Genomic DNA, 72,089 nt, shown 5'->3' on the forward strand with positions numbered 1-72,089 from the left:
CCGCTACAGTCGCAGGTTCAAATCCTGCCTCGGGCACGGACGTGTGTGATGTCCTTAGGTTAGATAGGTTTAAGTACACTACTGGCCATTAAAATTGCTACACCACGAAGATGACGTGCTACACACGCGAAATTTAACCAACAGGAAGAAGATGCTGTGATATGCAAATGACTAGCTTTTCAGAGCATTCACACAAGGTTGGCGCCGGTGCCGACATCTACAACGTGCTGACATGAGGAAAGATTCCAACCGATTTCTCATACACAAACAGCAGTTGACCGGCGTTGCCTGGTGAAACATTGTTGTGATGCCTCGTGTAAGGAGGACAAATGCGTACCATCACGTTTCCGACGTTGATAAAGGTCGGATTGTAGCCTTTCGCGATTGCGGTTTATCGTATCGCGACATTGCTGCTCGCGTTAGTCGAGATCCAATGACTGTTAGCAGAATATGGAATCGGTGGGTTCAGGAGGGTAATACGGAGCGCGGTCTGGTATGACTTATCCGCATGGCTGTAACGGATCGTGCAGCCACGTCTCGATCCCTAAGTCAACAGATGGGGACGTTTGCAAGACAACAACCATCTGCACAAACAGTTCGACGACGTTTGCAGCAGCATGGACTATCAGCTCCGAGACCATGGCTGCGATTACCCTTGACGCTGCACCACAGACAGGAGCGTTTGCGATGGTGTACTCAAAGCACTAATGGCAAAACGTCATTTTTTTCGGGTGAATCCAGGTTCTGTTTACAGCGTCATTATGGTCGCATCCGAGTTTGGCGACATCGCGGTGAACGCACACTGGAAGCGTCTATTCGTCATCGCCATACTGGCGTATCACCCGGCGTGATGATATGGGGTGCCATTGGTTACACGTCTCGGTCACCTCTTGTTCGCACTGACGGCACTTTGAACAGTGGACGTTACATTTCAGATGTGTTACGACTCTTGGTTCTACCCTTCATTCGATCCCTGCGAAACCCTACATTTCAGCAGGATAATGCACGACCGCATGTTGCAGGTCCTGTACGGGTCTTTCTGGATACAGAAAATGTTCGACTGCTGCCCTGGCCAGCACATTCTCCAGATCTCTCACCAACTGAAAACGTCTGGTCAATGGTGGCCGAGCAATACGCCAGTCACCACTTTTGATGAACTGTGGTATCGTGTTGAAGTTGCATGGACAGCTGTACCTGTACACGCCATCCAAGCTCTGTTTGACTCAATGCCCAGGCGTATCAAGGCCGTTATTACGGCCAGAGATGGTTGTTGTGGGTACTGATTTCTCAGGATCTATGCAACCAAATTGCGTGAAAATGTAATCACATGTCAGTTCTCGTATAATATATTTGTCCAATGAATATCCGTTCATCATCTGCATTTCTTCTTGGTGTAGCAATTTTAATGGCCAGTAGTGTAGTTCTAAGTTCTAGGGGACTGATGACCTCAGAAGTTAAGTCCTATAGTGCTCAGAGCCATTTGAACCTATTTTTGATGATCCCTCATTTCACGGCAACAGTATAGCGCATGACGGACAGGCATAGTGTAGGCGGTCTGTTTAGTCGATTTGTTGCACACTAGGAATTCTGCCAATAAAACGTAATCTTTGATTCTCCTTCCCCACAGTATTATTTATGTGATCATGCAATTTAAGGCAAGCGTAACTGTAATGGCTAGTTATTTAGCTGAACTGACAGTCTTTGGCTTTGAGCGATTTATCGAGTTACCGAAATGTAATGGAGTCCGTTTAATACTCATGTGGATGACCTCACACTTTCATTATTTAGGGTCAATTGTCACTTTTCGTACCATACAGATATCGTCCACTTAAATGTTTTCTGCCGATTCACGAACCAGTAATAATCAACCCGCGACCGATGAGCCGCCTGCAAACAAATTAAAAAAAAAAAGGGGGGGGGTATTGGCAACGCGGACGCTACACATTGACACTTGCTGTTCAGAAAGGCAGTCCAATTTGAGGTGGCCCGGCTTTTTGTGCCCTTTGCCGCTAATTCGGCAGAGCGGCGACCGCACGGTTTGACGGCCGACAGTCAGCTTTGCTGTAGTAGTGGCCTGGCCCGCTGTGGCGCAGCGACCGGCGACCGCAGCGCGCCGGTGCCCGGCTTTCGGCTTTTTGCCTTTGTGGCCGCCTGACGCCGCGGGCGTCCCACTGCGACGCGGCGCCCGACCCCACCCCGCGTCTGCCTCCGCGAATCACGGCCTGCACACCACTGCGCTGCCCGGGGCGCAGCCTCGCCCGGCACCGAAACGGGTCCGAGTGCTATCGCTGCCGATTATTCACGCTTTGATTTCATACTGTCTTTTCCGAGAGTGACCTGTTATGCCTGTGAATTTCGACGCAAGAGTGCGCTATTTTGTTTAGTAGCTTGAATGTTGCTAGCCTGATTCTTGTGACGGTTATGTTAGCGGCGGTCACTAGTAACTGAAATCACTCAACAGAGGTATTGTGTACATAGTTCCGCGTAGTCAGCGCGTACACAACTTTCCCACTAGAGCGCGCCCCGCTAAGCACAACAGCGCAGGCGCAGTGCTCGTCCGTCTCCGCACTACGAGATGGCGCTGTCTTAGAGACGGACCAAATACTGCTTCCGCCGATCCGCGTATTAATATGTTTCGCAGCCAATGAGATTGCTGCTAACGTAGAACCTTTTCTCCTCGCGGATCACACTCGCGCAGTGATACCTGAACACTCGAGGTATTATAACGAGTGTAAAGACCTCCAATTAGTCAGTCTGCATTAGTCTGCAGTCAAGTTTCAGTCTGCGCCTAATAAGATTATCATATTCCTGTACATAGCCATGAAGATTAATGTCAAGTACCAGAGATACGTAAGAATAAGGTTAACGTACCAAGACCAAACGAACTTCAGATTGTCAATTGTAAATAGCATCCAGAATCAAGTTAAGTAATTTCTATGCTTTTTATTATAATAAATGTGTGTGAGAATTAATCAAGTTCTGTTTAAAGTTGGTCACCGTCAATCTGCTACTCTAAGTGTGCAAGTGGCATTTCTATCGTCTGACCTAACGGCAGAAAGATAAACACGCCACGATAAGAAAAAAAATGTTCAAATGTGTGTGAAATCTTATGGGACTTAACTGCTAAGGTCATCAGTCCCTAAGCTTACACACTACTTAACCTCAATTATCCTAAGGACAAACACACACACCCATGCCCGAGGGAGGACTCGAGCCTCCGCCGGGAGCAGCCGCACAGTCCATGACTGCAGTGCCCTAGATCGCCACGATAAGACCCCGAGACATATTGCTGACACTCGCCTACTTCGTTAGAGCGACAAGTCAAATAATCTGATGGTGTGTGTACCGAAGGTCTTACAGTACGCACACCACAAGAGGAAAGTCCACTGGACCTGACGGGATACCAATTCGATTCTACACAGAGTACGCGAAAGAATTTGCCCCCCTTCTAACAGCCGTGTACCGCAAGTCTCTAGAGGAACGGAAGGTTTCAAATGATTGGAAAAGAGCACAGGTAGTCCCAGTCTTCAAGAAGGGTCGTCGAGCAGATACGCAAAACTATAGACATATATCTCTGACATCGATCTGTTGTATAATTTTAGAACATGTTTTCTGCTCGCGTATCATGTCATTTCTGGAAACCCAGAATCTACTCTGTAGGAATCAACATGGATTCCGGAAACAGCGATCGTGTGATGCGGCCCACACAGGAGCTACGGGAGGTTCGAGCGTCCTCTGCTTGAGCACGTGAGAGCAATCCAACACTCTCGCGTCTCCTGCTCTTATCCCATCGTACAGACTCCGCTGTTGTGCTAGCGTAAATTTATGTTTTATTTAACTTCATCTACATTTGCATAATTACACCGCAATTCACACTTAAGTGCTTGCCAGAGGATTCGTCGGACCACTTTCAGACTGTTCCTCTGTCGTTCCACTCTCGAACAAACAAGGTACGGGAAAAAACCGAACACTTAAATCTTTCCGTGCGAGCTTTGATTTGTCTTATTTTACTGCGCTGATCATTTCTCCATAAATTCGAGGTGTGAACAAAGTATTTTCCCACTTGGAGGAGAAAATTGATGATTGAAACTTCGTCAAAAGATCTCGCCGCGACGAAAAACGCCTTTGTTTTAATAATTACCGTCGGAAATTCTTTTATATCTGTGATACCCTTGCCCGTATTTTGCGATAGCACAAAACGAGTTGCACTTCTATGAATTTTTCCTATGTCCTACGCTAATCTTATCTGTCAGGATCCAATACGACACAGCGATACTCCACCAGAGGACGGACATGAGTAGGATAGGCAGTTTCCTTAATAGATTTGTGGGACCTTCTAAGCGTTCTGCAGTACAACGCCGTTTTTGGTTCTCCTTCCCCACTACATTTTCTGCGTGATGATTCCAATTTAAGGTATTCGTAATTGTGGTACTTACAAGGGAACCTCCCCATCGTACCCCCCTCAGATTTAATTGTAAGTTGGCACAGTGGATAGGCCTTGAAAAACTGAACACACATCAACCGAGAAAACAGGAAGAAGTTGTGTAGAACTACGAAAAAATGAGCAAAATATATAAACTGAGTAGTTCATGCGAAAGATAGGCAACATCAAGGATAATAAGAGCACCGGAGCGTCGTGATCCCGTGGTTAGCGTGAGCAGCTGCGGAACTAGGGGTCCTTGGTTCAAGTCTCCCTCGAATGAAAAGTTTAATTTTTTATTTTCAGTTTATGTGACAAACTATTATGTTTTCATCAGTTTTTTGGGAGTGATTGTCACATACACAAGAAAACCTAAATCGGGCAATGAAGAAGAATCTTTTTATCCATTTGCCAAGTGTACAAGTTAGGTGGGTCGACAACAAATTCCTGTCAGGTGACGCACATGCCGTCACCAGTGTCGTATAGAATATATCAGACGTGTTTTTCTGTGGAGGAATCGGTTGACCTATGACCTTGCGATCGAATGTTTTCGGTTCCCATTGGAGATGCACGTCCTTTCGTCTACTAATCGCACGGTTTTGCGGTGCGGTCGCAAAACACAGACACTAAACTTATTACAGTGAACAGTGACGTCAATGAACCAACGAACAGATCATAACTTAGCGAAAATAAAGAAAGTAGGTTTTTCACTCGAGGGAAGACTTGAACCAAGGACCTCTCACTCCGTAACTGCTCACGCTAACCACGGGACCACGGCGATATTGCGCAGACGTTCTCCTTGATGTTGCCTGTGATGGACATGGACTACTCAGTTTGTATATTTTGCTTATTTTTTCATAGTTCCACACAACTTCTTCCTGTTTTCTCGATTGATCTTTGTTCAGTTTTTCAAGGCCTATCCACTGTGCCAACTTATAACTAAATCTGAGGTGGGTGCAATGGGGAGGTTCCCTTGTTAGGTATTTAGATGAACTGACAACCTTTAGATTGTTGTGATTTGTCGTGTAACCGAAATTTAACAGATTTCATTTCAGTACCCACGTAGAGGATCTCATACTTTTTATTGTTATCAAACAGATATCTTGTCTAAGACATTTTGCAAATGATTTTGATCATCTGATGACTTAACGAGATGGTAAATGACAGCATCATCTGCAAACAATCGAAGAGAGCTGCTCTGATTGTTTCTGAAGTCGTTCATAAAGATTAGGAACAGTATAGTGCCTGTAACACTTTCTTAGCCAGGTATCACTTCCGTTTTACTCGATGTCTTTCCGTCAGTTACTACGACCGTTGACCTTCGTGACAGGAAATCACGAAACCAGTCACACATCTTGACACGAAGGAAGTTGAGTATTCAATCCTGTGATTAATGACAGTTTAGCAGGGCAGTGTTGACGGACTTTCTGATTATTTTTGTGCACACTATCTTTAGTGTTTCGAGTTCCTTAAATGTGTACAAGGAACGTGTTATGATGAACTGGTACGTTAGGTTTGTGCTACATGTGAGTCGTTCTGAACCGTTTCACCCTATTGTGTGATTACTGCTCTAGGAATTACTGCACTAGGGCAATTTAACAATCTATGAACTTGTGTAATAGGTAACAGTCTGTTTTCCTTTAATTCGAACTGTAGGGGGTACCTGAAACTGGCCATATCACTGAATAATTTACACTAAGCGTTTAATTCAAGCGTTTGAAATGTACCTCTGGTGTCGACTACATTATTGCTGTAGACTATTAGAAATAATATCTTTCAGCATGTTCGAGACAGCGCAGCTACCGAGAAGCACAGAAGAGGATTATGCAGAAGGAAACAGGTTTGTTCCAAACTGAGACACTATTATAGAAAAATTATACCACCGAGAAAAAGTCAACAAATGAAAAAAATCGTGTGAATGAAATGGCTATCAATTGCCTTCCATACTGTATGCTCCTCGTCAATCTCCACATGAGGCACCAATCAGGAACTTATACTGTATTTAAGACTATCTTTTGATAACCCCCAATTTCTCTGATACCAATATCAGAGACAGTATCCGCTTTTGTGTCATTATCTGTCGAACTTGCTCGGTGTTGTTTGTCATTATGACTGCTGTCGTTCGAACCAAACTTGGCGCAATGTCAAACTATCTTTTACAGCTAATTTAGTTTTTCTGATATAACTTCACGTTAGTACAATGATTTAATTTCTGTGAACTGAATTCAGCTGATAGGTATCCCTATTAAGGTTAAGTCACGCTCTCCGTCAAATCCTTTCATCATTCTACCCTCGAGAGTAAGACTTTTAGTGCCCGCAAGTATTAGGAAGGAAAGAACAAAAATTTTAGTCGGCCCCTGAGACGTATTTAGTTATCCATAACGAATTAAGGCCACTGCTCGCGACAAGCTGACGATCTGAGTTTGCATCTTAGAATGGAATTGTACGCTTCACGCTGCCGAACTAATTTCGCTGATCCTGGGGACGTGTTCGGATAGCCTAAGTAACGAAGGGGATTGCTTCCGAAACCAGGAAACTCGAGTTCGAAATTGCGAATAACAAGAATTTTCATGACTACGAAGTCTTTCGCGACGGAGTCCTTGCATAAAAAGTTCTCGGTTTACTTGCCGCGTCAAATTTGTGTACCAGTCACAAACACCTTTTCATAGCATCTGTTCTTTAGACTTCCACTAACTTTACTTATTTGTCTATTTTGATTTTTGTAATATGTAATAGAACCTGATGCATTGCACTGCAACACGAATCTTTAGGCTTACTACGTACAACAAGTTGCTGAATGAGTTTTAAGCTAATTGGCACTTTCAGTACGTCACTGAGTGAGCAAGCGATCGAACTCGCTTCTATGACACGTTGCCATTTAGTTTTATTTTAACACACTAGACTGTTTAATACGCCTTGATACAAGTAATTTCATGAGAATTTCTGAACCGGAAACTTTTGGAACAGACGCTCTACTTTGCCTACCATAATGCCACACTGATACACAGCGGCGTCTGTTCCAAGCCCTCCGTGCCGTGACCTTCGCGGCGCTTCTTATCTTAGCAATTACAATCGCGCCAGCATCTAGTTTAGACTTTAGCCCGACTGTTGCGTGCTGGTCGTGCATGTAGCTTGTGTGTGTGTGTGTGTGTGTGTGTGTGTGTGTGTGTGTGTGTGTGTTTTCTGTATTTGAAAGGTCTTTCTCCCAGCATGCGACGGCACTCAAGATTAGGTAATGCAATTACGGTCGTCTGCTGCCGCCATTAATTCTGCCTGAAAATGTCAAGTTTACTTTTCCTTCCCGCACGAAAGATGTTTGTCTTACTTTAATAGAAGCAATCCCCGCTCCCCTGACCCTCTATGGGACATTTTCCGTACTATCTGCGTCGCTTGGCAGTGAAGTTTAATGGTTGTTCTAACGTACCAGTAATTTCGAATCCTTTTAAGTTACGATCTTGGACGATTGCAAAGGAAAAGGTATCAGTGTAAATTTTATCACGTATGTGTACAATGGAAAGTATAACGAGAATCGTATTATTTTCTGACTGATGAACCAACATACAAATCTGATTCTACTGTTAAAATGTAACAAAATGTTAAGTTTTAAGACTAGCAGATTCCAAGTGCTGACAAACACACACACACACACACACACACACACACACACACACACACACAACACACACACACACGATCTAGAGGCTGAATTTGCCTTTTTTCATGTTTTTGAGTAATTAACAACAAAAATTTTGGAAATTGTACCTTAAATCATGACCTCAAAGTAGATTTTTTGCTCCAGTAATCAACAACACTGTTCTTCTTTCTCGGGGCCTTTGTCCCGCTCCAACGCGGCATCGGATTTGTTAATACGGATTTGGCAGTGTTAATGGCAGAGGGTGGCCAGATGCCCTTCTTGACGCCACCCCAAACCCCCCGGGACGGAAGTAGTGTACCCCAGCTGTCTGCGACTAGTGTAAGGCATGAAATAGTGCGAACGTTTTTCAAATGTCTGTGTGTCTGGTACTTGAGGCGGTACTTGGGGACCAGCCCGTTATTCACCTAGCGGGATGTGGGAAACTGCCTAAAAATCACAGCCAGGCTGGCCAGCACACCGGCCCTCGTCGTTAATCCGCTGGGCGGATTCGATCCGGGGCCAGGGCGCCTACCCGAGTCCAGGAAACAGCGCATTAGCGCTCTTGGCTACCCTGGCGGGTTAATCAACAACAGTGTCCCAGTACATAATTAAGGATAGGGTGGAAATGATGCTACAGACACGAGTCTGCGAGAAGCTGCGGAGGAATATCCCAGAAGGAATATCACAGACGGCATCCACATTAACCATCCCCACATCACGCAACCACTGGTCGTTTATCAGAACGATTCAAGGCAACAGGCAGTATCAACGACAAACGACGGTCTGGGCGGCCACGTACAGCAAAAGATCATGCAACCTCAGCTAGTCTACTGGCTAAGCTGCAGTCATTACAATACGGTCAACAAAACAAGTGTCTCAAGAAAGGCCTCAGTCAAGCATCCGTGTCCAAGACATCATTCAAAAAGCATTTCCATCCGTATCACGTGCATTTTGTCGAGGAACTTTACTAAAACGGCGCAGATAGACGGTAGCAGCTCTGTGAATGGTTTACAGAAAGACAAATGCACCGGCCGCACCTTGAAGCTGATATTCTCGTCAGTGATGAGACAAGTTTCCAACAGAACTGTGAATGGACATAACCCTGCTTGCCCGCATCTCGTGGTCGTGCGGTAGCGTTCTCGCTTCCCACGCCCGGGTTCCCGGGTTCGATTCCCGGCGGGGTCAGGGATTTTCTCTGCCTCGTGATGGCTGGGTGTTGTGTGCTGTCCTTAGGTTAGTTAGGTTTAATTAGTTCTAAGTTCTAGGGGACTGATGACCATAGATGTTGAGTCCCATAGTGCTCAGAGCCATTTGAACCATAACCCTGCTTATTGGGCTACCGCCTACCAAGAACCTATGATTTACTGTAGATGCTCGTCATGAGACTAACCGAATGTTAAATGGTGAGGCATAAACGGGGATGTCCTCATCGGTCCTGTATTTTTTATCAGCAGGCTCACTGTTGAAGAGTGCAGAGAGCATCTCGAGATGACCCTCCTGCTCTATTTGATTAATCCATCCCTAGCAAAACGAGTGGCCTTTTTCTCTCAGCAAGATGCAGCAACGCCGCATTGCAGATGAACAACAAGCGAATTGCCGAATGAGGTTTTAACTGACCGTTGGACAGGTCGAATGGGTCCAGTGGATGGACACCTAGGTCGCCCTATTTGACACCACTTGACTTTCTCCTCTCGGGCCAGCTCATATCAGTAGTGTGCAGAAACAGGCCCCGAACACTGCAGGAACGTCAGGAAAACATCAAAGGAGCCTGTGCAGCTATAACATCTACGATGTTACGTAAAGTACACAACAGTTACGTGGACCGTTTTCGGATGCGGCGTCAACAGAACGGCAACCAATTTGAACATTTCATCCAGTGCTCTCCAAGCTGTACAGCTGCATGACATTACAATTAAAGCCATTAATTTGTATCAGTTTACCACTCCATGAATTCATTACTGTGATTATCAATTTCGTTCTTAAACCGTAATTGGTACTCGAATACGACACTATTTTTTGTGTTTGTTTCAGTTTGCCATTTTGACAGTCATCTTGTTGCATTAAGCACGCGGTAACATTACTTTCTAATTACGCCCAAAATAGATGGACTGTTTTACTTGCCTGTAAGTGCATCATAATTTCGAAAACCATCCGCCCATCTGTTTGTGATTACAGTACTGCGTGTGCTGTATGTATGTTAAATTCATTTTTTATGTCAGTTTCAAAAAAATTAAATTTTTTTACACAGCGATATTAAAGATGGGCTTTGCCTTCACCACACGCTTGGCGGGCCCCGCACGGATAGCAGCCCATGCCAACTGCTTAAGTAGGAACATTTATGTGACTAGCGTAATTTAGATTACTAATTCCGTGTGAAGCTTTTAATTTTATACTCCGTGAGCAAAATAGAGGTGAATCGTTAGCCATTTGTTCAGCGGCTCGACGAGGGTTGCATTGCACTGGGAAATGCGCGTGGGCTCTCCGGAGATTAAATTCAACTTTGTCAGGAAAAAAATCGTTTGTAAAATACTGAACGTGTGGAGCTAATTTTACCCTGGCATATAATGGTGAGTACAAAGAAATACATAGAAAATTGCAACAGAGAATACGTTGCAAAAACAGTTAACGTCATTACTACATAATCGGCAACTGACGTGTATGTTACGATTAAAATTATTTGAAAGGAACGAGTATAGAAAAATTATTATATATTGTGGGGAGGTGTGTAGCAGTAAAATAAATACTTTTTAATTAATTTCTATTGATTTAATATGCCTACAGGCGAGCATCGTTATGCAAGATACGGAAGTATAGTTCTGTTGTTAGGCAGTTGTTGAGAATGAGATAGTTACAGTGCATGAGAATGAACTCTGAGCAAGTGTGTGTTTGAATCAGTAGGTCCTCGTATGATATGGAGGACACCCAAAACCTATTCCCATCAGTGCACTGTACGCTTTGATTTTGCGGGACTATAGTATATTAGATCGGTTAAAGTTGAACTGTAATGTTAACAAACAGTTATGCCCCCTGGGAATTAGTAAACAACGTGCGATACAGATTGTTTCAAGCACGTGCGAGTTGTGGGACTTATAAATGAAAATCAGTGACGCAATATAGTGGTCCTTGTCAATTCTCTCAGTAGCCTTTTCTTCCCGCCATGCAATCACGTGCTCCTTGTTCACCCATAAGTTAATGATATGCAACAGTGATACGAAAATTGTAGTATGACGAAACCCCGGAGATAAAAATTTGTACTGTGATTTCATTAGAGCTGACTCAGTACGGCTGTGATGTCATGAGAGGCTGTGTCTCGTGGATAGTTGGTCACAGTATTGATTCCATTGAGCAGATTAAACGTATAATTAAAGAGCAGAATTTATAGGGCATTTATTCAAGGCATTATTAACAGATAATCTGTTGTGTCAATGATGTTATGTAAAAGTCATCGGTATGCTGTAATACCGCTGGTACCACTAGCATAAATGTTACTCGTTCGTCAAGCCACATATCTAGTGCTTGTTCGCTACATACGCAAAGGGGGAAACCCCTCACGGATAATAAGTGGTATGTCTACCCTGCCTGGTTGCAATACATCCAATAGTTTGGGAAGAGACGTGGAACGTACGAATGAGGGTTAGTTGTCTTTCAAGGTCCGATCGGTCGCAAAATTGAAACTACATTGGAAATTCGATGTAGCTTTGCACACATGTGTAGCGCACTGTATGTCCCTCGATCACGTCACGTCGCAAGTCTTCCGTTCTGAGCGCACAACTTGGCTCCCTCTAATTTTCGTCTCTTTGCCCAAATGACACGCTAGCTATGAGGACACTATTTTAAAATAGACAACGAGCTTCAGACCAGCTCAGATAATTGGCGAAAAGCAAGGGTATTGGCAAGTTGGTAGTGTAACGTTACCCACTCGCCTGGTACGAGGTGAGGTGTATTATTTATGCCAGCCTGGTAAGCCCGGGTACAAAGGGGAAAGGAAGGGGGGGGGGAAGGAAGGCATAGAAGGAATTGGGTAAACCTCAGAGGTTGTGGACGACGGTTGGTCGTTTAGGACAGAAGATCCACGGGAAATGGCGGACTTTCGATACTGAAATATCACTTCTTACAGTGTCAGGAAGTCATTTCTGAAAGTATTCGTATGGAGTGTAGCCATGTATGGAAGTGAAACATGGACGACAAATAGTTTGGACAAGAAGAGAATAGAAGCTTTCGAAATGTGGTGCTACAGAAGAATGCTGAAGATTAGATGGGTAGATCACATAACTAATGGGGAAGTATTGAATAGGATTGGGGAGAAGAGAAGTTTGTGGCACAACTTGACCAGAAGAAGGGATCGGTTGGTAGGACATGTTCTGAGGCATCAAGGGATCACCAATTTAGTATTGGAGGGCAGCGTGGAGGGTAAAAATCGTAGAGGGAGACCAAGAGATGAATACACTAAGCAGATTCAGAAGGATGTAGGTTGCAGTAGGTACTGGGAGATGAAAAAGCTTGCACAGGATAGAGTAGCATGGAGAGCTGCATCAAACCAGTCTCAGGACTAAAGACCACAACAACAAACAACAGTTCTTAAAATTTCTGTAGTACATTATACTTAAATAATAGAACAGATATGAATACAACTGCGATCTCAGAAAACTGCAGTGCATTCAATGAACAGTGATTTTTCGGTATCTTAAAAATTACCGAAGTTAATATTTTAGAGTAACTAAATATTTACAGCATGAGCTTTAGAATAAACAACTTTTGAACACTTCAAACGATTTCTACAAACGATATCTTAGACGACAGAATCTCACTACGGCTATCGTCCCTGAAAGCTGCCCGCCTGTATCATGTTTTTTTATTGATTTATTGCGCTTTATATCTTTCCCTTTGTGCAAATGTTTGAGAGATCATCGTGTTGTGCACAATAACACAGCAACTGAATGCAGCATGGATACCTCAAATCTTGTCATACCCGTGTAGTTATTTAAGGAATACGCTACTATTTTTGGCAGTACCTAATTTAAATGTTGATTACAACTGATTTTAAAAACAGTAATTTAAAAGTGATCAATCACATGTGTTGGCTGACACCACCTCTGAAAAGAATACAAACAGGTAGGTGTAAATAATTGTTTAAACAGTATTTGACGACATCCTGTTGTCATTTAACGTGACGGCAGTTGTGCAAGAATACTTGCTTGTTTACGTGTTAAGAAACTATTAATTATATTTATTGTAAATGTTCTCAATGTGGCTAATGCTTATAACATTTCTTTATTCATATTGTTATAATGGATTAGTTTAGTGTGGTAGCCAGCTGCTGTGGTCGAGCGGTTCTAAACGCTTCAGTCTGGAACCGTGCCACCGCTACGGTCGCAGTTTCGAAACCTGCCTCGGGTATGGATGTGTGTGATGTCCTTTAGTTAGGTTTAAGTAGTTCTAGGTTCTAGGGGACTGATGACCTCAGAAGTTAAGTCCCACAGTACTCAGAGCCATTTGAACCATTTGAACATTGACGGAACACTGTTAGACTCAAATGGGAACTGACAATTTTTGAGTGGTGTACACAAGGGATATTCTGAACATTTTATATTGAGTTCTTGAAGAAGGCAGACCTGCCTTTGGTAACGTATGATATTTGATCGTGTGGCTGATAGATTCTGATCAGTGAACGGCCGCACAAGACTAACTTCTGAGACATTCTTATGTTAGATCTTGAAGAAGACTGTTTTACGCGAGTTCCTGAATAACGCAATCCTGCCTGTGGTAGACTGAGTTATTCGGTCGTGTAGGTGATTGATTCTGGGCGGAGTATGGCCGCTACAAACATTAACTTTTGAAAGGACTCTTAATTCTCGTGAGGTCTGAATGTACTCCGGTGCAGAACTCTAGCTTTTCCATTTGTATCTTGGAATTGAGAATGGAGAGAGTGCGAGATACTACTCGTTATATCCCGTGTGATAATTTGTAAATCGACATGTTGAACTCTGAACTATTTTGAACTGGTGAATATTTCATCTATTGTGGTCGTAGGATGGGGGTAGTTTTCGAGTGTCGAGGATAACTATTGTGGTTGGGAATTCTGCTACCATTGACATTTCGCTCTCAATGCAACTTTACTGCAGTTAATAAGGTTATTTCTGTGTGTATTATACTTAGTTACCGTAGGATCACTTTCTGTTTGCTTGAGTTTTATTTTCTTGAATAAAACCTCATTCAACATAATCCTCTGTGGTCTGCGCCTATTACAGACGTTAGAATAGAAACTTTTTTAATAATTACTCATTTTTACATCAGACGTCTGCGGCTCTACCCTAACCATTATCGAGCCATTCTTTTTAAACAGAGCCGTATGTAACGCAGTTACCTAAGATACAGCAGCATCGGGTAGAGTCGCGATTGGTTTGCTCGTGTGGAATGCTGGTTAGCGCACGTATGTCCGTTTATTTTATTGATTCACAATTTTAGCCAATGCATACATATAGACTGCTTGTCTGCAGGATCACAGCTACAAGTTAGTATTTGCTGCTGTATATGAAGGAACCCGCCGGGTTAGCCGAGAGCGCTAATGCGCTGCTTGCTGGACTCGGGTAGGCGCGCCGGCCCCAGATCGAATCCGCCCGGCGGATTAACGACGAGGGCCGGTGTGCCGGCCAGCCTGGATGTGGTTTTTAGGCGGTTTTCCACATCCGTCTTTGTGAAAACCGGTCTGGTCCAAACATCCCGCCTCAGTTACACGGCTCGCAGACATTTGAACACTTTCGCACTATTCCATGGATTACACTAATCGCAGACAGTTGGGGTACACTACTTCCATCCCGCGGGGTACGGGGTGGCGGCAGGAAGGGCATCTAGCCACTCCTTCCACTAACATTTGCCAAATCCGATTAACCATGCCGACCCTGCCTCACTGCGGGAAGAGGAAAAAGCGAAAGAAAGCTGCTGTGCATGAAGGTAGACGTGTGCGGCTTGACCCTAATCGTTACATTCTTTTTAGACAGAGTCGTCTGTAACGGTTAGAGCAGGTACTGCTCAGCAGACTGTCCAATAGGCAACGTCGGAGTACTAGACTACGACAGACATCTAAATGCGACTATGCAGAGAAGTGGCTGGGAGTTGTAGCTAAATGTTGCAAGTTAAACATTTTTCATTTTCCCTAGGGTTTCCATTTCGCGGCTGATCAGAGCTCGGAAAAAATATGGTTCAAAAATGGCTCTGAGCACTATGGGACTCAACTGCTGTGGTTATCAGTCCCCTAGAACTTAGAACTACTTAAACCTAACTAACCTAAGGACATCACACACATCCATGCCCGAGGCAGGATTCGAACCTGCGACCGTAGCAGTCGCACGGTTCCGGACTGCGCGCCTAGAAAGGCGAGACCACCGCGGCCGGCTCGGAAAAAATAGCCCTCGTACATAAAAAATATTTATAAATGTAGAGATACTGCTCTCTTGTAGCGTATCGTTCTCTAGCCCAAACTACATAAACTGTGAAACACGTTTTAGTTAAAACGCGTTCATCGGTTTTTCCTCCAGAAATCAAGCGTGAGGCGTGAAGCGGTCGCAGGCTGGGATGCCCTCGGAGCCGTAGTACCCCGACTCGCCTTGCCGACGAGCCACGCCGCAGCAAGGGCAAGAAGCAAGAGGAAGCCCGGCCTCTGCGTATAATGACCGCCTCCGCAGGCGCCGCCTCTTCTCCGCCCACTGGTTTAATTGCAGACCAAACAACATCAACCGTGGTGCGCGATTAGTGCCCCCATAATAACCTTAATTAAAACTTTGATTAATAACCGCTAAATTGAGTGTTAAATTCATTACACAAAGTGAATAAATTGAAGATTAATTAACCATTGATAATCTAAACTTGGGAGGCCGAAGCTTAACGAGGTTAAAATTTGCATTTGAGGACGGAAAAGCACTTCGCGTCCCTCGCAAACGCGATTAATGCAAGAGGGAATGTTGTTCGTTTAGGGAGGTAACGCGGGGTAAATGAGAGGATTACGGGGATCTGAGAGGGAGCCGCGCCAGGGGTACGTCGGTGAGCGGTGAAGTGGGGAGGGGGGGGGGGAGTTAGCGGGTGGGGCTAGAGGAGGGGGGGGGGGGGAGGGTCAGGTAACGCTGCGGGCAGGTTGGAGGTTTGCGGCTGGCGCAAGGTAGCAACTCCGGCCACTGGTCGCGCAACGCCAGACATCTGCGTCTCCTCTCATAGCGCGGCTGCAGATTATCTTGCAATCAAAACCCAACAATACACTTTGCTTATCGAGGAAAGATAAATACTTCAGGAGCTGCGGGTATGGACAGTTACCAAGTGAACTGTTCATGATAGGTCGGCTGTTAGCGACTTCTCCCCCCCCCCCCCTCGTTCACCACCCTCCGCCATGATACTTTAAAAATTCCTGTGTTTAAGGGGAGTAGGATGTCAAACGGGCCGACTTGCAGCAGGAGAGGCACCACAGGACACTTTAATTTCTTCTGTCTATACTTTTACAAGTAAATTCATAAAACTTAAACAGCATGACCAGGAAGGATTCAGCATTCACACTCGTAGCAGCGGAAGTTCAAAAACATAACAACATATTTTTTTTTACATGTGGAATTTCATCATTTTTTCACTTACTATTGGCTGCATTTGTTGCTATGGTACACTTTTCTTCATAAGTAAGAGAGACTGTTCAGTGAATTTTGCACAGCATATAAACCATACTTACAGGTGTCTGAATCTCTATAATCTATTTCATTTATGAAAAAATTAATGAGCTGTTACGTTTTAAACTTTATGTTTAGAAAAAAATCAAATTTTGTAGTTAATTATCCCAATTTTTACCACAGTTTACAATAGATTTGGAAAATTCTAGAGTTTCATACACCTGTAAGTATGGTTTCTACGCTGTGCAAAATTCATGAAAGAATCTCTCTTACTTGGGAAGAAAAATGTACCTATAGCAACAAATGTAGCCAACAGTAAGTGAAAAAAAATGACGAAATTTCATATCTAAAAAGAATTTATTTTGTTATGTTTTTGCACTTCCACTGCTATGAGTGTGAATCCTGAGTCCTTCCTGGTAATGTTGACAAAGTTTTATGAATTTATTTGTGAAAGTAGACAGTAGAAAATAAAATACCCTGTGGTGCCTCTCCTGCTCCAAGTCGGCCCGTTTGACGTCCTACCCCTCTCAAGAGGAGGTAGCTTTCACGCGTCTCAATGTTTATGACGTCATGTCTCCTTATCTATGTAGCTTACAATGATATAATGTTGCAGATAAACACAGTGGTGTATGTCGGTACTGTGCAAAATGTTCTTCATACGGAATTAGTAGTAAATACGTTATAAGGTAAAACATCGTACCTGATGCTCAAGTTTTTCTGCATGAACAGCATAGCTGTAGTAAACGATTAACTTTATGTCCATTTCAGCATTTTCTGGCGAGTGTCAGCGAGAATTGAAATTATGCGTAAAATCTATTCGAACTCTGAAACAAAGTGCTCTCATTCGCAAAGACAAGATGAATATAGTCTGTGTAATTTGCGCGCCGTAAGTTGCGGTGCCTCAAGACACGCATGGTGCACAAAGACATGAATGGCTACAAATGGTCTCCAAATAGCCGAATATAACCATTTCCAGTCAATAATCGGATCAGTTAGACCAGAGGACCCAGTCCGTTTAACGTAGTCCACACCATTCTGGAGCCACCACAAGCTTGCACAGTGCCTTGTTGGCAACTTGGGTCCGTGGCTTGGTGGAGTCTACGCCACAGTCTTACCGCATGGAATCGGGACTTACCTGACCGAGCCACAGTTATTCAGTCGTCTAGGGGCCAACCGACATGGTTAACGAACCCAGGAGAGACGCTGCAGGCGATGCCGTGCTGTTAGCAAAGGCTCTCTGGTCGGTTGTCTGCGCCCATAGCCAATTAACGTCAAATTTCGTCGCAGCGTCCTAACGGAAACGATCTCTGTACGTCCCACTATGACTGCAATCATGCTTGTCTGTTAGCACTGTAACTGTTTAGTGAACGCCTCTGTTCTCGGTCGTCAAGTGAATTTGTGGAAGCGTTGCACTTCTGTCGCGTTGAACGCAGCTCGTGGTCGTGCGGTAGCGTTCTCGCTTTCCGCGCCCGGGTTCCCGGGTTCGATTCCCGGCGGGGTCAGGGATTTTCTCTGCCTCGTGATGACTGGGTGTTGTGTGATGTCCTTAGGTTAGTTAGGTTTAAGTAGTTCTAAGTTCTAGGGGACTGATGACTATAGATGTTAAGTCCCATAGTGCTCAGAGCCATTTTAACTTCTGTCACGTTCAACGATTCTCTTCAGTCGTTGTTAGTCACGTTCTTGCAGGACCTTTTCCCGGCCGCAGCGGTGTCGGAGATCTAATGCTTTACGGGATTCCTAATATTCACGGTACATTCGTGAAATGGTTGTACCTGAAAATCCCCACTTTATCGCTACCTCGGAGATGCTGTGTCGCATCGTTCGTGCGTCAACTATAATACCAAGTTCAAACTCACTTAAATCTTGAGAACCTGCCTTTGTAGCAGCAGTGACCTCTCTAACAACTGCGCCAGACACTTGTCTCATATAGGCGTTGCCGAACGCAGTATCATATTCTGCCTGTTTACATATCTCTGTATTTGAATACACACGCTTATACCAGTTTCTTTGGCTCTTTAGTGTATATTCGCCCTTTTTGTGCTCCAACAGGAACACTTTCCAGCTGGCTCTCTTCTTTTCCCTGCTACACTCTTTTCCCTGCTAGAGCAGTATACATAAAACGAATTCTATAGGTCTATAAAGTTTTAACAGTTTGTTATTTATGTACTTCGACTCATTTATATACGTTGACACATACGAGTATATATGACAAATATGTACACATAATATAAGTTTACACAAAATCTATTCCAGAATGAGGTTTTCACTCTGCAGCGGAGTGTGCGCTGATATGAAACTTCCTGGCAGATTAAAACTGTGCCTGACCGAGACTCGAACTCGGGACCTTTGCCTTTCGCGGGCAAGTGCTCTACCATCTTTTTTTTTCGTTTTTTTTTTTTTATGAGATTTAGCTGTAGATAAAAAAAGCGTAAGTGCGTGGAAGCTGGTAATGAAACGAAGTGTCATGTTGTATGGACATTAATTACAGTTAGCTTCAAATTACTTGTCATTGTGTCGCTCTTTCCGCCAGCTGGTTCAGGGGCGTATTTTGCAGTCCATTTCCGTGGCAATATGGATGTACCATCGTAAAATTTCCACGATAACAAGAGCAAAGTTGGTAGCGATTACTATTTAACACGTCATTAGATCGGAAATGTAAGAATTACATAAAAGTGCAAATGTCTTTATAGACGATTTCGAGAAAACATTGTTTTATGAATTCGGAACTGTCTGTACGATACACACCACATAAACGCCGTAGTTGAAAAACGAAGGAATAACCGTTTGATTGTAGTGCTGCAGATATTGCGTGAAATTTTAAATTGTCTGTTGAGTGAAATTACCACTGTACCAGAATAACTAAAATATATTTAAGAAAAGCGACTAACAAAAATGCATCTAACTGTTTCATACATTCCGTTGAAAATAAGGCTTTTCTTGCTGTGGCTGTGTGGCTAGGGCCTTCGTCTGGTAGACAGTTCGCCTGGTGCAAGTCTTCCATGTTGACGCCACTTCGGCGACTGGCGTGTCGATGGGGATAAAATTATTTTGACAACGACAACACAACACCCAGTCCCTGAGCAGAGAAAATCTCCGACCCAGTCGGGAATCGAACCCGGGCCGTTAGGTATGACATTCTGTCGCGCTGACCACTTTTTTTTGTTGTTGTTTTTATTTATTTATTTATTTATTTTCAATAAAGACCACTCTGTTAAAAGGAACATATAGACCATTTCATCGTATAGTATGTGCATTACATATTGAGTGGTGAGAGAAGCGTGAGGTTCATCATCAGCTGTCAAATGTGCACACCGACTGCACCCGGCACATCCCAACTGCGTGGGGGGTCGAGGAAGACTGCCTGAAGATAGTTGGCAAAGGTTTTCCGATAGTGTGACCATCTATGAACCTCATTGTGGGCTTGCTGCAAGAAATACCAAAAGCCAAGTCGCGACGTGGCAGTATCCCCACAGAGGTACGCGATCGTCCAACCATTGATCCAGATGATCGACTGTGATTTAGTCGCCGGAAAGTAGTCACTCTTCGGATGTAAGAAGGAAGCAGGTGTAATATGTTGCGGTGTCACACGGAGGTAGCAAGCCACCATCTGTCTTCCTAGGAGCCAGACGTCCTCCACCGCGATACAAGTTAAGCGGTGATGGTCGTCATCCACTTGGTGACATTTCGGGCATAGTGGAGTGTCCACTAGTCCAATTGCATGGAGCCGTTGGTGGGTGTTGAACTTGCCACAGGCGACAGAGAACCACAGTGCCCGAACGAAGGTAGGAAAGAATTTTTGGTGCACATGTCTCCAAATCTTCGGCCAATGCAACGTGGGGTGTTTCAGTTCAATTACATTACAACATCCGTCGTAGCAGCCAAACATAAAAATCCTTCGCGCATGGCGGTCTCGTGCGCGGAAGCTCGTCGCTGATATAACTAAGTTCCACGATAAATGTTGAGACATGCGCAAAATGTGGCGTAATGTTGCCCACCGCGACCGGAGGTGTGAGGGACGCTGGAACTAGGAGATCCAGTAGGCGGGATGTAAGGGAATCACGCCCGCTACGCCATTGCTTATACATTGTGGCTAGAAGGAGCGCCGTCGCACGGCAGTGAACATTCGTAAGTCCGAGTCCCCCCTTGTCCGTAGGGAGAGTGAGCGTTTCGTATCGCACCTTGAGGGGCGATCCAATCATCACGAAATAGCCTAGTGCTGATTGAAGTCGACGTCCGAGCGTGAGTGGTAGGGGCAGGATCTGCGAAATATGCACCATTCGAGAAACCACATAAGTGTTCAGGTACTCGACTCGCTGCAAAGGATCAAGGCGCCGTAGGAGATATTGTCGGACCATGGTACGTGTTGTCTGTAAAATACGTCGGTAGTTAACTGCTGCAGTATGTTTTACAGATGAGGTAAAGTCTATGCCGAGATAGCGGAATCGTTGCACATAAGGAAACGGACTGATTTCTTCCGGCGTAAGGCCCCTTCCCACCGGCATTGCCGCCGATTTGTTCATGTTCACTGCACTACCCACCGTCACACTGTGGTCCAACAACAGTTCAAGGACCGTCTTCACCTCTTCCTCAGAACGAACGAGCAGCAGGAGGTCGTCCGCATAGGCACGACATTTGAAGGTGTAGCCCCGTAATTCCATCCCAGAAAGAGAATTGGTGAGCCTCCCAATTAATGGTTCCAACGCTATCGCGAACAGCAGCATCGAAAGAGGGCAGCCCTGGCGAATGGATCGTCGAATTTGAATGGGCCCTGCTATACGCCCATTAACCTGTACCAAGGATTGTGCGCCCCCGTAAATCCTTCTAATGAGACCAGTAAAACGGTCTGGAAAACCCATTTGTTCCAGTACAGCATACAGATAGTTGTGGCGCACCTTATCAAAAGCACTGTCAAAATCAATCGCCACCATCGCCGCTTTAAGCCGGCACTCCTCCGCCAGCGCTATCACATCACGGCATTCGCCAGTAGCTGTTTGCACATTCACCGATCCACCCGGTGTCGTCTGTTCCGGAGAGAGAACGCTACGAATTAACATACGACATCGAGACGCTAGCAACCGTGCAAAGATCTTATAGTCGGCATTAAGCAGGGTCATGGGGCGATAATGTGTGACCGTAATTCCTGGCTTCGGTTTATGTACTGGCACCAGAAGGCCTTCCATAAAAGCCGGTGGAATAGGCGCATCGGAATTTAACATCTCGTTGTACATTTCCGTCCATCGCGGTGCCATTTCGTTGCGAAATTCGCGATAGAATTCAGTAGGAAGCCCATCAATGCCTGGGGACCGATTCAACGCACCTTGTGCGATCGCATCATGTACTTCCTCACAGCTAATGGCTTCCAGTAAGGTTCCCGCGGCTTCCACCGTCAGTGTACGGGAGACGGACGTGGCTATACGGTCGAGGTCATCGAAAGAGGCTGCTTCTTCCCGATAGATGTGTTGGTAATGGTCGACGAATGCGGAGACAATGTCCGCTTGACGCGTCACTCTTCGGTCTTCGCGGGTGATTAACTCCCTTACCAAAACGCGTCGTCGGTGCTTTCGTTCATTCACGACGTGGTGCATGGAAGGAATCTCGTGCCTTATCGTATCGTGACATCTGGCGCGCACCATGGTTCCCTGAAGATGTTTCCGAGCTAAAGCCACTAGTTTAGCTTTTATCCTTTTGCGTTCGATCCAGATGTCCTGTCCCGGCGGGCCATCATCCAGGTCGCGCAGTGCTGCAAAATAAAAGTCGGTGGTACGGCGGCGCCATTCTGCCATTTCCTGCTATATGAGATGAACGCACGGCGAAGCGCCGGTTTAGCACAAGTCAGCCACCAATCAAGCATCGTCGCATACCTTCCAACCCTTCGCTCGCACATCGTCCATGTCTCAAGGATCCGTTGACGGCATTCAGGATCATGTAGATGTTGAATGTTTAGTTTCCACGGGGCCTTACTGTTCCACACCTCTCTACGGGGAAGAAGCACCGTACAGATGTAAGCGCTGTGATCGGAAAATGCCAATGGCCAGCGTTCCGCGTCCTGGACATCATTTGCATGAGCCCGTGAGATATAAATGCGATCTAATCTGCTCGCCGAATGACTTGTCACATAGGTGTATCCCGGTGCAGCTCCATGTCGTAATTCCCACGTGTCACTAAGTACAAGGTCGTTGACAACGATTCGCAACTCCTGGCTGATGTTTGCTTGCGGCCATTGGTCTTTCTGGCTGAGAACACAGTTGAAATCTCCACCAATTATTACACATTCAGAACGTCCATGGAATAGTGGAGCAATGTCTTCTGCATAAAATCGCGCCCTTTCCCGCCGCCGATTGTTTCCCGACGGTGCATAAAGATTGATGATGCGTGTCCCAAACGTCGTGAAAGCCATTCCCCTGGCCGACGGAAGATAACACACGTTTTCCACTGGGAAGCCATCTCGCACGTAAACTGCCACCCCACTCCCATTGTGATCTCCATGAGACGAATAGGATTGGTAGCCTGCGATGTATGGGAGTGCAGCTATGTGGACTTCCTGCAGCAAAGCAATATCCACATCAGATGCCCAAACCGTTTCCTTCAATAGGTGTATTTTGGCCGGTGAACGCACGTCATTGATATTTAATGTCGCAATACGGTTCGCATGGCGTTGAATCCCACTCTGTCGAGGCGCAACAACATCTCCCTGCACCGGCGCCGGGGGCTGAGGTAGAAGACGTTCTCTCGCCCCTCTCCCTTCACCTTCAGCAATTATTAGGCCGTCTTCGTGAGTGCCGGCTGCCTCTGTATGACGTCCGGCGCCTCCTCAATATCCTCATACCACATCTTTTCAAGCTGTGATATATTCGTGTCCATAGCCACAGCATCTGCGTCTGGAGAGCCAACTGGCTGTGATTTCTCTTCAGCATCACCACGTCCCGGTACCGTCAATGTGACAGACCGCTGTGAGTCTGATCGAACAGTTCCCAGTGCCTCATCCTGTTTCGTAGAGGCTGTTGTGTCGTCTTGGTCCACAGGCACATCGTCGTCGGGGCAAGGGGAGTCATCCCGAGGAGATGTCGTGCGACGCCGCCGTTTCCTCCTTTTCGGGGAACGCTGTTTGCGTGATCTTCCGTCCGTGTCCTCAGATTGCAGGGAATCACGGCTGCCCGACAGAAAAGCATCCGTAGGAACTGGAAGTGTTTCGAGTCCCATCGTTCAACTTGGCGGGAGTTCGGTCGAAACTAATGATGTCGTCTCAGAGTGCGTTTCAGACGGAACAGCATCCGTAGTGGCTGGAACTGCTTCTTGTACTATCGGTGTGCTTGGTGGGAGTTCGGTCTCATCTGATGTTGTCACCGTAGATTGTATGCTCGACAGAGCAGCATGCTCTGTCATCCCGACGTCTGCTACAAGGTTTCGGAGAGTGCCATCTTGATCTTCCACCGGGGCTGTGTCCTTTCGGTCATCAGCGGACGCAGTGAGGGCTTTGGCATAGGTGATCGGTAGTACTGTCATCGCCGGCGACGCCTCCCGCACATCTGAAGGCAGTTGCGTAATCCGCCGTTGCATACAGTTCGACCTGAGGTGTCCCTCCTGGCCACATCCAGAACATGTACGTGGTTGACCATCGTAAATCACCACCGCCCGACAACCACCAATTGTCAGATAGGACGGTACATGCTTCTGAAGATCAATAGTGATATGCCGCACTCCGTTAAGAACGGGGTATGTGGCGAATTGTGTCCAGCGTTCTGCTGTGTGACCATGTACTGTGCCGTATGGCTTAAAAGCCTCGATAACTTCGTCAGCCGGGAGCTCAAATGGCAGCTCAAAAACACGTATTGTCCGTATACCCAGACCAGCATGTTCTACAGTTACCGTGCCGACATTCCCGTCACTATGGCAAAATCGGAGACCGGCTTTTGTCGCCTGTAGAATTCTCTCACACGCCGCGTCATTTACCATCTTAACATACACCGTGGGACTAACGATGGATAGGTGAATTCCGATAATATCGTTTGGCGGTATCTTGACGTCCTCTCGAATGAATCGTTCCACTGCTAAAGCCTTTGGTCGTTCGTAGCCTTTGCAGAAATTGAATCGTAATGTAGTTTTCCTGTACTTGTTCGCCATGATCGTTGTTACTAGCCCGCGTGCAGACTAAGTCCACAAGTAAACAAACACTCGCACACGCCGCACAGGCGGAAGTATCGGACCTCCGCTTCGCATGGTCGCTAGCGCCGAACTGTACCATCTGAGCTACCGAAGCACGACTCACGCCCGGTCCTCACAGCTTTACTTCTGTCAGTATCTCGTCTCCTACCTTCCAAACTTTGCAGAAGCTCTCTTGCGAACCTTGCAGGACTAGCACTCCTGAAAGAAAGGATATTGCAGAGACATGGCTTAGCCACAGCCTGGGGGATGTTTCCAGAATGAGATTTTCACTCTGCAGCGGAGTGTGCGCTGATATGAAACTTCCTGGCAAATTAAAACTGTGTGCCCGACCGAGACTCGAACTCGGGACCTTTGCCTTTCGCGGGCAAATGCTGTACCATCTGAGCTACCGAAGCACGACTCACGCCCGGTCTGGCAGAAGTACAGCTGTGAGGACCGGGCGTGAGTCGTGCTTTGGTAGTTCTGATGGTAGAGCACTTGCCCGCGAAAGGCAAAGGTCCCGAGTTCGAGTCTCGGTCGGGCACACAGTTTTAATCTGCCAGGAAGTTTCACAAAATCTATTACTTTACATTTTTTATGGATACTTTGCTCAATTCATAGAAAACGTTCACCTTATGATTTGCATCTTACAAGAATAAAACTGTTGTTACAATTAATTTACTCAATTTGCAGTATTTCCGGTTTTACGTGTTCTTGGCAGTCATTCTAGGTACTCTAGTGGCTAGCGTTGCAGCCCTGGGTCCAAGGTTCGATTCCCGGCCAGTTTGGGTATTTTCTCTTCCGGGGGACTGGGTGTTTGTGTTGTCCTCATCATTTCATCATCATCATTATCATTCGTGACAGTGTCTAGATTGGATTGCAAAAAACAATGAGGCTGTGTACGGGTGCTAATGACAGCGCAGTTGAGCGCCCACAAACCAAACATGATCATTTTCAGTACTATTTAATAATTGTAGCATGCATTTTAGCTCATTTTGTATACTTGCAGTACCATTTTGGACATATTTGTGTAAGGGGTGAAGCAGCCTTTATTGGGAAAAAAATGCTGACTAAAAATACAGTGTAGTAAATGTATTTTGGACTATAGCTCCAAAATTTGCAAAGATTTCTCATCACGATTATATCCGTAAAAACATTCAAGTTTTCTGTTATAAGCGTAATCCACAGTGAGAAACTTTAATTTTCCGTTATGGGTGTAATTCACGGTCACATCGGGGAAATGTGCAAAGATTCATGTGGGGGTACTCGTTAGAAAAAAATGGTTCAAACGGTTCTGAGCACTATGGGACTTAACTTCTGAGGTCATCAGTCCCCTAGAACTTAGAACTAGTTAAACCTAACTAACCTAAGGACATCACAAACATCCATGCCCGGGGCAGTATTCGAACCTGCGACCGTAGCGGTCTCGCGGTTCCAGACTATAGCGCCTAGAACCGCTCGGCCACTCTGGCCGGCACTCGTTAGAAACTAAAACTTTTACTGAATACGGGTGAAATATTGAAAATTTTACCCTCAAATTTTCTGCAAATGCATCATGGGTGTACCTTCACTCTAAATTTTTTGGTGCCTTAGGGTACAATTTTGACGACTTTACACACAAAATACGCAAATTCATCAAGTGTATACCCGTCAATTTACAATTTTTGAAGCCTGCGGGTACGATTTTTGCACTGTATGCGCAAAATTTACGAAATTTCATTCATTCATTCACGCATACACCCCTGATCTTATTTAATATTACATGTGTATTTCACTTGTGCAAGTAGAGTAACTTTGTACCTCGTGTTTTGGAAACGGAGAAAGGAATCAAGAAAATTTTCAACACTGTTCGAGACGGGAATCTTAGGAATATATCGTAAAATTTCAGCCATTTGTGTGCGTTGCCATCTTGGAATTCACGGGTCTGGTTTGGTACACAAAAACCATGTTTATGATGACTTTCTCGGTAATAGATAAAGATTTTTGAACCCGGGGGGGGGGGGGGGGGACACCACTTCTAGATAAATGTCAAGAGTATATACCGTTAAAATTTGAGTCATTTGGTGCTATTAGTTGTTTAGGTACCCGCTGCTGACGGTGAAAAATGGTAAAAAGCACTTTTTTGTACTTTTACCTGTAGTGCCCATGCACTAACTGGTCTCGAGAAGCCCATTAAGGCCCAACGTGGACCACATCTAATACAAAAAGAACCAACTACTTGCTCCATTTGCCCAAACTTCAGGAAGTGTGTAATAACCAAACTTTGTCCCTGTAACGTAAGACGATCCTTCTGTTGGGTAAAAAAATGGTCGGTAGCCCAAGGGCTATCCAAAACACTTGACCCTATAGAAATGTTCAAATGTGTGCTAAATCTTATGGGACCTGACTGCTAAGGTCATCAGTCCCTAAGATTACACACTACTTAACCTAAATTATCCTAAGGACAAACACACACACCCATGCCCGAGGGAGGAGTCGAACCTCCGCCGGGACCAGCCACACAGTCCATGACTGCAGCGCCTAAGACTGCTCGGCTAGTCCCGCGCGGTCTTCACCCTCCCTTTCCGAGGCATGGGCCCCAGAATAATCGCGTTTGTCTGGCCGGGTTTTTGGAAAAATAATGTTGTCAACAGTCTGTCCATGGCCGTACAGACTTGGGTAGTGATGATCGGGAAGAAAAGCCATTGACAACGGTCACAGACAGCAATGTTCCGGCAATCGAGGAATAACATTAGCGGAAAAAGATTTTCTAACGATGAGAGGGTTGACACGGTGGTTGTTCTGGGATGGCTCTGTGACCAAGGAGCGAACTTCTATCGTAGAGAAATTATAAAACTGGCAGAATGTTGCAACCGTTGTTTAAAGAGACAAGGCGGTTAAGCTGAAAAATAGTGTCATGTATATGTGTCACTTTAAAGCGGCGTACAGCATTCAATAAAAGTTACTTGGCCTGCCATAATATTGTGTAATTTACGTTTTGGACTCTCTTCGTATATTGTTGAAATGTCGAGAACGTACGCTCAAAGAAGAACGGGTTTTCTGTCGTATACCATGACCCATGGGATGACCACGACGATAAAATCACGGGAATTACACCTCCTATGGAGGTTTATGGACAGTCGTTTTTCCCACCTATTATTCGTGAATGGAACACATAAATTGGGCTGCAGAGTGTAGATGTAGAATGATTGACTATTTTTTCATTATTTACATTACGTCACGAGTTGTTTCTACTGCTGCCATCATGAGATTCAAATCTAGAGTTTCTGAAACAGAATTCAGCGTTACTGTGCAATAGAACCTACCTTTAATAATAAGAATTTGGTTAGTTAGGGCCTAAATATTTCTATAGGTCATCATCATTGAGTCTCACAGGAATGAGGCAAAATTGTGGAGCTGTCGTTCATGTGTCTTTTTTTAATTATTACCGTCGACAGCTCCTCGATGGGGGATGTAATATGAGCTGATGTCCCTCGGGTTAAACGGAGCTCTTAATGAACTGGCGTGTCCTCCGGCAATGAAAACGGCCGCTGCGCACGCTGCGTCCTCGCAGGAGCGCAGCACTTCATAAAGCTATGCGCCGTGCGCGAGCGGCCGTGACGTCTGCCCGAATGCGCAACCGCCGTCCCGGGCGACAATCGGAAACTCATTAAGCGCCGGCGGAAGGGTGCAGCCCTCACTGAGGGGAGCCGACGCGACATCGACAACGGAATCACTCGCCCCAGCGGCCGCTATCGAGGGAGCTCTGCCGGCAAATGCTTCATAAGTGCCGCTGTTTGTGCACGCGGGCCAATAAAAGACGGCATTCGGCGCGCGCGTTTTCTGGCCGGCGGCAACTACACGGGGGGGGGGGGGGGGGGGGGCGCTCGAATATTAGGGCAGGCCCCGTTCTTGGTGGATTTGCGGAGCGCGGGTGGGTCACTTGCCTTCGATTTTGTGCTCAGAGGTAGAATAAAGACTTGGAGACCAAAATGATGCTACGAAGTTGTAGTGATACGAATGTTTTGATTCGCCAACACACAGACGGTCGAGAGCTAATGAGTCGGTATTTGTAGATACACACTAATGTCACGTCCCGGCACAGTATGCTTACACCAATTTTTTTTTTCTTTTGGCTTTGGTGTTATCTGCATGGTGTAATCAGGACGTTAACGACAATAAGCGTTTAAAAAAATGATTCTAAGCCCTACGGGACTTAACATCTGAGATCATCAGTCCACTAGACTTAGAAACTACTTAAACCTAACTAACCTGAGGACATCACACACATCCATGCCCGAGGCAGGATTCGAACCTGCGACCGTAGCAGCAGCGCGGTTCCGTACTGAAGCACCTAGAACCGCTCAGCCACAAAGGCAGGAATAAGCGTTTAATTAGCTTGTTTGTCAACTTCAACACGGAGCGTTCAAAAACAAACGAGCCAGAGGCATAATTACAGAAAACAGTACCTCTATGTTGTAAGTATTGACCCTGGCTGTTTGTGTGTGCGTTTGTATGTGTGTTCTGCTAACGAAGCTTTATGTGTGTTTTCTACTAACAAAGCAGCCCACTCCTTTCTTCACCTCAACCTACCACAGGTTGCTTTCACAGATGCAGACAGTCAGCTTCAGAATTTACACAATTGCCACCGCCACAGCCGGCCGCTTTGACCGAGCGGTTCTAGGCGCATCAGTCCGGAACCGCGCTGCTGCTACGGCCGCAGGTTCGAATCTTGCCTCGGGCATGGATGTGGGTGATGTTCTTAAGTTAGCTAGGTTTAAGTAGTTCTAAGTCTAGGGAACTGTTGACCTCAGATGTTAAATCCCATAGTGCTCAGAGCCATTTGAACCATTTTTGAAGCCACCGCCGCAACTGAATGAGAATATGAAGCCCCATCCATCCTTTATGTAGGAAGCTCTCTTATTGGCAGTTTACTTTTAATGGTAGGTAAAATACTGAGCTGTGTTTGAGAGATGTAAATATGTGTTGGCATAGAAGCTCTCTTGTAATACTATTTCCAAGAATCTGGCGTTGGTTAAAATGGAGATGAAAAATATGAGTGGACGGTGAAATACTGGGTTGTGTTAGCGAAGTGTAAAAATGTGTCTCAGCTTAGAAGCTAGAAAGAATCTCCCTGACTGGTTTATTACCAAGATAGGGGCTTGGCTTAGGGTTGAGGCAGAGTGGCATGATGACGCCATCCCGTCGCCACTGCTGCTACAGCCTTGTCCTCGCCTCTACCTGCCAGAGTCTTACGAGTGGCCGGTGTGCATACTTAGTCCCAAACGACCCTTACATTTCTACTCATTCCACCTGTTGTGGCGTAGTAAGACAGCCACGCCACTCGGAAGTAGCCGAAAGGCACGCGTTACGCTCACGCAGATTGGCGTGAGGTCTGAAACAGGATACGTAATGAATGCTATAAAGAAAAGTACGTAGCTTCTGGAATACTTAACTTTAATCCATCATTTGTATACATCGTTCTTGATGAGACATGCTTCATACGACAACTATCAATTGCTATGGCGCCTTGCTAGGTCGTAGCCATGAACTTAGCTGAAAGCTATTCTAACTATCTGCTCTGCAAAGGAGCGAGGCTTCGTCAGTGTAGTCGCTAGCAAAGTCGTCCGTACAACTGGGGCGAGTGCTAGTACGTCTCTCTAGACCTGCCGTGTGGTGGCGCTCGGTCTGCTATCACTGAAAGTGGCGACACGCGGGTCCGACATGTACTAATGGACCGCGGCCGATTTAAAGCTACCACCTAGCAAGTGTGGTGTTTGGCGGTGACACCACACCACCCTCATGCCGTCTTCCATTCCCTTCCTGTCCATTGCTGCCAGTGTCGTCACTTGGAGTCTTTCTTCGTTGTTCTACTTTTCATGAACTAATATATACTCAAAAGCCATGGATAAAAATCATGGATCAAAATCGCTGAAACTCCTTTATTGACTACTAGTGCCAGTTCACTGATGACCCATCTTCAAGTTGAGACCAGCTGAATTGAATGAATTGACACTAGCAATCAGTAAGGGAATTTTAGCGATCTTGGCTTAGGATTTTATTTTAACATAAGAGATCGCTTGTCAACCGATTTGACAATGTCAAATAACAGCATAATATACTCTTTGATTTAAAAACCGTCTTGGTTACAACTTATTCTTTCATTATCAACGCGTTTCGCCCTCGTGAAACCCATAAGATTATCTTAAAATTTTCCTTTTACAACTACAAATCATGAAACGAGAGTGCTAGAGTGAAGCACTCCTCGAATCAGTCCTGCACAAAGTCGTTCTATGGTTTTTAATATGTTATAAAAGGGAAAATTTTAAGATAATCTGAAGATGCCTCACGAAGGAGAAACGTGTTGTTAATAAAACAATAAACTGCAACCATGATTGTTTTTAATTCAAATGTTCTACATGCTGTTTCTGTACCAGACAGCCTAATGGAGTGGAAGAAATGTATGTCTCCTATCTTCTACTGTAGCTGCTGTTGCTTTCCACTATTGATCTTCTAGCTATTTCCAAGTGTTGTATCCCATATTACATGTTAGTCTTTTTATAATACCTGTGTCGCAATTCGAACATAATGTAATGTATGTGTCTGGCAGCCTTTATCTAGCCAGGAGAAATAACAGAATATTCACCCTGTATACTCAGCAAGTGCAAGGTGGCGCACGAAATGTGTTACCATTTTGTTTTTGAATATAAACGTTACTGTCAATACAATCTGAAAGGAACATATACTACAATGAAGAGCCGTCCATGGAAATTTGTTCTAACTCAGCACATGCTCAATATGTCCACCATTTCGTTTCCTAACTTCCTTCAAACGAACACTGAAGTTAGTGATTAGCCTACGGCACATGTCTTCCGTAATTTCACTGCAAGCATGAAGAATAAGTCTTCTGAGCTCCATTAAATCACGTAAAAGTTTCGGGAAATTTTTTCCCTTCAGATACCCCCTAAGAAAAAAGTCACATGGATTGAGATCTGGACAATTGGGGGGCCAATTACGTCCGTCATTGAAGCGACCTGGAAACCTGAGTGAAATGATGTGTATGTCGAAATGATCGTGTAAAAATTCCAACACAGTGTTTGCAGTATGTGGCCTTGCTCCATTTTGCATGAACCACTGCGTGTTGAAGGGCAAGGCAGTAGCAGGAAGCTGTGGAATGAAGCTATTGCGAAGCATGCTCAAATAACACTCGCTGTTCACAGTTTCTTCAAAGAAAAAGGGTCCGATAAGTCCGTGACTGGAAATTGCTGCCCACGCTGTAAACCTCGGAGCATAATGTTGTCGTTCATGAAGCACTTGTGGGTTTTCAGTGGCCCAAAAGCGTACATTTTGTTTGTTAACCACACCGTCTAAATGAAAATGCGCCTCGTCTGAAAACCAAACGTTGTTGAGAGTTGCTTCCCTATCCTCCGCCCACTGAGCAAACAGAAGTCTCTGCTGATTGTGTTTTTCAGTGAGCTTCTGTGCACAGGTCATCTTGTATGGGTACATATGGAGGTCACTTTTAAGAATGCGTTGAACGGAGCGTCTGGATATTCCCAGTTGCACTGCTGCCTTTCTACACGATTTCCCGGGACTTCTCTGTACAGCAACTCGTACCGCTTCAATATTCTCCGGCGAACAAACAGGCTTAGGCCGAGGTCGCTTCGCTGCCAATACTGTTCCTTCCTGTACAAATTTATCGTACAATCTGTGGATGGTCTTCTTGCAAGGGACCCATCGTGTGTTAAACTGTTGTCGAAAACACCTCTGAGTCACAACAAGGCTTTCGTTTCATGAAAAAGTAACACAATTGCCGATCGTTGCTGTGTCGTCAGTCTTCCATTGTCAGCCATTGCTGCTTACTAGTCTCCTAGCGGCAGTATCGTGAATTACACGTCATTTCGTAACTCATTTGTTTCTCCAAGGTCTGCTGGTACTGCTGTAGAGAACCCAGCGGGATATCTAATATGCGTCGTAAACTGTGAAAGAAACTATTTGTAACACATTTCGTGCGCCACCCTGTGGTTGAACAGCTCATTGTGAAGGATAATGGCATTTTTTAGTTCCAACTCAGGTACAGAACGACTGAAAAAAAACGAGTTTTCCGAGGGGGGGGGGGGGGGGGTTGGATGAGGGACTGGATGAAATGTGTGCGAAGGTTGTGAGATCAGTCACGAACATAGTTCACCCTTGATGGTGGAAGGTAATGCCATTTTTCCAGTTAGGGTTAACTGTAGCTTCAGCTTCGTTGTTGAACGATTGGACGAAAACGAGTTTGCTGAAGAGTGAGTGGTAACTGTACTGTACGGACCGGGCTAGTTGTGTGCGGAAGCTGCGGCATTAGTCACGACCATCCTTCACTCGTCAGCGCAGAGCGCTCTTCATTTGGGCGAGGCAGCAGTCGACCACGAAGCGAGTAAATTGGCGAGAAGATTAGCGCGTCGAAGAAGTGACGGGGCCGGGGAAGGTTGAGTGGGCCCAGGGTGAGGCGAGGCAAGGGAAGGGTTGCGCGGCGGCGGCGTGTGGGAGCTCGCGGCTGGCCACGGCTCGCGATCCATCACGCCCGCCTAACGACCCGGCCAGCGCGGCGCGCGGCGCAAATGAAATTTAACGCTAAACGCCCATCACTTCCAACCAAGTGGGCGGCGGCGAGCAAAAGAGGCAGCCGACCGGCAGAGGGGGGGAAGAAGAAAAACACAGAATGGCGCCGCCAGCCAGAGGGAACAACAAAAACCTCCCGGCGCTGCCATTTATAGTCCAGATGATGTGTTTCCAACAGCAGCGGCAGCAAGGAAGGGAAGGAGGGAAGGGAGAGCCGGAGGTTCCAGTGGGGAGAGGCAAGAAGAGGGTTCAATTTGTGCGCCGGCCGAGGGAAGTGGCGCTGGGGACTTTGAAGAATGGCTCCCCTCGCCCGAGGCCGAAGCCGAGGTGGAGGTGGAGGACCGGAGCTGAGAAAATACCGGCGGCCGGTGGCTGTACGCCTCCAGTCAGCGGCCCGTCCGCTAATTTCATGCACCCCGGTCGGCGGTCGCGACCAAGAACAACTGCGGGAGGCGCTCTCTGACCCCGAGCGCGACTCCTCCCTCTTTGTCGCTCTTCAGGCGTAACAGCGAGAGGACGTCGGTTGGGGGTCCGTAAGAAGTATTCTCTTTAGACTTACCCCACCGTGTTGTCCAAGTTTCAAAAGCGCTACCTACCCGCACTGGCTTACAGAAGCGTCAGAAAGGGTGGAAACCGTCTCGTAGAAAGAAATATTCCCATCTGCCTGTTTACTTTTTAGGAAGCTCTTCACTACTGTGACACTGTATTTTATGGTGATGAAAGATCTACGCCAATGCCTTTACTTTTTAGGAAGCTCTTCACTACTGTGACACTGTATTTTGGAAGCTCTTCACTACTGTGACACTGTATTTTATGGTGGTGAAAGATCTACGCCAATGCCTTACACTGACGTGACAAAAGTAATGGGACAGCGATATGCACATATACAGATGGCGGTAGTATCGCGTACACAAGGTACAAAAGGGCGGTGCATTGGCGAAGCTATCATTTGTACTCAGATCAACCACGTGAAAAGATTTCCGAAATGATTACGGCTGCACAACGCGAATTAAAGGACCTTGCACTCGAAATTGGCCGGCCAGGGTGGCCGAGCGGTTCTAGGCGCTACAATCTGGAACCGCGTGACCGCTGCGGTCGCAGGTTCGAATCCTGCCTCGGGTCCGCAGCTCGTGGTCGTGCGGTAGCGTTCTCGCTTCCCACGCCCGGGTTCCCGGGTTCGATTCCCTGCCTCGTGATGACTGGGTGTTGTGTGATGTCCTTAGGTTAGTTAGGTTTAAGTAGTTCTAAGTTCTAGGGGACTGATGACCTCAGAAGTTAACTCCCATAGTGCTCAGAGCCATTTGAACCATTTTTGAACTCGAAATAGTAGTTGGAACTTGATGCGTGGGACATTCAGTTTCGGAAATCGTGAGGGAATTCAGTATTCCGAGATCCACAGTGCCTAGAGTGTGCCTTGACTACGAAATTTCAGACATCAACTCTCACCACGGACATCCAAGTGGCTGACGGCGTTCATTCAACCATCGCGAGCGGCGACGCTTACGTATAGTTGTCAGTGCTAACAAAAAAATAGTACTGCCTGAAATAACCGCAGAAATCAGTGTGGGACGTACGACGAACGTATACGTTATGATGTACGGAATTTGCTGTTAATGTGCTATGGGAGCAGACGACCGACGCGAGTAGTTTTGCTAACAGCACATCGCCAACAGCTGCTCTCCTAGGTTCGAGACCATATCGGTTGGACCCTAGACGATTGGAAAACCGAGGCCTGTTCAGATGAGTCAAGATTTTAGTTGGTAAGAGCTGATGGTAAGGTTCGATTGTGTCGGAGACCCCGCGAAGCCGTGGACCCAATTTGTCAACAAGGCCCTGTGCAAGCTGATGGTGTCTCCATTATGGAGTAGGCTGCATTTACAAGGAATTGACAACGTTCTGGTTATATTCGGCTACTTGTAGACCATTTGCAGCCATTCATGGACTTCATGTTCCCAAATGACGATGGAATTTTTATCGATGACAATGTGCCATTTCACCGGTCCACAGTTGTTCGCGATTGGTTTGGAGAACAACATCCTCAATAATTTCAGCGAATGGTTTGGCCACCCAGATTTCCCAACATGCATCCCATCGAACATTTGTGGGACATAATCGAGAGGTCAGTTCGTGCACAAAATATTGCAACTGCAATACAATTATGGTCGGGAATAGAGGCAGCATGACTCAATGTTTATGCAGGGGACTTCCATCGACTTGTTGAATCGATACGACGTCGAGATGCTGTACCACGCCGGGCAAAAGAAGGTCCGTCATGACTTTATGAGGTATCCATAAGTTTTGTCACCATGTTTAGGATGCTGAACACTGACAGTGTGAAAACAAGAAGACTATCACTTGGAAGCCTTACAATTGTGGTTGAGCAGTAATTTGCGACTGTTTAGTGGTGACGCTGTAGTGTTTGGGAAAGTGTCGTCGTTGAGTCACTGTAAGGACATGTATACAAATTATAAGCTCACCGTACAAAAAATTAGCCCAGTGCGCACTCACAGATGAATCGTTAAGTCTTTACAGATGGCGCACCTATCGAGTCACGTGCTCAACTGTATGCGCACTGCCTCTGCTTGAGCATAAGAAAGTAGTGACCAGTAAAAAAGCGGAAATATCGTGTGACTAGGGCCTCCCATAGGGTAGACCGTTCAGGCGGATGCAAGCCTTTCGATTTGACGCCACTGCGGCGACCTGCGCGTCGATGGGGATGAGATAATGATGATGATTAGGACAACACAATACCCAGTCCTCGAGTGATGAAAATCTCCGACCCAGCTGGGAATCGAACTCGGTCCCTTAGGATTGACATTCTGTCGCGCTGACCACTCAGCTACCGGGGCTGGAGAGCGACTACTGAGACATTTATGTTTGAAGCGTTTACGTGAATATGGGTAAATGTAAAGACTTGACAGACTGGGAAGAACGGCTGTCGTATTTGATCGTACCCACGGCTATAATGTGAAGTTGCTGGATTTCTTGTTATTTCACGGCGAACTGTTCAACGTGTCTACATGGAAAAGTGTAACACACGTGGCCACGAAACATGAACTCTGAATTGTGGTCCGAAAAAGATCCTGACAGAAGTACTGGAGACGCTTCTCACGGCTTGTGAATCAAAATCTCTTCCAAACCCGACAGGAATCAATGCAGACAGCCAATAAAGATCGAGTCTGTTAGCGAGAGCTTAATGTAATCAGACTAACGACATGTTTTTTCTATTTTCAATTGACGCACGTCGTCGAGTGCACAGAAGGCCAAATGAAGTATTTTATCCTGAACGTCTGCAAGGTCAGGTTCATAATGGAGGTGGTTCAGTGATGGGAGTGTTCTTTCTGACCAAGAAATGAGACCCCTCACTGAGATGGCCACTAATTTGAACCAGCATGTTTTTTTAAACATTCTGAAATATCAGCTGCTGCCTTTCAGTCGACATCTGCATGAGAATACTATTGATACCACTGTTTTTCAAAACGATTATAGTAAAGTACATCAGGCTGGAAGAATATGTCATCCGCTTTCGAAAATTCCCCCACCCTATTACATCTCGAACGACCAGCAAAATCTACTGACATAAAAAATCTATGGGACATGTTGGAACATTAGATAAAACGCCGACATCAGCATCCCCGCAATTTGGTGAAATTGAGCGATCTGATCGTCAGCGAGTGGCTTAACCTGTATGCCACATACCTGCGCAACCTAGTAGCCTCACTTCGTAACCGAATCCAGGCGTTGATCAACGTGTCACGGTAATAAGTGACGCTTGTAAAGATTTCTCTGGGGGTGACTAACGTTTGTTCGATGAGCTTATTTGCTGTGATCAATGTCAGCTTGCTCTGAATGTGAAAATAAGGGAGTTAATGCAGAGGAGTAAGAAAAATAATCCTATGATGTTCAAATACAGCACTATCCGTGTGCTTCTCAGCGCAGTCATGCCGATTAAATCTGTAGGTATAACGTCACAAAGGGAAGCAAAATACAACGAATAATTAACATTATTTGTAGGGAAGGCGAATGGTCAACTTTGTTTTACTGGGAAGGAACTGTAGCTTTAAAGGAGACAGCGTGGAGAACACTTGTACGACGCATTCTTCAGAGCTGCTACAGTGTTTGGGATCCGCACCAGGTCGGTTTAGAGGAAGACATCGAAGCAGTTCGGAAGCGTGCTGCCGGATTTCTTACCGGCAGGTGCGATTAACAAGCGAGTGTTACGGAAATGTATCGTGGACGTGAATAGGTTTTCTCAGGGGAAGAAGACGTTCTTTTAGGGAAAAACTGTTGTAGTGATTTAGAGAACCGGCGGTTGGAGCTCGTTGCAGAACGATCTTACTGCCACCGGCTTACGTCCCGTGTAAGGACCGCAAAGGAAAACACCCTCCTCCATGCACCGTATTGTGACTTGCATGTGGAACCAGGAAAGGCAGTTAATAAGGAGAGTAAGGAGTAGGAAAAAAGGATGGCTACGACATAAAGCAGACCAAACAGTCGAGTAATGTATGTTTCACCAACTATCGCGACCAGGAACATCTACTGCATGTCCTGTCTGACCCGAGTGCGAGGTTCCCTTTGCCGCTCTTTGGCGTAACAACGAGAGAGAAACAACTGAGTGTTCGTGGCCGTAAGAAGTTTTCTCTTTAGACCTACTCCACCACGGCGTCCTCAGTTCAAAAGCACTCGTTTCCCGCACTGGACAAGAAAAGCGCAACACGGATGGAAGGCACAATGAAGGTTGTCTCAAACCATTTGGGTCAAATTGAAACAGGTGATTGAAAAACCCGATTGTATTTGGATGTGGAAGCAACGGTCGGAAATGCATATTTATTTTGTTACGGACAGACACACCGCCCATCGCATAACAACAACGTAGCTCACAGTAATTGTTCAAAGCGACGACCGCCAGTCTCAATGCATGTACTGCAACGGCGCATGCAGTTCTGCCACACTCTCACAAAGATCCTGCGTGTCTGTTACACACTGGAACAGGCAGTGGGTGATAAATAGCGCACGCCCCTGACCACCAAACAGACATTCTGTACACAACTTAGTTCATATCACGTGTATCTTGTGACAACCGCTTGCATCTCACCGGCGCATTAACCTGTGCCACTATCCCTAGTGTCAACTGTCCATTGCATCAGACAGCTTGTTATGTGTTCAAGATGAGGTGTGTTACTGGGTACAGTGCAGGTCACGTTCTCAAAGATGGAACGTTACTCGTCACGATAGTTCGGAGACACACACTTAACGTACGGTGCCGCAGGATGTAGCGCCCGTGAAGCAGAACGAATGTACAGAGAAAGCTTTCCCAATAGGTGTCGTCCTAAATGGAAGAAGTTTATCTCCTTGGATAACAACTTACGAGAGATGGGATCGTTCACGCCACAGAGAGCCGGCCAAGGTTTCCGCAAAGACATGTCCCAGCACCAGATTTTGACGAGATGGTGGTTGTTCGGTGGCCGACTACCCGGCAACAGGAACCCGTAAATTTTCCCATGAAACGTAAACTTTGAACTACATAGTGTGAAGAGTACTGGTGGAACAGGTATGATACCCCCCCCCCCCCCCCCCCGTCCTTCCCCACCGCACCAAAAAAAGAGCGTGCGCAATCACTGGGATAGGCGGATTTTGAGTCCCGTGGTCGCTCCTGTCAATGCATTATTCACGGCAGTGCTCCAGTGGCGAACTTCGTTGGTTGATATGAGGCCTCATTCGCACGTGATGGCGTTTTCAACAGTCGCAACAGTCGTGTCTGGAGTGAGGACAACCAACATGTCACCCACATCGGTGGCTGCCACCAACAATTCTCTGTCAACGTATGGGCGGCCATTGTCCAATATCGCCTAACAGGACCTTATTCGCTACCCCCCCCCCCTCCTACCCCTTTGGACTGTTCCACATCATCCTGTGTTCTTGCGGGATGTGCTGCCACAGTTCTAGGAGACTATGCCCCTGCTGTCCGCGAAAAGATCTGGTTTCAACACGACGGTGCACCAGCCCGTTTCGATGTTAAGGTCCGCGAGCACCTGAACAACATGTACTCACATTGTTGGATCGGAAAGGGAGGTCTTGTCCCAAGGCCAACGCGACCACTGGACCTCACACCTCTGGGCTTTTCCCTCTAGAGTTACATCAAAGCTTTGGTGTATTAAACGCCCGTAGAAACGGACGAAGACTTGCTTTCTAGGCGTAATGCTCCCTATCTTCTGGTACAAGAGACACGAGGAGTCTTTGAGACCTTGCGGCAGAACTTCACGTGCCATTGGCGTGCTTGGATTGAGACTGGTGATCGTCGCTTTGAACTACTACTATAAGCTACGTTGTTGTCATGTTGTGTACACTGTGTGCGTCCATAACACAATAAACATGCATTTCCGACCATTGGTTCCTTATCTCAACATAACCGGTTGTGGACCCGCCACGACATGTTTCAATTGGTTTTCTTATATGTGAGGTCACCGCTGCTCCATCTCTATAGATACAAGGATAAGTACAACGCCTATGAAGTGCAACAACATATCGCTAAACATCTTTGGTCTCAACAATGAGTTTAGCGATTGTTTGATTTTCAGTGCTTCCCAGCGCAGCAGTCGCTCAAAGAGGACTCTGCAGCAGACACGGGCGGTCGCGAACAGTCTGTTATAGTCGCGTATGGGGCAAAGTCGAAGAAATTAATGGGCAAAATGAGCAAGTAGGGAATTCGTCCACGATTGAAGCATTCAGGAAAGTTGAAGTTTTACTCTAATATCATGGGATAACCTTATTACTTTGTGCAATAATAGGTTCTGACAAGGTATATAATGAACTAAGAGTCACATCTGTCCACAGTTCTTCATGAACTCCATCAAACTATCACCAATAATCGACAATGAGAGGATTAATTATCAACGAAGTCGGCAAGCAGGGAGCACAACCGCTTATCCAGCCCCTTACATTATCCGTGGCAGTTGTCTTAATTTTACTCAGCTGCGCACGATCAATTATTTGTAAAGCATTAGAACCACCAATGTGTCATTGACATACAAAGAAAACAAAAGTGGATCAAAAACTGGTCCCTGTGGAACATCATCATCATCATCATCATCATCATCATCATCATCATCATCTGCTCCTGCTGCTGGTAATATACTAGTGTAGCGTTTATATAGAACTAAGTTCCTCCAAACTCGTTTCTTCTGTGAATTACTGCATAGCCTTGTGCTTAAGTTCTACTGTCTGTTTTTACTTTATGTAGTAGGGAAAACTTCAGATAGTCAAGCAAATGAAATGCAGGAGTAAACGTCAGTAGGTGTCTTCTGAAACATCATGTTTTCAGGCATCGAGGATTCGAATATTAATGATCGCCTTACAGAATCAGCAAACTGTCATCGCTACCGCCGTGTATTCTGCAAGCGATTGTTTCTGAGGTAGCCGACGGTCTCGTGATATACCGCTGTGAATTGTGCTCGCCACAATATCCTTCGGTTTTAATTAACGAATGGCGTCGCCTCCTGAATAAAAACAACATGAATGTTAATAGCGGCACCCGAAACCGAGAATCATAGATTCCAATCAGCGGCGTATTTACGTTTTCGAACGACAAACGCTTCCCTGATGAGTCCGCTCGTCCACGAAGTAATGAATTCTGCGCGGGCGCGACTGTTTACCCAGAATTTGCAATATGCCTATAACTTGCGTCGCGTCGCACCGCATTTAGATTAGGTGCAGAAAATTCAGATGTGTTTTCAAAGGTTTTCTATATGCTGGATTGAGAGAGTGGTGTGCGAAACAGTACGATTTTTCTGTACAGTATTTTTGATCGCTTTTATGGTGAACAAACGAGAATTTCAGAGGAAAAAAATTGTCATTTGCATTTTAAAATGCGTTCTCTTTTTTTCCATTTTTCCTCGCTTTGTGCGCGAACAGTATGCAAATGTTTAGAAGAACCCCTGAGAATTGTGATGAGCTTTCTTAGGCTGGAAGTGGCTACTTTTTCGGAGACGCCTTAAAGACACTGTGCACTAGAGTAAATTTAATTAATCGCTGTTATAATCTTACGACACTACTTGACATACAGTATGTGAATGGATAGCAATAACTTATTCCCTTTATAAAAGTGAGGTAAATCCTGTAGAAATAGCTTTCGAATATATTCCCGATTAAGGGAGTAAAATTAAATACAAGGAGGGCACAATTTAGAGAAATGTAAACATGGACAAAAAGTGCAGGATTAGCTGGAACAAGTATTGAACTGGTGGCTGCGCGACTTATCTTTTCGTCACAGGCTTGCGACTACGTTTTATACTTGACAATGAGTCAGCCACTACCAGTGGTGTGGAGCAATTGATGTCACGCTTCCATGAGCGACCCAAGTACTAGATTCTTACGTATTCTGAGCTACAGCCAGGGAAATAAACATAGACACAAGTTATTTTAACGATTATATCGAGAAATTAATTGTTTCGAATTATTTTCTTTTCTTAGACAGCCGGCCGAAGTGGCCGTGCGGTTAAAGGCGCTGCAGTCTGGAACCGCAAGACCGCTACGGTCGCAGGTTCGAATCCTGCCTCGGGCATGGATGTTTGTGATGTCCTTAGGTTAGTTATGTTTAACTAGTTCTAAGTTCTAGGGGACTAATGACCTCAGCAGTTGAGTCCCATAGTGCTCAGAGCCATTTGAACCATTTTTTTTTCTTAGACAAGTGATAGCGAAGTAGACGCAGTGAAGGAATTACGTTATCTTGAATCAAAATAATTCATGCCAGACGAAGTAGCAAGGACAAGTGTTTGAGATGTGGAGTTATAGAAGGATGTCGGATGTCGACTGAATAGGAATGCGGAGAACAATGACAAGACGAGGTGATACGACACGTGTTAGGGCATCTGCGAATAACTTCCATGGTACTGTAGGGAGCTGTAGAGTGTAAAAACTGCAGAGGAAAACAAAGATTAAAAGATATACAACTAATTATTGTGATAATGTATCGTGCAAGTGCTATTCTGAGATGTAGAGGTTGGAGTAACAGAGGAATTCGTAGCGGGCCGCATAAAACCTGTCAGGAGACTGATGACTCAAAAAGAAAGAAAGAAATATTATGTAATACAAGCTGCTTGCCTGATGAAGAAAATGTTGTTATCGAAAGCTCACATTTTCTTGCAGTATTAAGATGACAAGGATACTGATAACATTTAATATAACTAATCCGTCGTGAAAGACTTCGTGGTTACAATCCCAGCAGTAATTCCTTTTTAGCTTTGTTTCAAGTAAAACTTACGACAGTACTACTATTCGATAAAAACTGTGTAAATATGGTTATTTGTGTGTGATGACTGCAAAGAACACACAGTCGGCTCGTCGTGAAGATGTTTTGTATAGCTTGGTAACTTAGTCTGATCTTTACGTTTTAGAGTCTGACTATATAAGAGCATCTCATTTACTTCTTTCCCATGAAGGAAATGTGTGTGAGAGATGACAGAAGAACAGTGGCCATGTTTAGCGAATCTTGTTGTGAAAGTGCAGTCTACCGTGGCAGTTGTCGTCTTCAGTAAATCTTTTCCCGGTATGTAACCGCCTCTCCATGTTTATTTACTAACGGTTCCCATACTGTTGCAAGTGTGTGTCTTCAGGGAGCTTAACTTATTTCGGGACCTGTGTCGAGTTCCGATTCTTACGTAGTTGCGATTCTTACGTAGCGTAATTTCATCCTACACCTTGAATCAGTTTCGCCGACCGCTGTGACCGAGCGGTTCTAGGCGCTTCAATCCGGAACAGCGCTGCTGCTACGGTCGCAGGTTCGAATCCTGCCTCGGGCATGGATGTGTGTGATGTCCTTAGGTTAGTTAGGTTTAAGTAGTTCTAAGTCTAGCGGACTGATGACCTCAGATGTTAAGTCCCATAGTGCTTAGAACCATTTGAACCTTGAATAAGTTCCTCGAGAACGTGCCTCAACTCAGTTGTATGGTAAGACTGGCTAGTAGGCGCGGATAGGGGAAGAGCTGAGAAGAGGAGACTGATATACTTTATGATACTAGTTGTTATTTTTATTCCTGTTGGCTTGTCCGCCTCCGTAATTACGTGGTCAGCACAGCTGACTGCCATATGGAGGGCCCGCTTTCGATTTCCGATACTGCCAGCGATTTTTCCTTGGCGGTAAGACTGGAAAGAGGTGCTGTAAACGGTCTGACGAAAATTGAGGAGTAGTAGCGGTTCGACGTCTGCTAACCCAACAGCCGGGAGGACGGTGTGCTGACCCGACACCCCACCATACCGCATTATCCACTGGATGAGGGTGACACGGCGATCGGTCGAGCCAGAATGATGCTTTCGTTTTCTTTCCTATTGGCTTACATCGGCGAATTAGGGGCAAACCAACAAAGAGGAACAATAGTTTGCTCCCGCAGTTCCTTTTAAAATTGTGAATCAGACTACCAACATGAATCACGAAGACAGATAAACGTTGTAATCGTCTTGTCTGCCAGCAGTTGCCGGTCAACGATCCGAGAGTACCTCCCAGAGATCATTATGCTTCACGTTTTCACGGTCGCCGGCGGGTAGCGCGGAACCATAAGACTGCGTCATTTGCCCTCAGTCGTTGACAGCAACTAATAGCAACTCAAGGAGCTGTAAGAAATTATTCTATTATATAATATCTGAACGTGGAACTTGGCTAATAGTAACCATATCACCCCCGCAAAAGCAGCAGAAATGGTGATCTATAAAATAATACGGTCACATATCCAGAAAAGTCTTATTGCAGAATTACGTTTTCATTCCTTTGGCTTTTATTACAGTTCCAGAGTTCTTCGTGGTCATCCAAAGTTGTAAATTCTGGCTCGACAAATTCGTGGTAATACACGAGATCCTCTTAGTTTTTGCAATTTCGCATAGTTCGGTTCGAAATTGTGTGACGAGAAGCCAGACTGGCGATAGTTAAGAAACAATGGAAGACGATTACGTTTTAACTTCCCATCAACGACTCTGTCATTAGAGACAGAGTACATAGCCCGATTGGGGCAGAAAATCAACTACGTCCTTTCCTTTTTTTTGGGGGTTTGTCCCGCGTGGTGGCAGAGTCCGCTCAGTGGATTCGCTGTCTCCAATTTGTCCGATAGCGAACCGTGTCTGGATGAAGATTTACAGCCTTCAGCTCGTTGTACAGTGTCAGCTCATCGTCGCTGTCTTGTCGTCCCTTGGTTCTCTTACTCATGACTTCCACTGTGTAGGCTACCGTTGCAATGTTATCGTCCTCTATGAGCAGCCCATTTCCAGACCATTGCAGATGGCTTCCTCGCATTTTCTTCTGGATCGATGCGACCCCGAAACGTTTTCTGAAAGTGTCGTTCGGTCGTTCATATGTGAGCCAGTTGAGTCATGCCACCTGGCTATCCAAGAATCTTAGCCTCCATGATACGTAGTCGTCGTTCTGCCACAACTCCACCTCACTCGACCTCACAACATGTATAAATGTTGAAGTGGATAAAGTCGCAAGTTTCAGGACGCTGTTCGCACAAGATCCTGTTACTCATAGAGAATACGCTTGAAAATTGTAGTGAAATGCAGGAAGACATACAGAGTTATCAAAACAAGACGTACTCGTCTTCAGGGAGTGTCCGTGATCGTTACTAATACAAAATTATCCAGGTTCAGTCTCCAAATTGTTTTCCTTTGTTTCCAGGTGGCCGATTTCGGGCCAGCTGCCTATCTTCAGACCATTTCTTACAGAAACCTGTCGAATACGGAACTGGAAGTTATGACAGGGAACTTGCGATTCCGTATTTGATGGGTTACCGCTCATGTGGAAACAAAGGAAAGCGATTTGCAAACTGTTTTGGACTCTTTTAGACCTACAGAGGATAACGCTTGACGTACGGACTGGCAGATGACCCTCAACTTAAAAAAGCGTAACGCTGCGGATAAACATAAGAAATGGCACACTACTGCATGATTACACAATTGCAAAAGAGTCGATGGAAGCAGTCACATCCATTAAGTATCTGGTAGGATACGTCCGGAGAGATTTAAGATGGGATGACGGCATGAAACTAATCGCAGGTAAGGCAGATGTCAAACGCAAGCAGTGGAGGAATCCTCAAGAACAGTGGTTCACTCTCAAAGGAGATAGCTTAAAAAACCCTCGTTCAACTGATATTTGAGTATTGCTCGTCGGCATTGGACCCGTACCAGAAAGGAGTTATAGAGGATATATAGAAGATAAGAAAAAGAACGTTGTGTTTCCTCACGGGCTTGCGAAATGAGCGCCAAAGCGTCATGGATATGCTCACCCAACCCCAGTGACATTTTGCATCACGGAGTGGCTGACGGTTAGAACTAGGTCAGAGTACGTTTCTAGAAGAAGCAACCAATGTATTCTTTCCTCCCACATACATAGGGTAAGTCAGGAGGAAACGTACATGCTTTGAGGTGTCATAGTGATTCTGAACAAAAAACTTCATATGGACGCATGGCCTATTCCGAATGGTTTCCGAGATAGAAAACATTTAATATCACTTTTGTACGTTTTTCTTGAATAACTAGAAAACCGGACCCTCCAGCGAAAAGTGTTGCAGGGCAAAATTAAACGATATTAAATTTCGTACAAAAAACGTCCTATTCATTTTTGCTCTAGAAGTTGTGGTTTGTGCGAAGAGTGCGCGAGAATGTTGAAACGCTCGACGCGCATTCGCTGTAGGTTACGTAGATTTTGTAGGCCAATTTGAGGTAGTTTCCAGATCTGATAGACCACAAATGTCCTGTATCAAACTGTCCGTCTCAACTTACTACCTCAATATGCTACCTCGAACTGGCCTACAGAAACTACGTAAAAACTACAGAGCATGCGCATCGAGCAAGTTTTCAACATTCTCCCGCTCTCTTCGCACAAACCATTAGTTCTAGAGAAAAATGATGGGACCCTTTTTTGTAAGAAATTTAATATAGTTTAATTTTGGCTCATAGTCACTGTCATGGTGACACAATCATCCTCTCAGAACTGATCCACAGTACTCAATAAATAATGTTCGCGTTGTCTTAAATACAATAAGGTGGTCACACCATAATCGCGAAAAACACCCCCATGTCATAACACCGTCTCCTCCGTTCTTCACTGTTGGCACGATACATGATGGCAGATAACGTTGTCCAGGCATTCGCCAAACACAGACCCTTTCATTGGACTGCCACAGGGCATAGCGTGATTCATCATACGGGTGATTTCAGTTATCCACTACCCGCGTTCGGGAGACTACGGTTCAAACCAGCGTCATGTCATCATGATTTAGGTTTTCTGTGATATCCCTAAATCGCTTCAGTCTAATGCCGGGATGGTTCCTTTGCAAGGGCACGGCCGACACCTCCCCAATCTTTGTCCAATCCAATGGGACCGATGACCTCACTGTTTGGACCGCCCCACATAAGGTCTCTCTGGTCTTGATTTACCTATAGTTGTTCCTTCGCGTTTCCATTTCACAATCATACCACGAACAGTCGACTTGGGCACCTTCAGACGGGCTGAAGAGTCACTGATGCAGCTCTGATGACGTCCAATGAACAGTCTACGATCGTGGTCACTGAAGCGCTCATGTTGTTGTTGTGGTCTTCAGTCCTGAGACTGGTTTGATGCAGCTCTCCATGCTACTCTATCCTGTGCAAGCTTCTTCATCTCCCAGTACTTACTGCAACCTACATCCTTCTGAATCTGCTTAGTGTATTCATCTCTTGGTCTCCCCCTATGATTTTTACCCTCCATGCTGCCCTCCAATACTAAATTGATGATCCCTTGATGCCTCAGAACATGTCCTACGAACCGATCCCTTCTTCTGGTCAAGTTGTGCCACAAACTTCTCTTCTCCCCAATCCTATTCAATACTTCCTCATTAGTTATGTGATCTACCCATCTAATCTTCAGCATTCTTCTGTAGCACCACATTTCAAAAGCTTCTATTCTCTTCTTGTCCAAACTATTTACCGTCCATGTTTCACTTCCATACATGGCTACACTCCATACAAATACTTTCAGAAATAACTTCCTGACACTTAAATCTATACTCGATGTTAACAAATTTCTCTTCTTCAGAAACGCTTTCCTTGCCATTGCCAGTCTACATTTTATATCCTCTCTACTTCGTCCATCATCAGTTATTTTGCTCCCCAAATAGCAAAACTCCTTTACTACTTTAAGTGTCTCATTTCCTAATCTAATACCCTCAGCATCATCCGACTTAACTCGACTACATTCCATTATCCTCGTTTTGCTTTTGTTGATGTTCATCTTATATCCTCCCTTCAAGACACCATCCATTCCGTTCAACTGCTCTTCCAAGTCCTTTGCTGTCTCTGACAGAATTACAATGTCATCGGCGAACCTCAAAGTTTTTATTTCTTCTCTATGGATTTTAATACCTACTCCAAATTTTTCTTTTGTTTCCTTTACTGCTTGCTCAATATAGAGATTGAATAACATCGGGGAGAGGCTACAACCCTGTCTTACTCCCTTCCCAACCACTGCTTCCCTTTCATGTCCCTCAACTCTTATAACTGCCATCTGGTTTCTGTACAAGTTGTAAATAGCCTTTCGCTCCCTGTATTTTACCCCTGCCACCTTTAGAATTTGAAAGATAGTATTCCAGTCAACATTGTCAAAAGCTTTCTCTAAGTCTACAAATGCTAGAAAATTAGGTTTGCCTTTCCTTAATCTTTCTTCTAAGATAAGTCGTAAGGTCAGTATTGCCTCACGTGTTGCAGTATTTCTACGGAATCCAAACTGATCTTCCCCGAGGTGGGCTTCTACTAGTTTTTCCATTCGTCTGTAAAGAATTCGTGTTAGTACTTCGCAGCTGTGGCTTATTAAACTGATTGTTCGGTAATTTTCACATCTGTCAACGCCTGCTTTCTTTGGGATTGGAATTATTATATTCTTCTTGAAGTCTGAGGGTATTTCGCGTGTTTCATACATCTTGCTCACCAGATGGTAGAGTTTTGTCAGGACTGGCTCTCCCAAGGCCGTCAGTAGTTCCAATGGAATGTTGTCTACTCCGGGGGCCTTGTTTCGACTCAGGTCCTTCAGTGCTCTGTCAAACTCTTCACGCAGTATCGTATCTCCCATTTCATCTTCATCTACATCCTCTTCCATTTCCATAATATTGTCCTCAAGTGCATCGCCCTTGTATAGACCCTCTATATACTCCTTCCACCTTTCTGCTTTCCCTTATTTGCTCAGAACTGGGTTGCCATCTGAGCTCTTGATGTTCATACATGTGGTTCTCTTATCTCCAAAGGTCTCTTTAATTTTCCTGTAGGCAGTATCTATCTTACCCCTAGTGAGATAAGCCTCTACATCCTTACATAACCGAGCCATTTTGCTTTTACTGCTTCTCTCTACTGAGAACACAATACACTCCTCCTCCTTTTATACCACTGAGTCGGCCTCTCGTGGCACCTAGTGGCCAGTTCCCCATTACATAGGAGAGTCCAGCTGCTTTTGATCAGAGAGTATGTGGGTGCTGCTGCTCTTGCGGTCGATCGCCACAACACCTCGGGGACACGCCATCTAGGAGGTGGAGGGTTGTCGCTCGCGCATCCCCCGGCGGCCGTATTTCTCGGCGGCAAACGGGGCGTCACAGCGAGCATTTGTCTCGCCCCCCGCGTCCGTCAGCCCCGGTTTAACTCGCCCCCGGCGCTCGCACGTTGGCCTGCCGCGTCCGCAAGCATATATTTATAACGCGATAGTGTGTGGCAGCTGCTGATCTCGCTGGCTCTCCTTAAATCCTCGGATAACTTATTGTGCTCATAAAACACTGCTCGTGTGAAGCATAAAGAATACGCTGTACCTTTATTCCGAAACAAGCGGACAATAAATATGGTGCAAAATCTCTTTATAACCTACGAAATAAATAATATACCTTCGGGAACAATTCTTGCGAATGATGTATTTTAACAATGAAAATTACTTTTTCCATATATTTTATCTGCCAGTGAGCAAAATAAATTCAAACATATCCACATACTCATCTCTACATCTCCTTCTGTACTCCGCTAAGCTAAATAAATTCACACACATCCACATATTCATCTCTACATCTCTATATTCCGCTAGCTGCCTAGGTGTGTGTGGTAGAGACTACTTTTCGTACCATCCTTCCCTGCAGTATTCGCGAATGAGACGAGCGAAAAATGATTGTCGGTAAATCTACGCATAAGCTCAAATATTATTTTCTAGTTGTGGTCATTTCGCAAGTCGTATGTGGGAGGAATTTGAGCAGTAAACATCTCTTTTAACACCAACCACTCGAGTTTTTGCAGCATCTCGGCAACGGTCTCGCGCCGACTAAACGATCCCTTGACGAAACACGCCGCTCTTTGTTGTATCTTGTCTCTCAATTCTCTTAAACCAAATTGGTGACTGTCCCAGGGTGATTACCAGACTCTAGAATTGGTCGGCCGTGTTTTGTAAGCCACTTATTTCGAGGGTAAGTTTCCTTAAAATTCCCGTACTGAATCTCAGCAATGCATGTGCTTTTCCTGTAATTTATTTTGTGTGGTCATTCTGTTTTAGGTCACTCCGGGTGTTAACTCCTTGGTACTTTAGGGTTGTTAGTTTTTTCAGTAATTTATGGCCAATAGCGTACCCGCACAATAATGGACTTCATCGTTTAAAAATGCGCGCTTCATTACATTTATCCACGGTCAGGGCTAGTTATCAGTCCCTGCTCTGCACTTCTTCCTGTATTTCACCACACTCTTCTGGCGTTTCGTGCTTGCTATAGACAAAAGACAGTAATGGCCTTATCACACTTTGGCACAGCACTGAAATTATCTTCACATCTGTCGGTTTTTTCCCTTGAGAACGATGTGTTGACTTCTACCTGCAAGGGATTAAATGACAGTCTATCAACATACAGTGTGTTCGGGAACGCCCGTTACGAACTTCTAGGATTTATCGAGGAGGATGAGTACATAATAATTTGAACAAGAATCTATGTCTGGAAACATACTGTTTCTATTCTACAACGGTTTCAGTTCAGATGTGTAACGCATCCACGTCTGCTGAGGGAAAGAGAAAAGTCTCAGATTTGCTTTTCCTGTTACGCAATAGGGTAAACAGGATGACGTTCTTCGAAGCTGCGTCACTGAATGTCCGACGGGAAGTGTGGTTTCAGCATGGTGATGCACCATCTCACTTCTCACATGCAGTTCGGAGGGATCTCAACAAATGATACGGTGAAAGATGGATAGGCTAAGGTGGTCCAACAGCGTGGCCGTCACGATCACCGGATTTAACTACTATGGAATATTTCTTGTGGGATTGTACGCAGAGTTTAATTTACGAGACTCTTGTAGAGTGAGAGGAAGGTCTGCTGCCACGAGTTCTGGCCGCTGCACCAGAAACTGACGATACATCAGGTGGGATAGAGACTGTGTACCAGGATATGCTTCGCACGTACAATGTCTGTAACAACGTTGGTTGCTGCCACATTGAGCTGCTGTTGTACCGCATCAGTACTGTTTCGTGCGTATAGTATGCTGGGTCCTTTTTGCTTTGGATTAATGTAAACAAGTGATGTTCAGTGTTAATACAAACAAATGTGCTAAAGTGGTAAATGAGTTTTTCGTTATGTTTCCTTTGGAATTGTTACCTAACAACTGTACTTCGTCACCACTAATTCAGTTGTTCAAGCAGCAGTGGAGAAGTTGAACATCTGAACTGAGATATGGCTTCCCAGTCAAAATATTATGTCCTCATTCCCCTAAATGCTGTTCTCCGAACCTATATTCTCAGAAATTTCTTCCTCAAATTAAGGCCTATGTTTGATACTAGTAGACTCCTCTTGGACAGGAATCCCCATTTTGCCAGTGCTAGTCTACTTTTTATGCCTCCTTGCTCCGTCCGGCGTGGGTTATTTTCCTGCATAGGTTTCAGAATTTCTTAACTTCACCTACCAATCCGGTGTTCAGTTCCTTCCTGTTCTCATTTCTGCTACTTCTCATTACTTTCATCTTTCTTTGACTTACTCTCAATCCATACTCTGTACTAATTAGTGTGTTCATTACTTAAGCAGATCCTGTAATTCTTCTTCACTTTCACTGATGATAGCCATGTCTTCAGCAAATTTTATCATTGGTATCCTTTCACCTTGAATTTTAATCTCACTCTTCAACCTTTCTTTTATTTCGGTCATTATTTCTTCGACGTATAGATTGAACAGTAGGGATGAAAGACTAATTCCTTGTCTCCCACCCTTTTTAATCCGAGCACTTCGTTTTTGGTCCTCCACTTTTATTATCCCCTTGTGGCTCTTGTACATATTGTATATCGTCCGTCTTTTCTTATAGCCTGCCCCTGTTTTTCTCATAATTTCGTACGTCTTGCATTGTCGAGAGTTATTTCTAGGTAGACAAAATCTTCAGTTCTTTTTCCATTCTCCTGTATACTATTCTTGAAAGAAACATGGATGCATGAGCTGTTAAACTGACTGTGCAACAATTCTCTCACTTGTCAGCTCTTGAAATCTTCGGAGTTGTGTGGATACAGTTTTTCCAAAAGTCAGATGCTATATCGCCAGACTCATAAATTCTACACACCTTCGTGAATAGTCGTTTTGTTGCCAATTCTCCCAATGATTCTAAAAGTTCTGAAGGAATGTTACCTGTCTCTTCTGCCTTATTTGGTCTTTAGTCTTCCAATGCTCTTTTAAATTCTGAATCTAATACTGAATTCCCATTTTCTACCTTGTCAACTCCTGTTTCTTTTTCTATCACTTTATCAGACAGGTCTTCTCTCTCACAGAAGGACTGAATATACTCTTTCCACCTATCCGCTCTCTTCTGTGTATTTAATAGTGGAATTCCCATAGCACTCTTAATGTGACCACCCTTACTTTTAATTTCACCGAAGGTTGTTTTGACTTTTCTATATGTTGAGTCAGTTCTTTTGACGATCAATTCTTCTTAGATTTCTTCACATTTTCATGCACCTACTTCTTCACCTTAGCTTCCCTGCACTTCCTACTTACTTCACTCCTAAGTGATTTGTATTTTTGTATTCCTGAATTTCCGTGAACACTATTGTACTTCTTTCATGGATCAACTGAAGTATATCTTCTGTTACTCACGGCTTCTTCGCAGTTATCTTCTTTATGTATATGTTTTTCTTTCCAAGTTCTGTGACTGCCCTTTTTAGAGATGTCCATTCCTCTTCAACTCAACTGTCTACTCAGCTATTCCTTATCACAGTGTTTGTAGCCTCAGAGAACTTCAAGCTTTTCTCTTCATTCCTTAGAATTTTCATATCCCACTTCTTTGGGCAATGATTCTTCCTGACCAGAGAGTATAGTACCAACAAAAGTCACTAGATCGCGAGCCTATCAGAAGATCGAACAAAATACGAGATAAGAATTGTGACGTAAACTGTTCGAACCACACCTAAAACCGTGAAAACTTAGCTGAAATTATAGAAGACGAATTCATATAAAACACAATGAGATAGTAATCACAAAATGTAACAACATATGGCGCAACTCATCATCTTTTCATTCAGGCGAAGACGTATTCATTCCTCGCTTTCCGTTGACACCCAGTGATTAAAATACGCACTACGATTTAAAGCGATTACTGTTTCCTATGCTACTTATATTCGCTGTAAGTTTCAATAAGACACAGGGCCAATCACTCTGTGTGGCAGATATTTAATATCACGTTGAACAGTGTAAGCTAGTATTACATATAGGGTTTTAATATTTAGGTTATAAAAAAGGATAGAGTATTCTTAGATGATTACTTTGAAACAAAGTACCAAGTGTTGAAAATTAATATTTCAACTACTAGGTACTTTTCAATCAAAATTACTGTTGAGTCGTGTATGTAAATGCCATCGACGCTGAAGGCGATACTTTGAAAAAACAGTAGATAGTCGCGTATGATGTGATCATGTCGGATTTTCCACTGCTTACAAATAACGATTGGGTGTTGGAGTATTACTTTAAATAGGGACTTGCAGATCCGTATTTAGTTTCTGATGTTCGCTAAAGAAGAGGTGCCACAGCTCTTGAAGATTTTGCCGCTTGCTGTACGGGAGAGGAAGTACGCTGCTAACAACTTAAATCATCGCACCAAGAAAGCGGCATGTAGCAAACGTCAAATTGAGATGAAGAGTATTTGATGTTCTGCATGCAACTGCATAAAGAAGGTACAGGCTACATCATCAGAATTCTGTCGATAAAGAATGCGCAGCCGTTTCTCATCCAGAAATCGCATAATTATGTTGTTTGTTTGCGAGAAGACTACGCTAAGCCCAGTGTAAGAAACAAACACATATACCAGTAAGTGTCGGAATTCGACAACGGGAGGAGTGTCGCTTATGGAGATAGCGGATTATGGTTCGTTCATCCTTCAGATTCGAGAGAAGCTAGGACGTTTCCTGCTGGCATCGTGGTGACTAGAAATGAGTAGGACTACCTGGTCGTATATGACAGTTATGCAGAAAGGAAACAGCAGTGGCATTGCTGAAGGAGCTACTCCTGCATTCACTCTGAATGATCTACATCTACATCCATACTCCGCAAGCCACCTGACGGTGTGTGGCGGAGGGTACCTTCAGTACCTCTATCGGTTCTCCCTTCTATTCCAGTCTCGTATTGTTCGTGGAAAGAAGGATTGTCGGTATGCCTCTGTGTGGACTCTAATCTCTCTGATTTTATCCTCATGGTCTCTTCGCGAGATATACGTAGGAGGGAGCAATATACTGCTTGACTCTTCGGTGAAGATATGTTCTCGAAACTTCAACAAAAGCCCGTACCTAGCTACTGAGCGTCTCTCCTGCAGAGTCTTCCACTGGAGTTTATCTACCATCTCCGTAACGCTTTCGCGATTACTAAATGATCCTGTAACGAAGCGCGCTGCTCTCCGTTGGATCTTCTCTATCTCTTCTATCAACCCTATCTGGTACGGATCCCACACTGCTGAGCAGTATTCAAGCAGCGGGCGAACAAGCGTACTGTAACCCACTTCCTTTGTTTTCGGATTGCATTTCCTTAGGATTCTTCCAATGAATCTCAGTCTGGCATCTGCTTTACCGACGAGCAACTTTATATGATCATTCCATTTTAAATCACTCCTAATGCGTACTCCCAGATAATTTACGGCATTAACTGCTTGCAGTTGCTGACCTGCTATTTTGTAGCTAAATGATAAGGGATCTTTCTTTCTATGTATTCGCAGCACATTACACTTGTCTACATTGAGAGACAATTGCCATTCCCTGCGCCATGCGTGAATTCGCTGCAGATCCTCCTGCATTTCAGTACAATTTTCCATTCTTACAACCTCTCTATATACCACAGCATCATCCGCAAAAAGCCTCAGTGAACTTCCGATGTCATCCACAAGGTCATTGTGAATAGCAACGGTCCTATGACACTCCCCTGCGGCACACCTGAAATCACTCTTACTTCGGAAGACTTCTCTCCATTGGGAATGACATGCTGCGTCCTGTTATTTAGGAACTCCTCAATCCAATCACACAATTAGTCTGATAGTCCATATGCTCTTACTTTGTTCATTAAACGACTGTGGGGAACTGTATCGAACGCCTTGCGGAAGTAAAGCAAGACGGCATCTATCTGTGAACCCGTGTCTGTGGCCCTCTGAGTCTCGTGGACGAATAGCGCGAGCTGGGTTTCACACGACCGTCTTTTTCGAAACCCATGCTGATTCCTACAGAGTAGATTTATAGTCTCCAGAAAAGTCATTATACTCGAACATAATACGTGTTCCAAAATTCTACAACTGATCGACGTTAGAGATATAGGTCTATAGTTCTGCACATCTGTTCGACGTCCCTTCTTGAAAACGGGGATGACCTGTGCCCTTTTCCAATCCTTTGGAACGCTACGCTCTTCTTAGAGACCTACGGTACACCGCTGCAAGAAGGGGGGCAAGTTCCTTCGCGTACTCTGTGTAAAATCGAACTGGTATCCCATCAGGTCCAGCGGCCTTTCCTCTTTTGAGCGATTTTAATTGTTTCTCTATCCCTCTGTCGTCTATTTCGATATTTACCTTTTTATCATCTGTGTGACAATCTAGAGAAGGAACTACAGTGCAGTCTTCCTCTGTGAAACAGCTTTGGAAAAAGACATTTAGTATTTCGGCCTTTAGTCTGTCATCCTCTGTTTCAGTACCATTTTGGTCACAGAGTGTCTGGACATTTTGTTTTGATCCACCTACCGCTTTGACATAAGACCAAAATTTCTTAGGATTTTCTGCCAAGTCAGTACATAGAATTTTTATCTCTATCAAAAAAGTCAAAATTGAACTAAAACACATCTCTCTCCTTTTGACTTGAGAAGTTACCTCAGTGCTCATCAGAAACGTGCATTAAACATGCCAGTAACATTCTTTATTCCTCTAGTGGGCAAAGTGTCGAGGAGACGTTAAACCCCAATCTTCCTTCATTCCAACCAAAATATGTTTTGCATGACACGAGTGAAAAACTAAAATTTCCGTCTACTGGGATTTCACTCTCCGCAACTAGTCGCAGGCTCATCTGATTCGTTGCTGCTCTGTGGCCGGTAGAGCGAGGAATTCTCGTACTCTGGGTATTAGGAAAACATCTACAGCGAACGTTAGGCAGATGCGTGTCCGCTGCGCAGGACGAGGGCAGCCGCAGTTGGCGTATCTGCCTGCGGAGGCGCGTGGGAAGTCCCCAGCTGTTACAGAGGCGCGGTCTGCACCGCTAATGCGAGCCCAACGCCCGACGATAAACTTTATTCGCACTTGGTGCGTGTGGGCGCGCGCCGGAAAACGACGTAATTGTTAAATGAGGGGTGTATCGTGAGCTGCGCAGTCGTAAGAGCCGGTCTGGATATTACGGCCTTCTGCAACCGAGCGTTTCCTCTTCTGACGGCGCACAGGTGGCGCGGGGAAGACGCGACCGAACGTATAGAACAATATTTACTGCACTCCCGCGTCCTCCTACGTTGGAGACTGCCTGAAACTCAGGCCGGGATATACCTAAAAATCAAAACGTACGCAAATTCGGCCAACCGTCACGCATGAAATCTTTTGTCAGTTTATAACGTAAAAAAAGCCTCTGTACCTCTTTTTCTTGTGCCTCTGTCCCGCATAGGCGCAGCGTCGGCGTGGTTATTAACGGGTTTCGCATGGTTAGTTTTAAAAGGTGGCGTGACGTCCATCAAGCCGCCAGTCCGCCGGTCACTGTGGCCGAGCGGTTCTAGGCGCTTCACCCCCGAACCGCGCTGCTGCTATGATCGCAGGCTCGAATCCTGCCTCAGGCATGGATGTGTGTGATGTCCTTAGGTTAGTTAGGTTTAAGTAGTTCTAAGTTCTAAGGGACTGATGACCTCATATGTTAAGTCCCGTAGTGCTTGGAGCCATTTGATTTTGTCGCCAATCCGTTACCGCCCCACACGATGGAGTATATGTACCCCCAACTGTCTGTGTGTAGTATTATTCATGTGAAAGTGAGCGAAAGTTTTCTAAATGTGCTCCAATCGTGTGACTGAGATGGGACTTGGGCACCAGCACGGTATTCACATACTGGGATGTGGAAAACTACCTAAAAGCCAAATCCAGGCTGGCTGGCCGGCCGGCACACTGACCCTTGTCGTTATCCGCCGGACGGATCCGAAGTGGGGCCGACGCACCTCCGAATCCCAGAAACGGCGCTTCAACACGCACAGCTTTCCAGTCTGGTTCTCACCACTTTTATTACAGTAATGTGGTGAATAATTTCTGGAGGGCCTGCATTACTATGATGTTTTAATACGTAATTCTTAGACGAAGCAGTTTATGTTGGTCTTAGAGTTAGCATAAGCATTGTTAGGAAAGGCAGCGGAAGACTGACAGTACACTCATCAGAAACACTCGATCCTATGAGAGTAGTCCTCTATGTCCCACTCCATTATTCAGTCGCTTTCTCTAGCAGGATCATGACTCTAGAATGATCTACCTCACTATATCAAAAGACTGAATAACATCTCCAGCTTTAAAAGGTAGCTGGTGACACAGCAACTAAAACAACAGTAGCGTCTGTCTTTGTTCCTGTACGTAGCTTTTACCGCGTTCCAACTAAATGCCCTTCTTTCCTATCAGACCTCCGTCATTTCCCAAAGCCCTTAGCTGGAACATTCTACCTAAATTACTCTCTCTCAGAGTTCGTTAGATCAGAAAATATCATATTTGTACACCTACACGCTGTCGCAAGTTCGAATACTGCCTCGGACATGGATGTGTGTGATGTCCTTAGGTTAGTTGGGTTTACGTAGTTCTAAGTCTAGGGGACTGATAACCTCAGATGTTAAGTCCCATAGTGCTTAGAGCCATTTGAACCATTTGTACACCTACAAATACGTTTTGTACCTCCTACTATTCCTTTTCTTTTCCTAATGGCCACCTCCTAACCACGCTATTTCAACCGCACTTTTCGTTGCAGCTGGCTTGGTTAGTAGGTTTAGGGGAGGGGACCAAACCCCGAGGTCATCGGTCCCATCGAAAAAGGGAAGGACGAGGAAGGAAATGTGACATACCCTTTCAAAGGAACCATCACGGCATTTGCCTGAAAATATTTAGGAAAATTACAGAATACCTAAATCAGGATGGCCGGACGCGTGCTTGAACCGTCGTCCTCCCGAATGCGAGTCCAGTGTGCTAACCACTGCTCCACCTAGCTCGGTTTGCAGTTGTGCAACTTCAGCCAATGTTACGCGTTCATTTTTAGTGCTGTTCCTTCTTTGCTTCAGTCAATGTCTTGCCGGTTTTTAGTTTTGGCTATTCTTGGAAATCAATGTGCTCATAGTGTTTAGTCTTGAGCGGTATGTACTTATGGATACCTTCCAGTGTCATCTCCACATCTTTCACGTCTCTTTCTACCTTGCTAAGCCACACCTCATTGTTTTTCTTGTTGACAAAGCAACGGAAGCTCCCATAGCTTATATGGGTACTCTGACCATAGGAAAGATTCCATCTCCTTCGAATGGCGTCTGTGATCTTTTTCTGTATGTGTGTAGAGTTCATGGTTGTGTTTTCTACTGAATTTATCTGATCAGATCTGGGATATTCGTCAATATCTGTCTCTCTCTTCTCGTTTCTCCATCAGACCATTTCTCTTCATAGTAAGACATTTTGTGGAGTATTGGGTATCTCGTCGTATTACTGTGCGCTGATGTCCTGTCTTGGCATTAACTGATGTTGGTTTCTTCTTGCAGACACTTTTGGTTAGTTGATATGTCGTTTCAATTTTTCTCATCCCTGCTGCGAAGACTTCTTTCTCATAGATATTTCGCTTTATCCACTCTCCTAAACAATTAAGCTTCTCCGTCCGTTTGATTTATGCTTCTTCTACCTGTAGTACTCTGTGTGGCGACTTCCCCCTTCCTCGAAGGAGACCCCGAGTCCTGCTCTTGCACCTCGTGTCGTCATTTCGTTGGCAACCTGCTATTACTATGTTCGGCAGCACCAACAGCAATACTACCACTGTTATTTCTTAGTCAGTACTGTTACTCGCATTGTCACTGGCTGTCTTCAATTTTCGGTTCAAATCATTTTTAAGTAATTCTGTTTTTTACTATTTCTCATATCAAAAATATTATCATTTCTTAAGAAATTAATCACTATATGTGCAAAATCCTGCCGGCCGGGGTGGCCGAGCAGTTCTAGGCCCTACAGTCTTGAACCGCGCGACCGCTACGGTCGCAGGTTCGAATCCTGCCTCGGGCATGGATGTGTGTGATGTCCTTAGGTTAGTTAGGTTTAAGTAGTTCTAAGTTCTAGGGGACTGATGACCTCAGAAGTTAAGTCCCATAGTGCTCAGAGCCATTATTATTATTATTATTATTTTTTTGTAAAACCCTGGTCCGATGTAAGTGATGGCCTGAAGGCTCTAATACGATAAGTTAATAAGAAAAGTCAAGCGCCGGATGTGATTGCTAGCAGAGACATAGCACAGTGCTGTAGCATTCCAGCAGAACAGTGGCCGATTAGACGTCACGCTACTAGCTATACCCTGCCGTATGAGCTGCCGTCCAGTACGGCACCTGCTCCTCTGCGTGAAGTAACTCTAGACAACATTTGTCTGTATGATATTCGTCCTAGTCCTAAGCACTGCAGGCCGCATTCAATGCAGATGTAAGGAGTGACTGATTACCTCTGCCTCTCCATAATCCCCATTCCAGAGAAACGTGTCAGCTGTTTCTGTCTGTTGCGGCGTAATTCATTACATTAAAAATAACACACCGCGGCCAATATTATCTTAATGACACAGTAGAAAAAGAACCTGGGGAAGGAAGGAGAGACAGCGACTAGAATAATCACAGCGTTGCAGGCCGCTTCTATTTGTTTACCGGAGCGCCATCCATCTTCATTAGCCACCCCCCGGAGGGGCAGATCGGGTGCAGGCTCGATTAAGTGGTTACATTTTAGGTCGACATTAGCACACGGGGCGATGCGTATCGCAGGCCGCCATATCGCGGCGCCGCGCCGCACGCAATTAATTCGTCATCCGTTCCCCTCTCTCGCACCAGACCACGCGCTGGTGGCAGCCCGGGAAACAGTATGCGCCGAGTGCCGCCATCTTCCTCCAGCCTTACCCAACTTCCCCACAACAGACTCAACAACCGCGACGAAGTGAAGTGCGTGAATGCAAGAATAATGGTGCATTTTGGAACTGGGTCTACCTCTAGTATTCCCACACCACCTTTGCCCTGTACTGTTTTTATTCTCGCTCTGAAGAGGAGAATGATACGGAATGTGAAGCATTCAGTTGTCACGGGTACAATTATCCCGCCTGTTTCCTTCCGAAGCACAAGAATATAGGGCACAAACTTCGCCTGGTGGAGATATATCTTTGAATCCAGTGCTACACTGAGGTTGACATAACTAAAAAAAAAAAAAACTGGAAGGTTATAGAAAATATCACAGTTTCGCCAGAGTGGAGACAAAACCCGTAATCAACAGAAAATTTTTGAATTTGTTTACTTCATGGTACAGCCACATGATATTTCACGGAAACAACCGCTTTCAACCAAGAACAAATGTGTAAACACGGTATATTTTTGATATATTGTAAATAATAAGATTTTTAATACACTATAAATGATAATAAGTAGTAATGTACTTCAATGCTATTTAAATTGTTCAAATGGGTCTGAGCACTATGGAACTTAACTGCTGAGGTCATCAGTCCCCTAGAACTTAGAAATACTTAAACTTAACTAACCTAAGGACATCACACACATCCATGCCCGAGGCAGGATTCGAACCTGCGACCGTAGCGGTCGCGCGGTTCCAGAATGTAGCGCCTAGAAGCACTCGGCCACTCCGGTCGGCAATGCTATTTTGTCATCTAGCATAAACGTAAGAACATTTTCATCTACATCTACACCTACATCTGCAGACTACTCTACAATTCACAATTAAGTGCCGGCAGAGTGTTCATCGAATCACCTTCAAGCTGTTTGTCTACCGTTCCACTCTTGAATAGCGCGAAGGATAAACGAACACTTAAATCTTTCTGTGGGAGCTCTGATTTCTCTCATTTTATTATGATGGTCATCGCTCCCTACGAAGGTGGACGAAAAAAGAAAAAAAGAAAAAACCATTTTCACACTCAGAGAAGAAAGTTGGTAACTGAAGTTTCATGAGAAGATCCTGCCGTAACGAAAAACGCCTTTCCGCCTTTGTTTGAATGCTTACCACCCCAATTCACGCATCATATCCGTGCCACTCTCTGCTCTGTTTAGCGATGGTACAAAACGAGCTGCCCTTCTCTGAACATTTTCGATGTCCTCCATCGATCTTGTCTCATGCTTATCTCACACAGCATAGCACAAGAGGACGTACATATGTAGTGTAGGCAGTCGCTTTAGTAGACGTGTTGCATTTTCTCAGTGTTCTGCCAATAAATCGTAGTCTTCGGTTTGCTTTACCACAACATTAGCTATGTGACAACTCCAAACTAAATTATTCGTAATTGTAGTCCCTAAGTTGTTCAATTTACAGCCTTTAGATTTGTGTGATTTATTGTGTGACCGAAATTTAGCGGATTCCTTTTGGTACTCATGTGGATGACCTAACACTATTAATCGTTTAAAGTCTATTACCATTTTTCGCACCATACAGATGTCTTGTCTAAATCGTTTTGCAACTTTTTTTGATCAGCTGATGACTTTATAAGACGATAACTGACAGCATCATTTGCAAACAATCTAGGAATGCTACTCAGATTGTCTCTTAAAACATTTATGTAGATCAGGAACAGCACAAGGCCTTTAACACTTCCTTGGGGAACACGAGATATCATTTCTGTCTTGCTCGATGACTTTCCGTCAATTACTACGAACTGTGACCTTTCTGACAAGAGATCACGGTTCCATTCGCACAACTGAGACGAGACTCCATTGTCACGTAAGAAGACGAACTTGTGAGGTACGGTGTCGAAAGACTTCTGGAAATGTAAAAATATAGAATAAGTTTGAAATCTCATTTCAATAGCACTCATTACTTCGTGAGAACAAAGAGCTAGTGGTGTTTCAGAAGAACAAAATTTTCTGAATCCATGTTGGCTGTTTGTCAATAAATCGTTTCTTTCGAAAAGCAGTATACGTTACGAAATTCTCCTCCAAACCGACGTTAGCAATATGGGTCTATAATTCAATGGATTTCTCATATTTCCTTTATATTTCACTTATGTAAACAACCGAATAGTAAGATGATGCATACTGTTGGCCACAACGTGATCCATTAGTATTTGAACAACGTATTCCTAAGAGTGTTTGGAGTTGTGGCCGCTAGAATACATCAACACTTCATTTGGCTACGTAAATGAAAGAAGTTATTACGTTTATGCTGGTTGATAAAGTGATTGTGTGTGTGTAACAGTGAAGTGTAATTTTGCTTTCTATAACGGTATGAAATCTTAGCATATTTAATTTATGTGTAATACATTAACAATTTTTCGTCTTCAAAAGCTTGTAAAAACTGGGATGATATCGATTGTATTTGTTATAGGCCTATTGATGGCTCATGTCGGCTGAAACCGGTTTCTTATTTGAAATATCTTGTTACTCAATCAGTGCATAAACATTTTAAGGGCCGACCATGGTGTTACATCAGAGAATTGGTTGAAATGCTGTATTGAGCAATACGAAATTGCATATCATTCAGAATGACATAGACCTTCTGTACGTTTTTTTCCTCCAAGATTTCCTGTGTGATAACTTGACAGATGAAAATATCAAAATCCAAGCCACAGAAACGTAAAACGTTATATACTGCAACAGTTCCATTCTGTTTACCTTCATATGCTCCCCTGTCAGATGTAATTAGCTAACGTATTCTACAAAATTCTAGGTATGGCTTACCCGCGATAGGATAACCATTTAAGATGAGGCTTCATGCAGTGTACATCCTCATATAAGCTCCGAAAACCACCACAGAGTGCATTGTGGAGGGTACCTTGTACTGTTGCTAGTCATTCGCCGACCTTATGTGCTCGTTTCATTTCATGTCGGTTTGCAACGTTACATCTAGATATTACATCGATTTGACTGCGTCAGTCAGCACCCCACTAATACTGTGTTTGTAGATTATAGGATTGATTTTCTTACTCATTTTTATTAATTTTCATTTTTCCACCTTAAGAGGAAGCTGTCATTCATCACATCAAAGATCAGTGTCTGTAGTAAGTAGACAGGACACAGTTAAAGAGTTTGTGGGCGAGAAGACCCGCATTCTATGATTAAGTATAAGCGCGACAGGTCGAAGGTGTAGGTATGGTGCTAACAGCTGACGATTTTCATCACTACAGGGAAAATGCAAGTCTAGCGTCGATATGTTCTCGGGCTCCACGATCTCTCAGCATAATGTTCTCCATCAACTGTCATGTGGTATCTGTCGGCAGGGTCCTAATATAACTGCGCCACTTGTCGTGATGTCACTGATGTCTTGTGTGTTGTTAGATAACTTTGTATCCCAAGAGACGCTTATATCACAACAGCAGTACTGCCTAAAATATTTCATTTTCTACTGTGTAGAGAGTGCTCTGCTACGGCCAACTTTTCAGACTGGTGCAATCGTTAACACGCCTCGTATTCCTTCCAATGAGACATCACACTTGACACATTGTGCCCGGGGCAAAAATTTCCGCATTCGCGTGCTATTTTACAAGACTTTCTGAGACTCACGTTATGTTTCGCATTTCTTATTGGTTATAGAGTTTATGATGAAAATCTGAAGATTAAGTACAACTTTAGATGATGGTTAATAAGTCACCGACTGGACTAATGCAGCCATTGTACTATGCTCCAGTTTTCATTTTGTGGATCTTTTCAAAGGTAGCATGAGGAGTCTTCAATTCACTGAACCAATTTTCTAGAATGCCTTACTTACATAGTTAACTTCACTCTTATTGACAATATGCTGTTACTTATCGATTGAGCACTTGAAGTCCGTGAATGAGTTCGCGATCATGTTATGGGACTTTATTTATACAATTCATAATCACCGGTTCTGGCCATTACCAACTCCAGATCATAAAAATGTTCTGATAAAATTATCAGTGTCAGTTTATACACATAGGTACACTTACTATGCACCTAGGTATATAGATACTGATTTTTATACTTATATCAGAATATTTTTATGATCTGAAGATGGCTATGGCCGAAACTGGTAATTATGAATTGTACAACTTATGTAATTAAGACAGGCTTTTACAGGTAAAATGCTACAACTTGTCCACTATTTAGTCAGAACCATCTGTTAAATTTGCACTCATACAAAAAGCTCATTATGTACTTTCATTATTCGGATGTAAAACTGTTCATTCAAGGTAGCTTAGAACAGAGATTTTCAAGTTAACCAAGAAAACATTAGGGAAAATCCAAAGAATTTTTGTCACAATACTTGGTAGTATGACACCATAACTTTGCTCCGAGTCCCATATGTTAGGAAGATATTCAGCGTCATATTGACAGCAACATCATACGCGGAACGAAATTAGGTAGTAAAGTAATCCACTGTTCGTCTGGTCAGCAACACAGAATCAGAAAAAGACTTGGACAACCCCGGGAAAGAAAAGACACAAGATTAGGCTTCAATGTACCGTCGATGATGGTCATTACAGAGAGAACAGGAACTCTAACGAGACAAAGAAAAGGAAGGAAGTCATCCCCATATTTTACCCTGAGATTCACTTGAATCAATTTAGGGAAACAATCGAAAACAATAACAAGACGAGTTCTTCAGCAGCATACCTCCCCGATGCGAACTGTCTGCCTCAGTTTTTACTCTATTTCGTTTGGTCAAAATGAAGAGCTTGAAAAAGTGCCATAAATGGATTATTCTTACCGAGGTAGCTAACGAATTAAGAGAAGACTAACAAACTGAACAGACACAAAAAACTTGAGTATTCCCATCAGTTTCTATAGCTCTGAATATCAACCAGTTTCGCTTAGGGTATATAAACAATAACAAATAATCGTAACATTCTCTCTCATCCATGGAATTACTTTGTAGCTATACTACACGATAAAGAGGGAGTTCAACTATGGAGAAAGGAAGCGTGACATGAAAGAAAACAGAAAAACTAAAGAGAAAAATGCAAATCTTTCAGATTTGTTGACTACCACAGCTTTTTTTTTTTTTTTTTTTTTTGCATTGTGATAAGCAGAAATCATTAACAGCAGGGAAAAGAGGGTACAGATATGAATTGAAGCAAATTTTTTTACGGAAAATCTGAATAGCAGCAGCCGACATTAAATGCCTTAGCTACGTTGTATGACTTCTAGCTTCGGCTTTTGTCGACTTCAGTCGGAAGAGCTCGGTGAGTTTCGGGTGCTTCCGGCTGTCTCCGGAAAGGAAAGGTTCCGCAGCACTCGCGCCACGCCGACCACCGACGATGTTTATTGCCGGTGCGTGCGCGCTCGGCACAAACACAATTAATTTAATTATCTGCACGGAGATGCTGGGCTGCGATAACGCGCTGTTCACCTCTTAACTCGCCCCGCGTGAGCTACTTGCTGGCAGCAAACAACCGCTCCACTTGCATGTCGACTGCTGGTGGCTGATGGCCACATTTGGCTCCAGCTACGTCACTAGATTTGTCAGACTTAACGGCCAAGTCATATGTCATACTAATCGCCTCTGTGCACTAAAACTGCTTGTGGGTGGAAGTCTTTTACCATGACACGAGTTGCAGAAATCTCGGAGTTTACAGCAGAAAAAGTATCAACGTCTATATCTACATACCTAGATACATAGTAAGTGAACCGTGCTATGTACATATTGACACTGAAACTTATATCAGAATATTTTTATGATCTGAAGAAGGCTAGGACTTAAACCGGTAATTATGAATTGTGCATCTTTTGTGACCAAGACGGAGCTTAACAAATATAGTGCCACAACATCCTACTTTTGTTTAGGAGTAAGGACTCCACAATCTTAACCTTCGAGGCTCTTTAAATATATAGCGTTCTTAGCGGACAGTACATTTTAGAAACTGATTTCCTGTATGATTATAGAGATGGCTCAGTTGTGATCCCTTCAAATATACCAGATATGTAGCGAAAATATATACACGTAGTGTGAATCAAATTTGTGTCTGTAATAATTCTTCGTAAGGACATAGACAAGCTGCAACGCCGAGAGGCTGTAGTGAGGTTACTGTTCTGCCACACATGTATTTAAGTACAAGCTTTAGGTGTGAGGTGCATGAATGTAAAGGCAGTATGCGCCGTAGGAAGAATAACTGGGAAATTATAGACCATTAAAATGATTTATCATAATTATGGAGAGAACTCGGAAACCAAGTTTTGTTTGTCTTCCAACTATCTCTCCTAGTATAATAAGCCGCTGGTAATTCAGTTTATTTCCTTTTAAATTCTTTTTAGAGAAGCTTAAGGGTAAGTAAGGAAAATTTTCGTAACATTGTGCATAATTTTTATTCAGTACTCGTTTCAAGTGGTTTAACAAGACCCTTGGTGTTAAAGTTCAAACTGTTGTCCCTCTCTACTACAACTGGTGGGAGATAACGCAAACATACCTGTGCAGCACCATTACTTGGAAGAGAAAATCTTTTTGTTGATGATGTCCATACGTACATTGTTTCGTCTGAACGTACGTTTATGCAGGTTTTGAGTTGAATTTTCTTCGTGGTTCGAACTGAAAACTAACAACCTAAGATGACGTTAGTTTAATCAAGGCGATCAAATGTACCTAAAGGAAGAAACACCATTTTCTATGCTCCTCTCTTCTATGTTCTCAATGGACTTTCAAGAAGAAAAAATGTGCCCTGAAGCCTCTAGACAATCAGCTTGTCGTGCTGATGAAACAGAACAGCAGCTGTCATCGTCATCTCGTCAATCATTTCGATCTGGAAGTACTCTGATATATCTGGGAGAACGTTAATGTGTAATTTACCCGGTGCACTTCGGTAATGTTCGCACGCAACTAGAGTCCACATTATGTTCTTTGCAGTGGATTTACATGGCTATTTTAGTAATTATAATTTCCAGTGTTTACTTACTCCCACATAAACGAGACAGAAAAAAGCGTTTGATCAGCTGATGATTTTTCTTATTATGTTGGGGACAATGTGACAGACTATAATCTTTCGCATAATGTAACGACGCCAGTCGTACACTCGACTGTGAGCGAAAGATTCATCCTGGAAACAGCCCTTAACATGTAGCTAAACCTTTCTGTGCCGCATCTGCTTTCAAATTCGAGTTGCACTAGATCAGTGAGATAAGCCAATACCTGGTAATGCTGGTAAGCTAATACCTGGAATACTGGTGGGCGGGTATAAATAGAAAAGTTGCTTCCGAAACGAAAATTTTGCAAAAATGGATCGTGGAATGGTAATGTGAAATGAAAATGTGTTTCCCTATGCCAAGTATGTGTGTTTTTCTTTTCTTTTTTTTTTGGTTATCGGTCGGAACATTCTTTCTTCCTTCCTTTCCGTGTTCTTTCGGTGCGCCCAGCTACACCTTGCAGTTAATAGCCAACTCTAAACTGTAATAAGCGCGACTCGCGCAAAAAGGCTAAAATCGTTCAGTGATACAATCTCTGCCAGTCAAAGAGGAAAATATTCGTGTAATGCGGACTTAAACGAATTCCGAGAATTCGATTTGTGGAGCTATTACCTCTTCAGATATTGCAGCAGGAGAAGAGGCTAAAAAAGCCGTAAACCGCCCGTGTCCGCGGAGCCGTAGGCAGAAGTAGGGGAGGGAAGGGTGGGGGGTAGTGGAGGGGGAGGCAGGGAGTCGAATCAATTTTGGCGCTCTTTTATGTCCCGGCTGGTTCAGTGGTTGCTGGGGCGTAGCCTATTTCCTCTGGACGGATTTCGTGTTTGATACTCGTCGGTTCGCCAGACGATAGGCGGAGCAGAGGACCCACAATCCATCGCGCTCGAGGCCTCTGCGGCGCTTTCAGTCTTCAGCTTCTCCTGGGGACACTGCTTCGCTGGGAGTAGAGCGTGAGGTGTGCGGTAGAAAAACGGCTGCCCTTCCAAGGTGGAGTAAGTGATAAAGACAATGATAGAACTTTCAGATAAGAAACGACGACAAAGTAGTCTGCATACCGTAGGACACCGGCGTGTTGCAATTTCCTTCTCTGATGATGTTCCATTTAGACCCATAAAATTCATACACTCATGAGGCAAGTTGTAGCAATCACTAATGTATTATTTATTATTCATGACAAAATGAAAGGTAACCTAACACAGCCCAATATTTTGCACGCTAGTTTGCGAGGCAGGACGTTGAGCCAGACAAGTGGTAATCGGGCACCGGATTAAATAAATATTGGTTACTACATGTGCCAGCCTGACAATTTACTACACTGGGCTCGTCTCAGAAACCTATCACATAGGTAGTTAAAACACGGAAATATTCAGCACAGAAAATGTGTGTGGTATGAATCTGTTCACTCTACGCAATTCCCCTAATAAGGAACGCATTGAAAAGAAAAAAAAAATCCATTTTTATCGTGTGTATCTTACAGGATTCAGCGTCCCCTCCAAAACAAGTACGTTCGTAAGGCAGCATTTCCTACTAACAATAATTCGGAAAATAATCTTATTCAGTGCGTTCCACCTTAAAAATCTCAGGTGTCTATAAAATTAGCTGTGACACATGTCCAGCCAATTGCACAAGATAGACAGGACGAGCAATTGATAAACATCTACTAGGGAAAAAAAGGTTCAAATATGTACAACTCGTCCTTTGCTGATTATTTATTAATTTCAGGCCGTAAGTATAAAGAAGTTCATGACGTCAGTACCCTGCACACAAAAAAGTAGGACTTCAGACTCGATATCATTTAAGAATTAAAAATTTTCGAACCTTGTAAGAGGTCCATGATTAAGGAATGTATTGCTAGGGCACTCGAGCAGATGTAATTTCGATGGATTGCTCACGCGCTGCCTGCGATATGTGAGCTATAAGAGAATCTCAGACCAGAGAGCAGTGTTGACAGCAGTAAGAACTGTGTAGCAATTGTAGTAAGTACAGGGTGTTTCAAAAATGACCGGTATATTTGAAACGGCAATAAAAACTAAACGAGCAGCGATAGAAATACACCGTTTGTTGCAATATGCTCGGGACAACAGTACATTTTCAGGCGGACAAACTTTCGAAATTACGGTAGTTACAATTTTCAACAATGCAGTGTGTGGGTGCGCCATTCTGTACGTCGTCTTTCTGCTGTAAGCGTGTGCTGTTCACAATGTGCAAGTGTGCTGTAGACAACATGGTTTATTCCTTAGAACAGAGGATTTTTCTGGTGTTGGAATTCCACCGCCTAGAACACAGTGTCGTTGCGACAAGACGAAGTTTTCAACGGAGGTTTAATGTAACCAAAGAACCGAAAAGCGATACAATAAAGGATCTGTTTGAAAAATTTCAACGGACTGGGAACGTGACGGATGAACGTGCTGGAAAGGTAGGGCGACCGCGTACGGCAACCACAGAGGGCAACGCGCAGCTAGTGCAGCAGGTGATCCAACAGCGGCCTCGAGTTTCCGTTCGCCGTGTTGCAGCTGCGGTCCAAATGACGCCAATGTCCACGTATCGTCTCATGCGCCAGAGTTTACACCTCTATCCATGCAAAATTCAAACGCGGCAACCCCTCAGCGCCGCTACCATTGCTGCACGAGAGACATTCGCTAATGATATAGTGCACAGGATTGATGACGGCGATATGCATGTGGGCAGCATTTGGTTTACTGACGAAGCTTATTTTTACCTGGACGGCTTCGTCAATAAACAGAACTGGCGTATATGGGGAACCGAAAAGCCCCATGTTGCAGTCCCATCGTCCCTGCATCCTCAAAAAGTACTGGTCTGGGCCGCCATTTCTTCCAAAGGAATCATTGGCCCATTTTTCAGATCCGAAACGATTACTGCATCACGCTATCTGGACATTCTTCGTGAATTTGTGGCGGTACAAACTGCCTTAGACGACCCTGCGAACACCTCGTGGTTTATGCAAGATGGTGCCCGGCCACATCGCACGGCCGACGTCTTTAATTTCCTGAATGAATATTTCGATGATCGTGTGATTGCTTTGGGCTATCCGAAACATACAGGAGGCGGCGTGGATTGGCCTCCCTATTCGCCAGACATGAACCCCTGTGACTTCTTTCTGTGGGGACACTTGAAAGACCAGGTGTACCGCCAGAATCCAGAAACAATTGAACAGCTGAAGCAGTACATCTCATCTGCATGTGAAGCCATTCCACCAGACACGTTGTCAAAGGTTTCGGGTAATTTCATTCAGAGACTACGCCATATTATTGCTACGCATGGTGGATATGTGGAAAATATCGTACTATAGAGTTTCCCAGACCGCAGCGCCATCTGTTGTTGAAAATTGTAACTACTGTAATTTCGAAAGTTTGTCCGCCTGAAAATGTACTGTTGTCCCAAGCATATTGCAACAAACGGTGTATTTCTATCGCTGCTCGTTTAGTTTTTATTGCCGTTTCAAATATACCGGTCATTTGTGAAACACCCAAGAGAATCTCAGACCAGAGAGCAGTGTTGACAGCAGTAAGAACTGTGTAGCAATTGTAGTAAGTAGTCGCTAGCGAGCAGTCTGGTGTATGGAGTTGGCTGGGCCAGTCGTGGCGATCGATGGCGGTGCCTGAGCGATGTAGTATAAGGTAAAAGCAGCCTCGCGCATATGTACTATTGTTATATCAAGTCCCATGTAAATGTTTTTTAAAAATCTCTTAATAATAACCTTTCTTATAAAAATTAACTTTTGACAATTATTCATCTCAATTTAAAGAATTTACTAATTTCTCCAATCCATGGTCATCCCGATTATTGCAAAGAAAAATAAGTTGTTCTTTTTATACATGACAAATCTATCGGCCAGCATTGCACTGGGCTGTGCCAGAAAAACTTCTTATAGGAGCAGATATATATGCGTTATCCGGCGACTTAATTGAGGTAAGAATTTTCATTTTTTTATTCAGAATGATCTTTCAGGGCCATGACGCAGCGCTGTTGACGTCCAAAATTTACCAGTTTAAATTCACAGTCAGTTGTTGAAAGGTTATAAGTGAGCCACAATTTTATTGAGAGATTAGTCAGATTGTATTATTGGTAGGTTATTGAATTCATTTATCTGTTAGTAGGCTACGCAGAATGTGAATGTTATAATTATATATTTTTTACTGTTCGGAGGTTATTATATAATTTATCTGTTGGGGAGGTTACAACCTCTTTCTCTTAATGACGGGTTCACTCTCAATAAACAGTTGAGGCTATGTAATAAAAATTTCTTTAATGGTGTAAAGTCCTTAACTTAGAAATGCTTAAGACTCTCCTCATTTCCTCAAGGTAGACTCTAAAATATCGTTTTCCTCTCTCCTTTTCATTTCTTACATCGTAATTCGTTTTCATACATATTGTATAGAATATCTGCTGTTGTATTGCCAGCTATAAATTTTCATTTTACATAATGCTGGCTGTTGACTTGCGAGACGAACATTTACGTGCTGTTTAAAATATTTTTATTGATGTCGTTGGGCTGACAGTTGAACACGTGGAGATGATATTACGCGGAGCACACCGTTCATCGTGCATTATTGAACATGTAGCTTCGCATAATTACACCTCCAAGTGTTCAAATGTCAGCCCAACGACATCGTCAATTACTACTGCAGTGGACACGGGATCGTTGGGATTCGATAATCGATTAAAGGAAAAGTGCCGGCTCTTCGGGTGAATCACATTTTTGCTATAATAGGTCGATGGTCGTCATCACAAACGCCGAAATACCTGTGCATGCATCAGCATTGTGCTCTTTAGGCAGAGATGCCACAGATCACCATCTGTCCTACCTTACAGAGCAGACAAGCCTCCGAACTCCACGTTCTGTGAAGAGTCGTGGACGTCCAACCATTTAGTGCCTAGTGGTAGTTTCACTGTCCTATCTCTCTCACGACAGTAACACGTGAACATTCGACCAGTTTCGCCGCTTTCGAGATACTCGTTCACAGGCTCTGCGTAATAATGATCTGTACTTTGTCAAAATCGCTTACCTCAATGGTTTTCCCCATTTGCAGTCCCTGTCTTCGCTATGGTGATCCACGTCCGTGTCTGCTCCGCTTACATACTTTAGCTACTGCGTCACGTGCCTGCAGCGCCAACTGGAGGCATTCAGC

Source organism: Schistocerca piceifrons, chromosome 5 (assembly GCF_021461385.2).
Source record: "Schistocerca piceifrons isolate TAMUIC-IGC-003096 chromosome 5, iqSchPice1.1, whole genome shotgun sequence".
NCBI lineage: Eukaryota > Metazoa > Arthropoda > Insecta > Orthoptera > Acrididae > Schistocerca > Schistocerca piceifrons.